The sequence below is a fragment of the Prunus avium genome, chromosome 4 (assembly GCF_965620075.1).
Source record: "Prunus avium chromosome 4, drPruAviu1.hap1.1, whole genome shotgun sequence".
Taxonomy (NCBI): Eukaryota; Viridiplantae; Streptophyta; class Magnoliopsida; order Rosales; family Rosaceae; genus Prunus; species Prunus avium.
Genome location: NC_142287.1, coordinates 14,233,789 through 14,305,877, shown reverse-complemented (window position 1 = coordinate 14,305,877; position 72,089 = coordinate 14,233,789). Strand labels below are relative to the sequence as shown.

General features: G+C 41.4%; 2 protein-coding genes, 1 non-coding gene and 2 pseudogenes across 4 annotated transcripts; 2 read left to right on the top strand and 3 right to left on the bottom strand.

The window, feature by feature from the left end:
* Positions 1–14,573: 14,573 nt before the first annotated feature.
* LOC110750148 (putative inactive ATP-dependent zinc metalloprotease FTSHI 4, chloroplastic) lies at positions 14,574–16,537 on the bottom strand. Its single transcript, XM_088252175.1, has 3 exons — positions 15,385–16,537; positions 14,988–15,097; positions 14,574–14,897 (listed from the first exon to the last, which is right to left on the bottom strand). Exons 1-3 carry the CDS (start codon positions 15,463–15,465, stop codon positions 14,684–14,686), a joined length of 405 nt encoding a protein of 134 aa, XP_088108301.1. The 5' UTR covers positions 15,466–16,537; the 3' UTR covers positions 14,574–14,683.
* Positions 16,538–16,685: 148 nt separating this feature from the next.
* On the bottom strand, positions 16,686–19,190 carry LOC110763208 (elongation factor 1-delta 1). The gene is made up of 7 exons (XM_021965962.2): positions 19,033–19,190; positions 18,194–18,419; positions 17,978–18,071; positions 17,694–17,814; positions 17,341–17,454; positions 16,971–17,132; positions 16,686–16,864 (listed from the first exon to the last, which is right to left on the bottom strand). Coding segments are annotated over exons 2-7 (696 nt in total). The 5' UTR covers positions 18,397–18,419; positions 19,033–19,190; the 3' UTR covers positions 16,686–16,862.
* Positions 19,191–19,292: 102 nt separating this feature from the next.
* Positions 19,293–40,776, top strand: LOC110747923 (UPF0235 protein At5g63440-like; annotated as a pseudogene). The gene is made up of 6 exons (XR_015835281.1): positions 19,293–19,502; positions 19,721–19,835; positions 20,192–20,350; positions 20,646–20,734; positions 20,820–20,888; positions 40,545–40,776. The product of XR_015835281.1 is annotated as a UPF0235 protein At5g63440-like (transcript).
* On the top strand, positions 32,688–32,794 carry LOC148294861 (small nucleolar RNA R71). The gene has a single exon (XR_015835554.1). It is a non-coding gene; the product is annotated as a small nucleolar RNA R71 (small nucleolar RNA).
* A 383-nt stretch (positions 40,777–41,159) lies between the features above and the next one.
* Positions 41,160–43,252, bottom strand: LOC110763211 (cytochrome P450 705A22-like; annotated as a pseudogene).
* Positions 43,253–72,089: the final 28,837 nt, after the last annotated feature.

Sequence of the window (72,089 nt, the reverse complement as noted above, 5' to 3'; positions counted from 1 at the left end):
ACGTGTTATAAAACTAGAGAATATGTAGGGAGAAATAAGAGGAAGAAAGAGACAGTATAATTTGCTCAAATCAACTTGTCTTTCATTCATATTTGGTGCCACTATTTATAGGAGCAGAGATACCTGAATCACCTACCACCCATAATTGATAGGTTACAAATACATTGGTTGGTAGAGTACAAATACATTGGTTGGTAGAGTACAAATACATTGTTGAATTTTTTTTTATTTTTTATTTTTCCTCGCTTTATGTTGTTTGAGCGCGTTTGAGCTGATTTTAATTCCTGTTTTTCCCCATTTCACATGTTAGTTTGGATCTTTTCCATTGAATAAAATCGAATAAAAGACTTCATTTGAATAACATTTTTTTTTTCCTGTTTTATTTATTATTTATTTATTTTTCTTCGAACAACATTTTAATACATATATATTTTCTTATAAATTTGAAGGCATGGAAAACAATCATGGATCCCCTCGTCTTGGGAGAATTGACGAAGATATTTGTCTTGCGGATAGTGCAACTACGCACACAATTCTTCGAGATAAAAAAATATTTTCACAATTTACATTTATCAAAAGCAAAGGTAACTACCATACTAGGTTCTGCAAACCTAATTGACGGCTCTGGAAGAGCTCAATTTTTGTTACCCAATGGGACTCAATTCTCCATTGATAATGCTTTGTACTCTTTGAGATCGAAAAGAAATTTACTCAGCTTTAAAGACATTCGAATGAACGGGTACCATATTGAAACTAGAAATGATAATAATGTGGAGTATCTTTGCATTACCACCAATATCAACAGCCAGAGGCGTATATTGGAAACACTTCCTGCTTTCTCTTCTGGGTTGTATTATACAACCATCAAAGCAGCTGAAGTCCATGCTATCATGAATCAGAATTTCATTGACCCAACGACCTTCATGCTTTGGCATGATCGCCTTGGGCATCCTGGATCCACAATGATGCGTAGGATTATTTCAAATTCAAATGGACATCCTTTAAAGCCTTACCATAGTACTTTGTCCATTGACCAGTCTTGCAAAGCTTGCTCTCAAGGGAAATTGATCATTAGACCTTCTCCGTCAAAACTTGACTTTGAATGCCCATCTTTCTTACAGAGAATTCAAGGGGATATTTGTGGGCCAATTCACCCATCTTGTGGACCATTTCGTTATTTTATGGTTTTAATCGATGCATCTACAAGATGGTCACACGTTTGCCTATTGTCAACTCGTAATGTTGCTTTTTCTAGGCTCCTTGCTCAGATAATTAAATTACGAGCACAATTCCCTGATTATCCAATAAAGTCAATTCGACTTGATAACGCTGGTGAGTTTACCTCCCAAACTTTTGATGCCTATTGCATGTCACTTGGGATTGATGTTGAGCACCCAGTTCCCCATGTCCATACTCAAAATGGATTAGCTGAAGCTTTTATTAAGCGTCTCCAGCTTATTGCTCGCACTTTGCTATTGAAGACAAAGTTGCCAATTTCTGCTTGGGGACATGCAATTTTACATGGAGCATCCTTAGTCCGCTTGAGGCCCGTTACCCACCACCAATTCTCCCCTTTACAACTTGCCTTTGGGAGACAACCCAATATATCACATTTAAGGGTATTTGGTTGTGCAGTTTATGTGCCAATTGCACCCCCACAACGCACTAAAATGGGTCCTCAACGTCGATTGGGAATTTACATTGGTTTTGATTCACCAACTATCATTCGTTATCTCGAACCTATGACAGGAGATACTTTTACAGCACGTTTTGCGGACTGTCACTATGATGAGACATTCTTCCCGCCGTTAGGGAGAAAATACCGTTCCTGAAGAACGGCGAGAATTGGGTTGGAACATATCCATTATGTCTCATCTTGACCCTCGTACAACTCAAAGTGAAAATGAAGTACGAAAAATTGTCCACCTTCAGCAAATTGCTAATCAAATGCCAGATGCATTCACTGATACAGGAAAAGTGACAAAATCACATATACCTGCAGCAAACACACCAGCAAGGATTGATATCCCAATCGGATTAACCAATGTTGCAGCAAATGAATCATCTACTGCACGCCTGAAGCGAGGTAGACCCATTGGTTCCAAGGACTCAACTCCTAGAAAGCGAAAATCGAAAGTATATCCCAATCCCAATGGAAACGCTAATGAAGATATTATTGGGAAAGAGATTCACCTTGAATCTACAATTCATCCGGAGAATGAAAGTGTCATTGAAAAGACACAAGCCACTGAGGAGGAAAAGATACCTAATACAGAAATTTCTGTAAATTTCGCATGCAATGATGAATTATGGGACCGTAGTGAAATGGTTATCGATGATAGTTTCTCTTTCACAGTAGCTGCTGAGATTATAAAAGGTTATGAAGATATTGAACCACGATCTGTTGATGAATGTAAAGGAAAGCCTGATTGGCCAAAGTGGAAAGACGCAATCCAAGTTGAGTTAAATTCCTTGGAAAAACGTGGTGTATTTGGACCTGTGGTTCAAACACCACAAGGTGTAAAACCTGTGGGATATAAATGGGTGTTCACAAGAAAGCGTAATGAGAAAAATGAGATTGCAAGGTTTAAGGCACGACTCGTTGCGCAAGGTTTCTCTCAAAGGCCTGGGATTGATTATGAAGAAACATATTCTCCTGTTATGGATGCAATTACGTTCCGTTATTTAATAAGTCTTGCAGTTTCAGAAAAACTTGACATGCGTCTTATGGACGTTGTTACTGCATACTTGTATGGGGAGTTAGATGCTAATATTTATATGAAAGTCCCAGAAGGACTCAAGTTGGCAGAATCAAACACTAAATCACGGAACATGTATTCCATTAAGTTGAGACGTTCTCTATATGGGTTGAAACAATCCGGACGAATGTGGTATAACCGTCTTAGTGAATATTTGATCAAGGAAGGCTACATTAATGATCCCATATGCCCTTGTGTTTTTATAAAGAAATCAAATTCTGGATTTGCAATCGTAGCAGTGTATGTTGATGACATGAACTTAATTGGAACTCCTCAAGAGATCATTAAAACTGCTGAATATTTAAAGGGTGAATTTGAGATGAAAGACCTTGGAAAAACTAAATATTGTCTGGGCTTGCAGATCGAGCATCATCCCAATGGTATTCTTGTCCATCAATCAGCTTACACTGAAAAAATCTTGAAGCGATTTTATATGGATAATGCCCACCCGTTGAGTACTCCAATGGTAGTTCGTTCATTAGACACAAATAAAGATCCATTCCGTCCTAAAGAGGATGATGAAATGATACTTGGTCCAGAAGTTCCATATCTTAGTGCAATAGGTGCTTTATTATATTTAGCCCAATGTACTAGGCCAAATATTGCATTCTCAGTAAATTTATTAGCCAGGTATAGCTCGGCTCCAACATGTAGACACTGGAATGGTATAAAGCATATCTTGCGCTACCTTCGTGGAACAACTGATATGGGCTTGTTTTATTCGTACGAACCTTCCAACGGTTCAAATCTTGTTGGATACGCGGATTCTGGGTATCTCTCCGATCCACATAAGGGTCGCTCCCAAACTGGTTATGTGTTTACTTGTGGAAATACAGCAATCTCATGGCGATCTACAAAACAAACTTTGGTTGCTACCTCTTCTAATCATGCAGAAATTCTTGCGCTCCATGAGGCCAGTAGAGAATGTGTTTGGTTAAGATCCCTAGTTCATCATATTCGGAAAACATGTGATCTTTCTTCAACAACAAAAGCCCCGACAATCATGTATGAAGACAATGCTGCTTGTATAGCTCAAATTAAAGAAGGGTTTATCAAGGGTGACAGAACCAAACATATACCACCAAAGTTCTTCTACCCACATGAGCTTCAGAAGAATCAAGAGATTGAAGTCAAACAAATTCGCTCCCAAGATAACCTGGCAGACCTCTTCACCAAAGCTCTTCCGAAGTCTATATTTCAGAAGTTGGTATATGGTATAGGAATGCGACGACTTTACAAGCAATCAGATTGTTGAAGATCAGGGGGAGAAATCAATCGCGGAAACTCCTCAGTTTTACTACATTGGATGTATGTGCAATGTACTCTTTTTTCCTTCGATCAGGTTTTTATCCCATGTGGTTTTTCCTGACAAGGTTTTTAATGAGGCAACATTTAGCACGTCCAACATGATATCATTGTCTGGTGGACATCCAAGGGGGAGTGTTATAAATCCATACGTTATGGGTTTATAGGTTAGGGATGCCCACAATAATATCCATCATTATATACATGTAACCTACCAATGTATTTGTACTCTACCAACCAATGTATTTGTACTCTACCAACCAATGTATTTGTACTCTACCAATTATGGGTGGTAGGTGATTCAGGTATCTCTGCTCCTATAAATAGTGGCACCAAATATGAATGAAAGACAAGTTGATTTGAGCAAATTATACTGTCTCTTTCTTCCTCTTATTTTCTCCCTACATATTCTCTAGTTTTATAACAAGGTCAATACACTATGTTCGCACTAAAACTAGACAGGTAGTAAGTAGGCCAACTTAAAGATGAGGTGGATGTTGAAGGTGAGGACCCTCAGTATGTAGGAGCATTCGGTAAATATATGGACATGCATACAGAAGACAAATGTACGTGGTTCACTCGAATAATGGGCTACGTCCACGAAGAAGTATGTTCTCATTATGATAATGTGTGTATACATTGTACATAGGGTTAGACCCAAGGGGAAGAGGAAGAATGCCGAAGGCCGAAGGCTGATGGTCGAAGGCTGAGGATCTGGCTGAAGGTCAATGATCCGTGGGCTTATAAATGGGCTCATGGGTAAGCCCATGAGGCCCTAGTAGCCTGCCCCAACTCTCCTCTTCTTGAAGGGGAGACGTCTCCTTTTATAAAAAAGGGAGAGTCCCCTCCTCTTGTGTTTTGTCGATGTGGGACTCCCTTCCCTTTGGCTTGGGAGTGTTTGGGAGTGCTTGGCCAGATATTGTACAAACACACTAGAAGGCATGCAGTTGATCAGGTGAATTGCGGTGACAATAGCATTGTCTGCCGCGCAAATCTCACGGCCTGGAGTTCCGGGCCGAGGGGATGTGCGTTAACACGCGGTTTCCTGCTTTTGGGTGTGGTGCGATTGTGCGCGGGCGTGCCAGCACGGTCTACCGTGCGTCGATGTGTTGATGAGTGTTGGATGGATAAGTGGTGCGCCTGTTTGAACCGTCTTCCTAGTCAAACGATTGTAGCCGAGAGAGGAACTGGTCTCGGCTGTTAGGTTCACGGCCTGAACTACAAGGCCGTTGAGTGATGGTGTTGGTGGTGGGTTTTGGGCGGTGCTCCGGCGCGCTGCTCAGGGAACGACGGTCGTGTGATATATGGGGTGAGTGAACGAACAACAAGGATGGTGCTCCGGCTCCTTGAAACTCAAGGGTCGTATGATATATTGATGAATGGATTTTCCTTACAATCTAACACTACTCCTAGGAAAGCAAGTAAAGATATTGAAAGTGCATTACAGGAAAAAATAAGTTGCTCCGTGGGAGGCTTTGTTTTGGTGTTGAACCCTTTGAATGTAGCTCGAGTCTTGTATTTATAGGAAGAGTCCCTGGATGAGTAATCGAGGCTGAATTTACGCATAGTGGAGTCTGATTAGCGCAAGTGGGCAGTCCAATTGACATTTGGGATCGTGAAGTATGGTGGTGTGACCCCAGAAATCCCGGTGAATCTCGGCCGCCGCTCTTGATCGTGGGTTCTGAGCTTCTGGCCGTGGAGACGCATTTATGGCCTGGATAGCTGGTGAACCAATATCTCAGGCTGTCAGAATTCTTGTGAGAATGTCCACGTCTAATCACTCTGATCCTCATCACCAAATCCTGACTTCAGTCACTTCCCACCTTCCCTCATGCATTAAATGCTTCTTTGTGGCCAATGGGTTTGCTGCATTAAACAGGCACTACTTCATTAAATGAAGCCTGGGACCCTGCTGTCACGTGATGATTTGCCTTTAATGCCTTGACCGCGATTTTGTTCGGCCTCGGCCTCGGCCTGCGCTTGAGGCCCAGATGATCATGCCTTAGCATTTCTTCTTTTGTCTTTAGGAAGGCGAAGTACCTTGGCGAAACGCTGCGTTTCAGTTTTTACGAACAAGTGCCAGGGCCGAGAGAAAGAGCTCCTTCGGCCAGCTTATGGCCGTGATTTATCAGGCACAAACATTGCCCCCACATCCCTGGATTCTTTGGCCTCGGCATGGGTAGGGGCCGAATGGATTCCAAGGGATGGAACCTTTGCATTCCTTTTTGAAGTGATTGACAACTGGGGCATTAAATGCGCAGGCCAGTCGGCGCATTTAATGCCTCAAGCACGTCGTGTAGGCCATCATTGCCCAGGGCGTCGCTTCGCTTTGTCAGAGGAAGCGACGGCCTCTGGGCTTTTGACACGTCGTTGCGCCTGTTGAGCGTGCTGACAGAACGTTACGTCTTTCGAGAGAGACACACCCTTTCGTTTCAAATTCTAGCGCCAATATAAAAACCCAGACTTCCTTGCTTTCTCCTCACGCTTTCAGAATCCTCAGACGCCCAAGCTTTGTCAAAGACCCATTTCTCCAACCTTCAAAACCCATCAAACCTTCGCACCTCCAAGGTTACCAGAGAACCCCTCGTGAGCTTGCGATTTTCCAGAAACTACAGACCTTATTCCCCCTTTTAAACACTCATCTTAAGCCTGCTCCAATGGCCTCCAATACCCCCACATCTGCTGAAGTTCGGTCCCAAACCTTCCAAACTGAATTCGAGGCTATTTGCCGAGATATTCAGGGCTCGATCCTCCCTGACATCATCACGCCCTAGGCTGATAACGATGGTGCCTCCACTGATTCCTGCGTTCTCAGCCCCTCCATTAATGGCGGAATGCCAGAGAGGCTTGTGGCCCATCTGAAGAACAATCTAGTGGATCTTTCGGCCTTCGACGGGGGAGACTTCCAGGAGTGGAATGTCCTCAGGCTGCAGCAACAGTGGCCAACCGTGACCCCAGACTGGGAAAAATGGCTGCCGAGGATGGAGCATTTCTTCGGTCAGCAATGGAAAGATCAAGGCATCTACCACTTGATCAAGCTATTCGATCGGCCGCTCGTCATGGATCGGTCGCTCTTGGCCGCAGCCCTGTGCTTATGGTCGTCGGCCACCAACACCATGAACTTTCGGTTCGGCATGATGACGCCGACCGTTCTAGACATGGCCGCCCTGTTCGGCCTGTCCCCCCTCGGCGTGGAAGTAAACGCCACCCTTGTTGCTCCCGAGGTGGAAGGGAGCTTTAAGGCTACGTGGCTTACTCTTGCGAGAGTTGCTGGGAGCAAGGCGAAGAACATGCTCAACTACTCTAGTTTCTACAGCAACTTCGGCGTAGAAGACAGTGATGAAGACGACGCCATTGCCCCTCTCGGCGAGGTTGAACACGTCGCGTTCTTGCTGTACTGGTTGTGCAAGTTCGTGTTTTGCACCCAGGTGAACAAGGTTACCCTGGAGTTCGCCTACCTGGCCAATTACCTAGCGCAGGGCGGGTAGGTTAGCGCTCGGCCCATTCTTACTCGGCCACATCTACCGCACGCTTCATGACATCGTCACTGATGGGATGAAGCCGAAGCACGGTGGTCCACTGTGGGCCTTCCAGTTCTGGCTGCAAGCTTACTTCCCAGAGCTGAGGGGGGTGGCCGCCCCCCAAGACAACGAGCCGCTGGCCAACACATTTGCTCGAGCCCCCAAGAAACATAACGCCACGGCCTTCTGCTACAAATTCTTCTATGGCTTGGCCGAGAGAACTGGTACGCAGTTCCGAGTCTGCCTTGCTCGGCCATTCCCTCTTTTCCTGACTCACGATCTCTCCGTCGTTCCTGATGTTGAGACGGAGAACGATCTGAAGGAGATCTGGGGCTCCTTCCTGGTTTTGCGCGACCTCCGTTGCGGCCTGTCCAAAGCCGGGGTCGAGGTGTATCTGCCGAACTTTGTGGCACGGCAGTTTGGCTTAATCCAAACGGCCCCACTCCCCCCCTGTCAACCAACCGGCTATTGTCCTGGAGGGCCGACGTCTCCCAGCAGCACGGTGTGGCTGAGATCACCTTCCAGCTCCAAAAGGGAATGACCTTCCTGACTCTGACACCTTGGTCGCGCCGGAATGCGTATGACGAAGATGGAAGGATCTAGTATGAGGAGTGTATCTCGGCCAGATTTATTCGGCCTGTTGAAGAGGCCGTGAGGGCGGCCCTGACGAATGCAGATTGGGACCCTCTCACCCCCAAGGGCAGCAAAGTGAAGAAGGTATCAGCTGGGCCTCCTCGACCAAGTGCCGCAGCCCCATCTTCGACCGCTGCCCCAGCTCCCAAGGCGACGCCTGTGGTGGGGGTACGAAAGACGCTGGCGCACAGGACCGTGCCGTCCTATCTGCCAGCTCGATCGACCACTGCTGCAGGTAAGCCTCGCCTAATTTTTCTACTTATCATTTATTCTTCACCGGCCTTTTTAAACCAGTTCTGTCTCTGGTCATCTCACTCTTGTCTCTTTTCCTTGTATACGCAGCCTCGGGTCGCAAGAGGAGTCAAGAGACGTCGGGTACTGAGGCCGCACCGGCAAAGAGTGTCGGGGCCGAAATGGCGGCCCCGCAGCGGCCGAGGAAAAGGACCCTTTTTACCTCCTCGGAGGGCAGAGGTGAGGGGGAGACTCCGCCTGTGATCGTGAGTGCGGCCCCCCCTGCGACCGTAAGTACCACTCCCTGGCATCCTTTTTCCCTTTTTATGCATTCTGGTAATCTGGTTCTTTCCTTAGGACGTGGCAAGAGTCGAGGAGGAGGCTACGGTCGAGGTGCCGTTTGTAAAGGAAGCGGCCGCTGCCCACATGGTGGTCGAGGAGGTGGGAGCCGCAGAGGCGATGGTTGGGGAGGCGGCCACCGTCGAAGAAGTGGCTGAGGCGCTGGATGCTGAGATTGCGCCCGCAGACGTGCCGCCTGCCGAGGAGACTGCAGAAGGGGCAGCCGGAGAGATTGCTGAGGAAGTCGCCGAAGAGGCCACCGAGGGAGCTACCGAAGAGGTCGGCGATAAGGGCAGCGAGGAGGTGGGTGAAGAGGCCGATGAGGAAGCAACCGACGAGGCCGCCGAAGAGCCTGCTGTGGACGTGCCAAGTGGGCCTTTGCCGTCCACCCCTCGACGCCCAAGCGGCATCTCCTTTCGCTCGGTAAGAATCCGCCTTCAATATACTTGGCTTTATTGTTTTCTTTTGATCTGTTCTACACTTATGACCGAACTTTTGTCTCTAGCCTCCCCAATCGTCGCCGCCGTTGGCCATGGTTGCCGCGACCATGCCTCCTATGCCGTCATTCCAGGACTCAACGATCGTGGCCGAGCCAGTGATGACTAGAGCCACGGTCGTGAGTGTGCCGAGTCTCCTGCGGACTACTTCGGCGGTGATGACCGACCTTTCGCTCCCTGTGAGTATTCGACCTTCTTTTTTGTTTATCCCTTTATGTCCTAGTTAATTATCTCTTACCCCTTCTCCCTCTTATGTTTAGGAGGCTACCTCCTCCGATGATCTTGAGGAGCTATACCCCAGCCTCTATGAGGAAGGGGGAAGCTCGGCCTCGGCTCCCCTGGACGAGGACTCCAAGACCGTTATTGAACGGCTCCGGGAGTTCTTTCTCCTTGATGTTCGGCAAATGACCACTGCTAGGGCGATTACAGAGTTTAGGTCCTGCTTGGATACGGCCATGGCGCTCGGCCTGCTCGACTCGGCTCAACTAGATGAACTGCAAGCCCGTCTGGCCGAAGGCGAGGAGATGATCGACTGGTATGCTGAAGCTGCCGCGCGGATGGCCGAGGGGAGCTCGCTCGAGCAGGATCTGGAGGTGATTAAAGAACAAGTTCAACCTGCAATGGCCCGACTGAAAGAAAATGACTTCGTCGTTCAACGAGAGAATGAAGAGCTTGCGCAGGTTGAGGCCCAGATTACCGAGCTCCAAGCTCGCCGAGATCTCATCCTCCAACGCCAAGATGGCGCGGTCGCAGCCGGGAGCGAGCTGAAATCCTCGGCCAAGAGAATCCTCAAAGCAGCGACTGAGACGAAGAAGGCCCTGGCCGAGCGAAAGCTGATTCAAGCGAGATGGCAGGCGGATATCAACGGTGGGGACATTGCTTGGAGAAGGATCACCTGCCTGATCTGGGGGATGTTCAGCGAAGGGGTCTAAGCGGGCGAACAACGGCCATTTCAACTATTTTTCTTTTTCTCTTTTTTGGGATGTAATAAAAATTCACATACATTATTTTATTTAAACACACACATATATATATATATATTATTTCGGCCGTGACTGGCCATTCTATTTCGTAAGTAATGCCCCTTTTTAACTAAATGTAAGGCAAGGGCCTTCTTTTCTGAAGAATGAAAAGTATACTTTCCTTTTCTATATGACGGTCGGGCCTTTCGCTTTAGCCCCTCCGCCTACCTTCCTTTTTTTTCTTCTTCTTGACTTTCTTGTCGTAGGTCCTCGGCGCCATTTTCTTTTGAACTTGCGCCGAGTTGTAGACGCCAAGTCTCGACTCTTTCGGATCTTCTAATTTCCCGGGCGTCATCCGCTTTAGTGGTTCATCAGTGTCGTGGCCGTCGGCCAAGATATAAGGAGATGTACCCACGGCCGAGTTTTTTGAGGCTCGGCGTTCCCAAAAAACTTTGGGAAATAAATTGCGCCAAACCATGGGCTTGCTTGATAGGCACGGCTTTGTGCACCCTGGTACCCCCGATTCCCCTTGTATTGAAACGTCCTTCAAGACAGCTCGGACGTCTTCGATCAGAGACCTTTGAAAAGGCTTGCCCTGTCGCGCATCGTTTCGCGGCCTTTCCTGTTGGGTCTTCTGAGCACGGGGCCCGGTCATTTTGACCGAGCCGGGTAGTTTCAGAGGAACGCCGTGGGTTTGGCCGAGATGAGCTCGGTCCGCTGGACATCGAGGTATAACCAACTGGTTCTGTTGGATGGCATCATACTGGGAACCTAGATAGGCCCGCGTTGTCGTCGGAATGGCCGGATCGTATATTTGTTCTGGCAGCGTGACGGCCAAGCCTTTCTGATCGCATTGTTGCGGTAACGCTTCGGTCATACTGCTTTGGCCGGACTGTGCTTGATCGGCCAAAGTATGGGTTGGGCCGAATTTCTCGGTCGTAGACACCGTAGGACTCCTCCTGAATGCTTTGGCTAGAGCGTGGAGCGGGCTACATGCTCTCTTTGCCGGTTGGTTTGGTTCGGGACTCGCCCTTGAGGGCTGGGATTGCCCCCAGCTGTTGGTCGGCGGCAAAGAATGCTGGCCGTAGCCTAACGCTTGGGTACGGGAAAAGACGCCAAGGTTGCTGCTTTCACCGTATGGCTCAATCTTTTCGCGTTCCTGGCTTCTATGTCTGGCTCTAGGGGGTGTTGCGGGCGAAGTCACCGGCATTCTCTCCTGGAAAAGCGTTCGTAGCTCTGAAGAGAATCTGTCCATCGTGGCCATGAAGGATGTTTCCATCCTGCAAGCCTGCCTGGACATCAAATCCTCCATTACTACTTGTTCCTGTATGGACTCGGCCGTACGATCCGTCATTACTGGAACGCTGGCCGAGATTCCGACCGTATGTTCGGTCACGGTAATCGGTGAAGTGGACTCAGGAGTCTCAGAAGTCATTTCGACTGCTTTGTTTTTGAGCTTTGCCTGTGCCCTAGTTTCCACCATAAATTTTTGACAAGTGTCCCACTGGGCATGCCAAAAGTGTCTGCCGCACAAATCTCATGGCTTGGAGTTCCGGGCCGAGGGGATGTGCGTTAACACGCGGTTTCCTGCTTTTGGGTGCGGTGCGGTTGTGCGCGGGCGTGCCAGCATGGTCTACCGTGCGTCGATGTGTTGATGAGTGTTGGATGGATAAGTGGTGCGCCTGTTTGAACTGTATTCCTAGTCAAACGATTGTAGCCGAGAGAGGAACTGGTCTCGGCTGTTAGGTTCACGGCCTGAACTACAAGGCCGTTGAGTGATGGTGTTGGTGGTGGGTTTTAGGCGGTGCTCCGGCGCGCTGCTTAGGGAGCGACGGTCGTGTCATATATGGGGTGAGTGAACGAACAACAAGGATGGTGCTCCGGTGCCTTGAAACTCAAGGGTCGTATGATATATTGATGAATGGATTTTCCTTACAATCTAACACTACTCCTAGGAAAGCAGTAAAGATATTGAAAGTGCATTATAGGAAAAAATAAGTTGCTCCATGGGAGGCTTTGTTTTGGTGTTGGACCCTTTGAATGTAGCTCGAGTCTTGTATTTATAGGAAGAGTCCCTGGATGAGTAATCGAGGCTGAATTTACGCATAGTGGAGTCTGATTAGCGCAAGTGGGCAGTCCAATCGACATTTAGGATCGTGAAGTATGGTGGTGTGACCCTAGAAATCCCGGTGAATCTCGGCCGCCGCTCTTAATCGTGGGTTCTGAGCTTCTGGCCGTGGAGACGCATTTATGGCCTGGATAGCTGGTGAACCAATATCTCAGGCTGTCAGAATTCTTGTGAGAATGTCCACGTCTAATCACTCTGATCCTCATCACCAAATCCTGACTTCAGTCACTTCCCACCTTCCCTCATGCATTAAATGCTTCTTTGTGGCCAATGGGTTTGCTGCATTAAACAGGCACTACTTCATTAAATGAAGCCTGGGACCCTGCTGTCACGTGATGATTTGCCTTTAATGCCTTGACCGCGATTTTGTTCGGCCTCGGCCTCGGCCTGCGCTTGAGGCCCAGATGATCATGCCTTAGCATTTCTTCTTTTGTCTTTAGGAAGGCGAAGTACCTTGGCGAAACGCTGCGTTTCAATTTTTACGAACAAGTGCCAGGGCCGAGAGAAAGGGCTCCTTCGGCCAGCTTATGGCCGTGATTTATCAGGCACAAACAAGTATCATCCCAGTGATGGCGAGGAACATGAGCTCCAATAAGAAGTGTTTGGGTGGTTTCAAGAAGATGTCGATTATTTCGTTCAGCAACACTATTTTGTTGTGGTGTCTGAGGACAAGTCATCTCATGGATATATAATTCCATATTATTGGAAGTAAGTCCGAAAGTCATGATTGACAAATTCTCAACCATTGTCTGAGCGAAGAATCTGTATTTGAGCATTGAACTGAGTTTTCATCTGTTTGTGGAAGAACTGAAAACGAGAAAACACTTCATTTTTATTCTTCAGCAAATAAAGCCATGTCATCCGCGTACAATCATCTACGAATGTGACGAACCACCGAACGCCAAAAGGAGCAGTGATAGGTGAAGGTCCCCAGACATCAGAGTGAATTAACATAAACAGGGTAGTACACTTAGTCGTACTCAACGGATAGGGCACACGGTGACTCTTGGCCAAAATACAAGTGTCACATGTGAAGTCGGAGTCCTTGAAACCTGAAAATAAATATGGCATAAGATACTTCATATAACTAAAAGACGGATGTCCCAATCGACGGTGCCACAACCAGATTAGCTTTTGTTTGCTATTAGAGGGATGCGTCACACTATTAGTCATGCCAGGACTGAAGTCATCTATATAATATAGCCCCCCTATCTTAATACCACGACCAAGAATCTCCTCAGTGTGAATATCCTGAAGCAAACAAAATCTCAGATAAATTAGTACACAACAATTCAATTGTTCAGTAAGTTGACTGACAGACATCAATTTATTAGACAAAGATGGAACAAGTAAAGTATTAGACAGTGAGAGAGAGGATGAGAGTGCAATAGTGCCAGCTCCTGTCACAAGATAAGTAACTCCGTTGGCGTTAGCAATACAAGTTCATCGGGGTTGTGTAGTATTCAGAAAATCATCAGGATCAAACGTCATATGATCAGTTGCACCGAAATCAATTATCCAACTACTAGAATCAATCTTATCCAAAGTATGGAATCCATAACTAGTACCATTACTGGTCGCATTGCGTTGTGTTCAATTTTTGAGGGTAGCCCACCATTCGGGGTAGCCATGCAATTTAAAACAAGTCTCACGAGTGTGTCTTGAATCACCATAATATGAGCAATCTCGTCCATGTGTCGGGGTCGTTAGTCGGGAAGTCATAATCTGTGCAGAGGAAGATGCATAGGATACAGTAGGAATCCTGATATGGGGCTGAGCCTGAGTCGGGGCCGGAGTTAGAGTCGAAGTCGGGATTTGGGTCTAAATCAGAGACAAATTCGAGTCGGGTCATCATCAGAGTCATGGTCAGAGTTGTCGTCATCGTAGTCGGGGTCGTCAAAATAGGATCTTGATTCAAGATCAGGTTCGGGGTCATCAAAATAGGATCTTGATTCATGATTGGGTTCGGGGTCAAAGGTTGTATCTGTAGGAGCTGAGCCGCTTGGGCACTCAACTCGGCTATGGTTGGTTGAGAAAGAGAGAATGAGTCGGTAGTGCTACCTCCATCAGGGTTGAAAATATCATCAACCCCCATAGTAGCAGCGGGGGTTTGAAACTAGAGTCAGCAATTCCACGATCGCCGCTCTGATACCATGCTAAAATATGAAACCTAATATGAGAATATTTGTTTGTGGGAATTTTCTGTGTATTATTCTCCTTGTACGAGATCATATTTATAATACAACGAAACCTGAATGAGCAAGTAAATAATAAATTCCTAAATCTATTTACAGTAGGAAATCAGGAATTAAAGTAAATCAATTACAATTATAATAGGAATTCTTGGTGTGTAAGAAAAGTAAGTCAATAGTCCACAAGTCACGCCAACAGTGCATAATATCGCCCAAAAAGGGATAGCTGGATGGGTAAAAACTCCACCAACCCTTTTCAAAGCCTCTAGAAGCTCTTCTTGTCCGATGAAATCTAAGTCCTTCCTGGCAATCAAAATTCCGGCTTCATTCCTGTCAGGTGATGGGAAAAATGTAAGCATCAGTGCATCACTCTATTGCTACTAAATTGAAAATTTTAACTACCAATTAGGAATAAATTACAGTATGTTATGCAACTCTGCACCCGTGAAATCCTCCGTAAGCTTTGCAATTTCCTGAAGGAGAACCTCCTTCTCTTCTTCAGAACGAAAAAATTTATTTGTAGCATGCACCTATTGGCATAAAAAGGAGAACGTTATGCAAGGACTAGAAAAATTTCAGAAGCTAGAGTTTCTAATGCTAGAAGCAATAAAAAAAAACCCCTTCAATATGGCCAGTCTACCATCCTTTGATGGCAAACCAACTCTTATAATCTTGTCAAAGCGGCCCTTTCTCAATAGAGCAGGATCAAGGATATCTAATCTATTTGTTGCACCTATAACTAGCACCTGAAAAAGACAAAATTAGCAGCCAAGATACAAAATTTCGTTTTGAATTCAAGGAGGAAGAAAATACATACCTGTGAGGTAAACTCTTTAAATCCATCCATCTCTGTTAGTATCTGAAGCAGGCCTTGTTCCCTTTCTGCACCACCCTTCATAAGTTCATAGGACAATTGCAGATACCAAAAACGCTGGTGTGAATTATAATCATGAAATCAACTAAAGATTCTTAAATTCAAAATGGCACCAGTGAACTAAGTCATCAACTTCATAAAGAATGAACATGTATAAGTGCCTATTTGGAAGCCTGTTTGGCACCAAAATGGCACCAGTGAACAATGTTTTTATTAGGTATATCAGTCGTGTGGGGCATATATATCAAATTCAGATATTATCCTTGAACCATTGATTCTTTTGACAACCATAAAGATCAAATCCTTGAGCAAACAAAACAAACTTCCAAGCACCAACAGAACAAAACTGAGAATATGAATGAAGATAAACTTATGTCTTATCAAACCTACTGATAATAGCTGAAAAATGCATCGTGTATGTCCCTTAAATATACCCTTAGAGCTTATTTATTTACTAATTTATTCATTTTGGTCTATTATATTTTTATGTAGGCAAATAATATTGGAATTATGTGGGCAGCTTGCTGGAGTGCAAAAGAGATGAAGTAAAAGAGAAAACTAAGCCAATTGGTTGGAGACTCATCACGTGCTAAGTAAGAGACCATGACTTATCAAAAGAGGAAGCTGACGTGCATGCATAGGATTGTAGAGAAGTTAAATTCAAGGAGGAAAATAAATCCTAAGGGGTTAGGATTTGACTGTTATAAAAGGGTTCTACTTGCTCCGTCTCAGTGATTCAGCTTTTTGGCCCAAAATACTTTATTTTTCTAGAGTTATTTTTCTTTGTTATGGAGAACTAACTCCCTAGCCAAAGCTAGGGGAAAAGCCTTCGAGATACTATGTGATTTCATTAGTTTGATTTGAATGGAGCTTTAACGTTAAATTCTTATTTATGGATTTGTTCAATTTAATTTTAATTTTTCTCTTTGATCGATTGATGGGTGCTTGATAATCTTATTCATTGAAATTATTTCTTGATAGGTTGTTGCTGTAGGTACAAGTTACGAAATTAAATTGGGTTTTAAATGTGAACAATCATAGTGAGAATCAAATTAATGGGATTACATACGTATTTTGAAGGTAGAACCCCGACGTCTTAGTGTTTTATTATTATTGAACTTTCTTCTAATCTTTTAATCATATTCTTCTTGTTCCAGTTATCTTACGTATTTTGTGCACTTTAACACCACTCTTTGTGAATACAGTACTCGACTTACAAGATTTACTATTGCACGACACTTGCATTTGGGTTTAGCAAGCACCTACAAAGGACTGGCATATTATTCATGAAAGGAATGCTAAAATACATCATAACCAAAGATAATATAAAGTCTCAAATCATGCCCCAAGAAACAAGATACGAGCAGATATAAAATATCTTCCTAGCAACCCCTCTCACACTAGAACACTCCATGCTCCAATCCTGCAATGAGAAACAAAGGGTAAGGATAAATCAACAGTGAGGATTCGTATCTTGAACAAATAGTCCATAAAATGATTACTTGATTACAAACTTTAAATATACTTACATATTTTGTTGAAGGCTACAATGTCACAGCTCTGGACATACTCATTAATTGGTTCAACAGTAAGTTGTTCCTCAATAAGAGTGTCAACAGAGACCAGGTCATCAACAATTGTTAGCATTATTTGCAACTTCTTTATTCCATACCCAACAGCTACAAGTTTGGCTGCAGAATCAACAAGATAATAAATAACCAAATTTGGAACATAAAGGTTGGTTTAGCATCAATCAAGAGGACTAAAAACTTCATAACATTGACTTCCACATTGCTAATGTATTAAGTGCATATCAATGGCCAAATTTTGTTGCTAACTATGGTTAGAAAATCTGGCCCTTAGCTTATAACTGCAATTAACTTAGATGAAAGAACTTACATGCTCCCCAATGCAAGCCTTCAAGGTGAACACTTCTTACTGCCTCCTCAAGTTTTTTCATGTCAGTTTCATCATCCCATGGCTTCACATCCAACAGGACTGATGACTTTCCAGCTGACAATGGAAAAATACAACAACAAACCTTCAGAACGAAATAAACAACGTGAATGGGGAAAGGAGATGGATGTATTAAAGGGCTGAAAACAAGATAGGAAACTAATATTAAAGGGCTGAAAACAAGATAGGAAACTAATATTAAGGGGCTGAAAACAAGATAGGAAACTAATATGAAAGGGCTGAAAACAAGATAGGAAACTAATATGAAAGGGATGAAAATCAGATAGGAAACTAACATTCTTTCTTTTTTGTAGATGCCTTGATGGAAGCTGCACGCTCTTCAGCAGCCTTCTTCTCTTCTTCAGTCTCTTCGCCAAACAGATCCACATCATCATCACTGTCTTCAGCAGCTGAGGCCTGAAAACCGTATCACATTCTAACACATGAGCATAACAATTGTATGCAATTTCTTAAAGCGGATAAAGCAATAATGGCCCAACCCTAACACTCCACATTATAAGCAAAAAAGCAAACAGACATCCAAATAAGAACTCAGTAAATAGGGCAGAAAAGTGCTTGCCTTTGTATCAGCCACAGGAGGTGTAGCAACAGCTTCCTCTGTGATGGGAGCAGATCCCTCAACAATGACACCAGAGCCTTGTCCAGAAACACCACTACAACAACAGACAAAATCAAATAAGTCAAAGATTTAACCCAAATATATGATCTTTGAAGAAATCCATCATAATCTAATAATAAAGATAAAAGAAACCCATCACAAGTTATAAGAACTTACGAAATCCTAAGAAGTGCAGTGATATGGTTGTACCACCGAGACACGTTCACAAATTCTGATGATGGAGGCTTTGAAAGAGCTGCATGGACAATGAGATCATCCTTTGAAGCTTCATAGCCAGTGATGTAACTGCGGGCAAGCAAGTAGTCATCCAATTTCTTCAGGCCAACAGCCGAGTTGATGTCATGGAATGTGACTGCCATTGATAAGTCTTTTTGTGATTTTCCTACAACCCAGATACAAAAAATTTAGTCTTTCATCCATGGATGAGTTACAACTTACATACCCACTGATAGGTACCAAAATCAGCCAACTAATCTAATGCATAATTAGACAAAGCCCAACCGAACAAATATTGCCAAACATTATATTACTGACAAATGAAGTGCTTTTAAAGATTTTATTCTGGAAAATTTTCTCAACCGATCAGTTCCAGAGGTAAAAGCAACTATTTGTATCCATAAAAACATAAACCCAGATACCAAAAATTCAGTCTTTCATCCATTGATGAGTTACAAACCCACTGATAGGTACAAAAATACCCAACAAATACATAATTAAACAAATCCCACCAGAACAAATATTGCCAAACATTATATTACTGAAAAAATAAGTGCTTTTGAAGATTTTATTCAGGAAAAATTTATCAACCATTGAGTTCCAGAAGTAAAAGCAACTAAGGTTATCCGTAAAACCATAAACTTTAACCAAACTGAAAATCTAAGAAAAACTAGAAAACTGTTTCAATTTCAAACACTAAAGAGATAAATGAATCATATAGCCTAAAAGACTCTGACTTTATCAAAAGTAAGGATATTGAGCAACGGATCTGAGCTTACCTTAAGCAGGAGGAGCTACTACACAGAGAGGAGGAGAGAGAGATGACTGTTAATAGGTTGAGATTTCTAGGGTTTCTAAGGATTATATAGGCAATTACGGGTCTCCGGATAAAATGAGGAGTCATCTAAATGGCCCGGGCCGGGCCGGGCTGACACAATCAGGTTACGGCCCAACATGTTTAAATCAGTAGAACATAACATGACATGAAAACGACGTCGTCCAAGTCTTCGGCTTGCTGTTAGTAAATCCTAGCTTGACAATAGCACTTTCACAGTGCCTTGGTGGAGCTCCAGCCGTACCCAATTCGATCAGCGTTAGAAAGAAAGAGAAGAAGAAGAAGAGGAGAAGAAAGTGATGCCGAAGAGAACAACACACACGTACTCGAGCGAGGACGCTGCTCCAGATGGACCTGACTCTGATCTCTTCGTCTACTACTGCAAGCACTGTGGATCTCACCTCCTCATAACTGGTTCTCTCTCTCTCTCTCTCTCTCTCTCTCTCTCTCTCTCTCTCGATTGTAGTTGGGTTATTGTTTGAGCAGAAATTAATATGTTTCAAAAAAGAAATTGGTATAATTGCTCATTTTAATTGGTATTAGATATTTCATAATGGTTGTTAAAATAGAGTTTGTTGAATAATATTTTTGGGCAAGCAGTTTATATTATACTGAAGTGTGTGTTGTATAAGATACCCAGTTGCAGAAAATGCCCAAAAGGAAGACTGACAAAGCTTATGTGTTGGACAAGAGCAAACATCTTGCAAGGCTTAACATTGCTGAGGCTGGAAAAGTTGTATTGAAAAGGTTCTTTTTCTTCTTCTAATGAAAGTATGATATCTTTAGTGTTATACAGTTTGTAAGAAGAAGAATACAATTGGGTTTTTACTGATGTGTGTTGTATACTAGACTGGATGACACTCTCTGTTTAACAGTGGCTGATCACCTGCCTTCAGTTTCTTGTACCTCAGTTTGTCTGACAGTTTCTGAGAAACTATTTTGTTTCTGCACCTTTTCATACGTATGTTCTTCCTTGAGATTGTCCTGTCAGTGCATTATGTTCTTCAATCAAGATAGAGTTTAATGATTTTTTTCAAGTACAATTATTATGTGATAGTATCATCGTAGTTCATATTTTGAAATCTTGATCGTTATTAATCCAGGGGTGAGGGGAAAATGGAGAAGCAATTTCGTATGAACTGTGTGGGTGGTGGACTCTTTGTTTTCTATCGCTCAGAAGAAGATTTGGAAGGTGCTTCTTTCATTTATGTTTCAAGTGGCTATAGAAGTGGAAGACCGTGCACAACGGTCAGCAATCACAAGTAAAAGAAATTTTTAATGTATTTCTGTCATATTTTTAGCATGCAACAAATTAGTTCGAATGGAAATCATAAGTCAATTCGTGCATATACTTCTTTTGATTTTTTTGGATTTCGTGTGTTCTGAGCACTAGTCCTTGCTGACTTTTAAGTTTGATATCTATATATATACCTCTAGGAGGGCTGTGTTCGCCAAAAAAAAGTATTTTTTTACCAGAAATTTAAATGACCGATTATATTTTAAATTATTGGTTCCTTGACATAAATTTCATGTTCCCACTTTTTTCTCTTATGACAGGAGTGAATGCTGATGATGTTAGAGTTACTGTGGCTGCACCTGCAGCTCGGGGAGAAGCAAACAATGAACTCTTGGAGTTCATGGGCAAAGTATGATTCTGTTTCATCTTAGGTTGTTTAACCTAAGAAGCCAATCTTTTCGAACGTGTAAATCTAATAATTGCTTTTTACATAGGTGTTGGGTCTGAGACTAAGTCAGGTGACTCTTCAGAGAGGGTGGAATGATAAATCGAAACTCCTTGTGGTGAGTTAAACAAGTTTTACTCTCTCTCTCTCTCTCTCTCTCTCTCTCTCTCTTATGGGTGTGGGTGTTGGTGGCATCTTGGGTGTATCATATTCTGTTTCAAATGTGCCTATGTTAAGGAGAACGTTATCATTTTCGTTATAAAAAAATTAAGTATTGTAAAATAAACGGGATATGCTAGAATATTGAGCTGCACGTAAAGTAGATGAGACACAACATTTAACGAGGTTCGGCCAGGCCTACGTCCTCGGAGAGCAGCAACAGTAACTTTTCCACTATGTAAAATAATAGGGCTACAACTTTAGTATTTACAATATATGTGGCTCACTGATTTTTCTCTCTTGGAGAATCTCTGTGCTCTCTTTTTCTCTCCACTCACTCACCCTCTTTTTTCCTTCTCTTCTTTCTCTTTGGGCTCTCTTTTATTTCATTTGGATTCATTTTGGCCATCATCTTCCTCTTTCGAGGAACTGAGTCCTTTGAGCCTAGTGGTCTGCCATGCTTCAGGCGTGCAACAGATGAACCATTTGCTGGCACATTGCTTTGTTCATTATGGACATCAATCTTTGCAGGTGCATTTGTAGCTGAGATATGTGATTTCGTCACCTTTGTTGCATCATTAAATGCATCTGGCATATGATTTGCAATACTTTGGAGGTGAACGATCATTCTCACTTCATTTTCGCATTGAGCAGTATGAGGATCGAGATGAGACAAAGTAGGTACATCCCACGATAATTCACGTCGTTCTTCAGTAACGATTTTGCCTTGTTGTTCCTAATAATCAAAGTATGAAAAGTACCACTGCATTTGAGAGTAGAATTATATTTGCTCATCTGGTGTTTACACTGACAGAATTTCTTCTCAAATAAAACTCACTGACACTCAAATTTCTCACTCTCTCTTCTTTCCTCTCACTCTTCCTTTTTTCTTTTCTCTTTTCCGTTGGTGTGTCTTTGCAAGTAGAAAGGATGCCTATTTATAGGCAAAGCAAATGGCACCCGTTAGTGGTAAGGGAGACGTCATGATGCTTCTTTCCAACATCATCATTAATCTTTTGACTAATATTTCCTTCTTTTCTTCATGTGGGCTTCACTACTTCCTTTATAACACTCCCCCTTGGAGATCACATGTCCCTAGATTGGTTGCCTTATTTAAACCTTGCTTGGAAAAACCCAGTGGGAAAAAACCTAAGAGAAGGAAAAAGAGCAACTTTATTTGGGACATAAGGGTAATGTTAAATGCGCTCATGTTGCCTCGTTAAAATCTTGCTAGGAAAAACCCAGTGGGAAAAATTCTAGTCGAAGGAAAAAGAGTACAACGCGCATATGTCCTGTGTTAGAGGACTCTTGAATGCTCCCCTTGATTTTGCATGCTTCAATTTGATTGCTTCCAGAGTTGGCATAATCCGATACCATGCACTAGCTGTAACATCCCGACTCGAGATATTGATAAATTTGGATTTAATTTAAGATTTTAATTTGAATTTTCAATTTTGCCCTCGGGTAGGGGCTAAATGGTCATTTCTACCCGGAAGGATTTTGGGTAACAAGTGGTATTTTTAGGAAGGTGGTATTGAAACGAGTCTGTAGACATGCGGAGGGTTTGAATCGAACTTGTAACGAAGAAGATACGAGATAAAAACCTCCAGTGGCACAATCGTAATTAAGTCGAAGTTAATTTTTGATAAAAATCAGAAAATAGCCCCTCATTTCTCTCTCTCTCTCTCTCTCTCTCTCTCTCTCTCCTCGCGACCTAGCCCCCTTCACTTGCGATTTTTCTTACAGCCGCTATAACCACCACCACCGGACCGTATCCAAAACAATAGGCCAAGCTCCGCTGTGTTCCCCCGACCTTGCGCTGCCTGGAAATAGCCACCAGCTGCCGGAATCTACCAAAATCGCACCGGATTTTGACAGAACTTGTCGCTCGTTCTCCCTCGTTTCTCCACCAAATTGGACGAGTAAGGTATGGAAATCCATCTACTCTTCGTGCTCTAGCTGCCTGTTGGGTAGGATTTGAACGATTTCTAGCTTAAGCAATTTGATTTCGTACCCTAAGTTTGGCTGATTTTCAAATTGAAATTTAGGCCACTACGTGCTCGGATCTCAATTTGGATATCATTTGAGCCTCAAACGGATTTTCCATATTATACGATTTTCGGGTTTGATATGTTAGAACCATTGGATCAAACCCAAATTTACGTATGTTGTTCCCTGTATTCCTAGGATCGTGTAGGATTTCGCGGATCGTGAATCGGAGCCTCGGATGTTCCGATTCAATAACTTAAAATTTATATTTTATGTTAATCGTCCAACCGTGAGCTATTTGACCGCCCGGTTGACCGAGCCTCTTCCGAGATTATTCCAGCACTTGACATATTGTGCGATTTCCGGGTTTAGCTGACAGGACCCATCCCAAATTTCCTCGGAAACCGGGACGAATCCTGTCTGTGATTCCGGCACCCTACAGATACCGGGCCCACTTACTAAGAACTGAGACTATCTACCAAAATTTTGGCAGTCTCCCCTGTACACAGGAAGTATCCCAAAATTTCAACATGTCAAAAACACAGTTATTTACAACCCAACAGCCAGCATGCGTTACACAAAGCATAGTGTTTACAAACCATGGCCTCTGGCTTCACAAATCAAATCCTAACAGGGCAATAACAGAGCATGTCTAACAGAATTCAACAAACCAACAAAAAGGAAGTTTAACGAATTTACAGAGTACAGAAACTCTACAAACGAGGACTTGAAAATAAAATCCTAATTTCCCGGGTTTCAAGTAAGCACGAGGAACGAAACGTTCCTAAGGTCCAACTAAGGGTTTCAAGTGCTGGAATAATCTCGGAAGACGCTCAGTCAACCGGGCGGCCAAATAGCTCACGGTCGGACGATTAACGTGAAACATAAACTTTAAGTTGTTGAATCGGAACATCTGGGGCTTCGATTCACGATCCGTGAAATCCTACACGATCCTAGGACCACAAGAAACAACATACGTAAATTTGGGTTTAATCCAACGGTTCTAACATATCAAACCTGAAAATCGCAGAATATGAAAAATCTGTTTGAGGCTCAAACGATATCCAAATGTGCCGCCACCATACAGCCCACGCACTGGTCGGCAGCACGTGGGTGGCTTGATTAAAAACTGGCAGTCGGAAAAACTTCGAATAATGGCTCAAGACTCCTACCCTACTTTAAACCCCTAATTTGGAGTCACTTTTGTTCTTGGACGTACCCCAAATTATCGACGGAAGTGGCTGGAATTTCAATTTGAAAACCGGCCAAACTTAGGGTTCGAAATCGAATTGTTTAAGCTAGAAATCGTTCAAATCCTACCCAACAGGCAGCTAGAGCACAAAAAGTAGATTGATTTCCATACCTTACTCGTCCAATTTGGTGGAGACGCGAGGGAGAACGAGCGACTCAAAGTTCTGTGAAAATTCGGCGCGATTTTGGCAGATTCCGGCGGTTGGTGGCTGTTTCCGGGTAGCGCAAGATCGGGGGAAGACGGCGGAGCTTGGCCGGTTGTTTTGGGTCCGGTTCAGTGGTGGTTGGCGGCCTATGGTGGTGGTTATGGCGGCTGGAAGAAAAATTGCAAGTGAAGGGGGCTGGGTCGCGAGGAGAGAGCGAGAAATGAGGGCTTGTTTTCTGATTTTTATCAAAAATTAACTTCGAATTAATTACGATTGTGCCATTGGAGGTTTTTATCTCGTATCTTCTTCGTTACAAGTCCGATTCAAACCCTCCGCATGTCTACAGACTCATCTCGGTACGACCTTCCTAAAAATACCATTTGTTGCCCCAATATCCTTCCGGGTAGAAATGACCATTTTGCCCCTATCCGAGGGCAAAATTGGAAATTCAAATTAAATCCAAACTTATCAATATCTCGGGTCATGATGTTACACTAGCTTTTGGAATGTACATTTTGGCAATGATTTGGTGAAGAGATCTGCCAGGTTATCGCTTGAACGGATTTGTCTGACTTTAATTTCTTGACTCTTCTGAAGCTCATGTGTGTAAAAAAACTTTGGTGATTTAATGCTTAGTCTTGTCACCATTTATGTATCCTCTTGTAATTTGAGCAATACAAGTTGCATTGTTCTCATTTAGGATTGTTGGAGTGTCCGTTGTTAGGGGTAGGGCACATGTGCTTCAGATGTGATGGATCACTGACTTTAACCAAACGCATTCACGACTGGCTTCATGGAGAGCGAGTATTTCTAAGTGATTGGAAGATGTGGCTACCAACGTTTGTTTCGTTGAGCGCCCTGAGATTGCAGTTCCTCCACATGTAAACACATACCCAGTTTGTGAGCGTCCTTGATGTGGATCAGAGAGATATCCTGCATCAACATATTCAACAATAGTCAGGGCATTGGTTGATTCATTAGAATAGAATAAGCCCATGTCTGTTGTTCTACGAAGATATCGTAGAATATGTTTAATGCCGGTCCAATGTCGGCTTGTAGGAGCAGAGCTGTATCTTGCTAACAAATTTACTGAAAATGCTATATCGAGTCTGGTACATTGTGCTAAGTACAATAAAACACCTATTGCACTAAGATATGGTACTTCTAGACCAAGGACCATTTCACCATCCCATTTTGGACGATATGGATCTTTCTTAGTGTCAAGCAAACGACCATTGGAGTGCTAAGTGGATGGGCTTTATCCATGCCAAATCGCTTCAATACCTTTTCAGTATAAGTTGATTGATACACCAAAATCCTATTAGCACTGTGCTCAATCTGTAAGCCATGACAATATTTTGTCTTTCCAAGGTCTTTCATCTCAAACTTGCGTTGAAGATAATCAGCTGTCTTTTGGAGCTCTTCAGGAGTTCCAATTAGATTTATGTCGTCGACATATACTACCACTATCGCAAATTCAGACTCTGATTTCTTAATAAACACACATGTGAAAATAGGATCATTTGTGTATCATTCTTTCAGAAAAACTTGAAATGAGACTTATGGATGTTATTACCGAATATTTGTATGGAGAATTGGATACAGATATATACATGAAAGTCTCAGAAGGACTTAAGCTGCCTGAAGCAGCCAGGAATAAACCATGAGACATGTTCTCAATTAAATTGACAAGATCATGGTACGGGCTAAAACAATCTAGGAAAAATTTAACATTACCCTTATGTCCCAAATAAAGTTGTACTCTTTTTCCTTCACTTAGGTTTTTCCCCACTGGCTTTTTCCAAGCAAAGTTTTAATGAGGCAACCAATCTAGGGACGTGTAGTCTCCAAGGGGGGTGTTGTAAAGGAAGTGGTGAAACCCACATGAAGAAAATGAGATATTAGTCAAAAGTTTAATGATGATGTTGGAAGGTTAGTGATGATGTTGGAAAGAAGCATCATGATGTCTCGCTTACCACTCACGGGTGCCATTTGCTTTGCCTATAAATAGGCATCTTTTCTACTTGCAAAGACACATCGACAGAGAAGAGAAGAGAAGAAAGGAAGAGTGAGAGGAAAAAAGAGAGTGAGAAATCTGAGTGTCTGTGAGTTTTATCTGAGAGGAAATTTTGTCAGTGTAAATACTAGAAGAGCAAATATAATTCTATTCTCAAATTCAGTTGTACTTTCCACACTCTGATTATTTTATTTTTATAACATTCAGAGCATTGTATACAATAATTTTGTTGCCATGCACTATTCCCTGATTTATGATGAGTACAAAATTAATACAAGTTTTATCCTTAAATTTATAGTTGTTAGTATTTTCTTTTGTTTCATGTAAATCTATTAGAGTATTTTTATTGTTTCATTCCAAATCTTGTTTTTATATTTAATGAGTGGTTATTTGTATATATTAAGTGTCTTCCACCAATGGCATGAGGAGGAGGAGGAATAAGTAATGTGTTGCAAGAAAAGAAGATAGAAGAAAGATGAAAATGTGTGCAGCCATGGTCAAGGAAATATGCTCAAGACAACGTGTGGTTCAATGCCAAATGAAAAGAAGAAGCAATCAATTGTATCTATGCTCTAGGACATGCATGCAAGCTTCCATCATTGAAGAAATAAAGAAAGAATGAATAAACAATGAAGGAGAAGTTCAAATTGTAGCTAGATAACAACTCAAGCATCATCATTCTTCTTTGCATTCATTGGTTGCAAGTAGTCAATTTGAACTTCTCCTTCATTGTTTATTCATTCTTTCTTTATTTCTTCAATGATGGAAGCTTGCATGCATGTCCTAGAGCATAGATACAATTGATTGCTTCTTCTTTTCATTTGGCATTGAACCACACGTTGTCTTGAGCATATTTCCTTGACCATGGCTGCACACATTTTCATCTTTCTTCTATCTTCTTTTCTTGCAACACATTACTTATTCCTCCTCCTCCTCATGCCATTGGTGGAAGACACTTAATATCTACAAATAACCACTCATTAAATATAAAAACAAGATTTGGAATGAAACAATAAAAATACTCTAATAGATTTACATGAAACAAAAGAAAATACTAACAACTATAAATTTAAGGATAAAACTTGTATTAATTTTGTACTCATCAAATACCCCCAAACCTATATTTTGCTAGTCCTCGAGCAAAAGAAAATAAAAACTAAGTAGAAAAGAAAACTAAGCCACTTTCGCAGGGATCTCGATTGCATTTAGCATATGCAACAAACCTTTAAACCCCTAGGTTACCCTAGTGGACGAGTATAGTCTCGTGAGGGCTTTCAGTGATGATACCCACAAACATTGAAATGAGAGATTTAAAAATTTATGCTACAACAACATTTGAAAATTTAAACAAATGCTTAACCATCATCAAAAGCTATCTGGATTGAAAATTCATGAACAATTTTTAAAAGAGCAAACACGCTTCAAATTAATCCCCACATAAAGTCTTGATCACTTATAATTATTTATTAAATTTTTCATTTGTTTCCTTTGGTGTTTAAGTGAACCAACACATTTTAGAGACAAAAGTTAATTTCAATCATAATAACCTCATTATTTCAATCATTATCAAAATTCAGTGCAAATAACTTGTATACAATTTTTTTTTTTTATATATTTTTTTTATAAGGATTTTGAGAATTGTGACTGTGCAATGTTTAGTTCCATTAAGCTTTCTAATTAACCCATGTCGCGAGATTTAGGCCAACGACTCTCAAACCAAAGGTTTTAAGGCATTAGGTGTAGAAACACCCCTAAGGGCTTATTAACTCGAGTTAAAAAGGCTACAGAACTAAACTAGTCACAGAATGTATTTACCCCAAAACTTTACCGTTTGACGCGAACACTTGCTGCTGTTTAGGCAAGAGGCCCGGTTACTAAGTAAAACTCTGGATAAATTAACATCATTATTATTATTTTATTTATTTACTTATTTTATTTTTCTTTTTTTTTACGCCAAGGTCAATCAAGAGCAATGTCATCTAACTCTACTTAAAACAACAAAGTTAACTATAATTGATCTTTTCTTTCATTCTCACTAAAGTGTTGATGTGCATGTGAGAGTTCAAAGTATAACTCATGAATTATCCACTAAATAGAAATAAGTGAACAAAAACTAAAATTATGGGTTTAAAATTTAATAATATGTTTCCAATCGTAAAAATCATTCATGAGTGTTGAATCTGATTTGATGATAGTAAGCATAAAAATCTAGAGATAACACCAATTTTTTTTTTTTAAAATTTTTGGGTGAAATAAAATAATAATAAAAAAAACTATTAAAAACAAAACTTCTAAACCTTACCCCCAAACCTAAATCAAACATTGTCCTCAATGTTTCAAAATAAAAGCATAGCAAATGTATGAAATAAGAGGGTAAATGATATAGAAAGATAATACCTGGAAAATATGCGTGCCAATCCCTTGGTATTTATCCATTACAGAATAAAAGACAAAAATAAAAAAATCCAAAAAAAAGAAATAAAGACCAAAATGAAATAAAACACACAAAAAAAGAAAACCAAAATCTATACAAATATACACAAATATACAAGCAACTCATGGATGACCAGTTAAGGGCCTCAGAAAACACAGCCAGGGGATCCGGGAAGGTTGGAGGGGTCACAATGGTCCCGCTTAAAACCCAAACTTCTTAAACACCAAAGGTGTCGCCTATAGAACTCCTAGACACTGTATTGACGAAGACGCTCACTGGAGTTACCAAAAGTCAGCTCATATGAAAAATCTTTTTTTATTTTTTTTTAATATATTTTTTTATATATATATTTTTTTATAGGTAATTTCTACAGCTTATGAGTATCCAAAAAAAAAAAAAAAACATAAATAGCACAAATAAATAATGAATACGAAACTAAAGATAGTCTGAGAATTCAATCCTGATAAACAGGATTCTCCAAGTGAATCGTGTTATCCTGCATAACAAAATTATCCAAAAATGGTTTAAGACGTTGACCATTAACTTTAAAAACATTACCATTTTTTGGATCCTCAATCTCCACTGCTCCAAAAGGAAAAACTCTTATGACCACAAATGGACCTGTCCATCTGGAACGAAGTTTACCAGGAAAAATATGCAATCTCGAATTATATAAGAGAACTTTCTGTGATGGTTCAAAGTTTTTCCTCAAAATATTTCTATCATGAAAAACCTTCATTTTCTCTTTGTAAATTCGAGAGTTTTCGTAAGCATCATTCCTTAATTCTGCCAACTCATTCAACTGAAGCTTCCTATTTGAACTTGCATCATTTAAACCAAAATTAAACATTTTAATTGCCCAATATGCCTTATGTTCAAGTTCAACTGGTAAATGACAAGCCTTACCGTAGACAAGTCTGTAAGGTGACATCCCTAAGGGGGATTTGTATGCTGTACGGTATGCCCATAAAGCATCAGTTAATCTCAAAGACCAATCTTTGCGGTTAGGACTCACAGTTTTTTCCAAAATTTGTTTTATCTCCCGATTAGCAAGTTCAACTTGACCGCTTGTTTGTGGGTGATATGGGGTAGTGACTTTATGAGTGACACCATATTTTTTCATTAAAGCCTCAAAAGGTTTATTACAAAAGTGTTTTCCCCCATCACTTATAATAGCTCGAGGTGTTCCAAATCTTACGAAAATGTTTTCTTTTAAAAACCGCAAAACAGTTTTATGATCATTATGTCGACAAGGAACAGCCTCTACCCATTTAGAAACATAATCAATACCGACCAAGATATAAAGATATCCAAAAGAAATAGGGAAAGGACCCATAAAATCAATGCCCCAACAATCAAATATTTCAATTACCAAAATTGGGTTCAAAGGCATCATGTTTCTACGGGTAATTGTCCCCAACTTTTGACAACGGTCACAAGTTTGACAAAAAGAATTAGTGTCTTTAAAAAGCGTAGGCCAATAAAATCCACACTGAAAAATTTCTGCAGCGGTTTTCTTTACAGAAAAATGACCGCCACATGCTTCATTATGACAAAAAGAAATTACTGCATGGATTTCATTATCAGGTACACACCTTCTAATGATCTGATCAGGGCAATATTTAAACAGATAAGGGTCATCCCAAAAGAAATTTTGAACCTCTGTAAGAAATTTCCTCTTGTCTTGAGCAGTCCAATTAGATGGAATTTTACCTGTAGCAAGAAAATTAACAATGTTAGCAAACCAAGGTAATTCTGAAATAGCAAATAATTGCTCATCTGGAAAAGAATCATTAATTGGCAATGTTTCAATGGTATCCTCAAAACTCAATCTAGACAAATGATCAGCCACTACATTTTCTACTCCCTTTTTATCTTTAATTGTGATGTCAAATTCTTGAAGTAGTAGGATCCACCTAATCAGTCGAGCTTTAGCATCTTTTTTTTCAAAAAGGTATTTTAAAGCTGCATGGTCAATGAAAATAACAATAGGTGATCCAACTATATAAGAGCGAAACTTATCCAAAGCAAATACCACAGCAAGGAGTTCTTTTTCAGTTGTAGAATAATTCATCTGAGCACTGTTCAAGGTTCTGCTTGCATAATGGATGACATGTGGCTTCTTATCCTTTCTTTGCCCCAAAACAGCTCCAACCGCGTAATCACTAGCAACACACATAATTTCAAAAGGTAAAGTCCAGTCAGGTGGTTGCATAATTGGAGCAGATGTGAGCATTTTAATTAATTTCTCAAAAGCCTTTTGACATGAATCAAACCACTCAAATTTACAATCTTTTAATAGGAGATTACACAAGGGTCTAGATATTGCACTAAAATCCTGAATAAATCTCCTATAAAAACCAGCATGACCTAAAAATGATCTGACATCTTTAACAGTTTTTGGAACTGGCAATTTTGAAATCAATTCAATTTTAGCTTTATCCACTGCAATTCCTTTAGATGAAACAATATGACCAAGAACAATTCCAGAAGAAACCATAAAATGACACTTCTCCCAATTTAAAACAAAGTTTTTATCTCGGCACTCGTACAGAACGATCAGCAAGTTGCAACTTCATTGTTGTGGGCTTCAATTCACCAAGACCTAACTGCAAATACACTGAATATGGCAACAAATTTACACTAGCCCCCAAATCAAGCAAAGCACAATTGATGTAATTTTTTCCAATTACACATGAAAGAGTGGGACTTCCTGGATCTTTGTATTTATGAGGGACCTTATGTTGCAACAATGCACTCACATGTTCAGTCAAAAATGCAGTTTTCTTCACCTGATGCTTTCTTTTAAATGTGCACAGATCTTTTAAAAATTTAGCATAAGAAGGAATCTGTTTAATAGCATCTAACAGAGGAATATTAACTTTGACTTCTTTAAAAACATCCAAAATTTCAAGATTTTGATTCAATTTCTTTGGAGGATTTAAAGCTTGGGGAAAAGGAGCAGGAAAATGATTTTCATTTAATTCACTCAATTTGGACTTGTTTAGTTCATCATTATTCTTAGATTTTTCAACTTCCTTTGGTGAAGGTGTGTTATCAATTATTTTACCACTTCTAAGAGCAATGACAGACTTAGCATGTTCAATTGAGGTTTCGCACAAATTAACATTCTTTGGATTTGGTTGAGTTTGAGAAGGAAATTTCCCTTTTTCATTTATTGCAAAAGAATTTGTCAATTTAGAAATTTGGCTTTTAATTTCTTTATTTTCTTCAACCATTTGACCAAACAAGGTATCATACCTTTGATTTTGCTTCTGTTGTTCCTGCATAAATGCTTGAAGAGTATCGCTCAAAGATGGTCTAGCATTAAATGTATTAGTTGCAGGAAATTGATGATTGAAAGAATTTCTTTCACTTACCTGAGGTTGTGAATCATTGCTCCAACGAAAATTTGGATGATTCCTTGTCGCTGGATTGTAAGTGTTGGAAAAAGGAGAATATTGTTGTTTGAAGTTTCCAATAGCAGCACAACGCTCCTCATAAGCTCCTTTCATTTCCTGAAAAATTGGGCAATTTTTAACATTATGACCAATCTCATAACAAGAATCACATACTTGATTTACATCAGCTTGATAAACAGGTTGAGGCAAATTTGATTTTTCCATTTTCAAAGCAGCTATCTCTTTAGTTAAAACCTCAAATTTTAATTTCCAATCATCTTCTTCTTTTAATTGATAAATTCCTTTATTAGTAGAAGATGTGGCAATTCTTGACCGATCAGTGGTCTCAACTGGACTGGGGACAGTCCATTGATGAGCTTTTTCAGCAATTTCATCCAAAAATTCTAGGGCATCATCAGGGTCTTTTTGCATAAAATTTCCATTACACATAGACTCAACAAATTGGCGATCACGAGGGAGAAGTCCCTCATAGATATAACTAGCAAGACGCCAGTTTTCAAATCCATGGTGTGGGCACAAATTCAAAAGCTCTTTAAATTTTTCCCAAGTTTGATACAAAGTTTCATTTTCCTTTTGAGAGAAATTTGAGATTCTTTTCTTAAGAGGAATCGTCTTGTGATTAGGAAAATACTTGTTAAAAAATGCTTGAGTCATTTCCCCCCAAGAACCTATGGATCTAGCCCTTAATGAATACAACCAACTTTTAGCCTTTTCTTTTAAGGAAAAAGGAAAAAATTTCAACCTTATGAAATTAAGCCTATCAAGTTGAACATTGTAAAAAGTGCCAATAGCCTCTTCAAATTCCCTAACATGCACATAAGGATTTTCACTTTCCATGCCATGAAAAATGGGAAGCAGTTGAATCATTCCAGGTTTGAAATCATAATTTGGCATGTTAGGTGGAAACATGATACATGAAGGATTTGGTGCACGAATAGGATGCAAAAATGTCTCTAAAGTTCTAGGTGCAACTACTTCTTCTCTCATTTCATTATTCATAATCTCATTATTTTCAATCTGAGCATTAATTTCTTGTTCATTATTCGCAATTTCTTGTTCATTATTGACAATTGCTGCCATGCTTTCAGATTTGTTGGATATTTCAGTTGAAGAAGTTGAAGCAGAATGTTCTAAATTAACAGTTTCAGATTTTTTTACAAACCTTCCTAGATGATCTCTAGGTCGCATAAAGAAAATAAATAAATAAACAAAAACAAAAATAAAAACAAAAAATACAAATACAAATATATATTAATAATGAGAAAAGTTTGGAAAGAGTGTACTAGATGTGAAGAATTTCACATAACCAGCAAACCTTTGACCAAGGGGATCTCTGCACTCTTTGACAAGCCGCTCCCCGTCAACGGCGCCAATTTGTTCGTACCACTTGTGCAAAACCCAAGGGAAGGTATCGTATAGTAGTGTAGCTCGGAAGTTCGAGTGTCATATCCACAGAGAGCAGTGTAAAGAAAATAACAGAGATGAAAAAGAACAAGTGTGATTGAGAGGTAGATTTATGCAAGATTTGATTTAGAGAAAATTTAATTGATTAAAACACTAAGGCATTGGGATTCCACTTTTAACATAAACATGCAACTCTTAATAATTTGATCCACAAAATATTTTTCAATGTAGTTGTTCAAAATAATTAAAGCTCTTTTTAATTTCCTTTAGAAGTATTCTAAGCATAACTTGTACCATTGGCAACAAACTATCAAAAAACAATCTTCATCAAAATTCTATTAATCCTTAGTAATTCTCTTCTCTTCGCGGAGTTTCCTGAGGTTGTATCTACCTTTCCATCGCCTTTCAGATCAACACCAAATTTTGCCACTGGCAGGGTGGGAGTTACTATAGGGGAAGAGATGGTTGAAGAACAAAATCTAACCCATGGGCGTGAGATGGATGACAAACGCGAGAAAAATGCAAATCTTCTTATGTTTGGTTAATTCCTTTTTATTTTTAAAAAATGATTAAAAATTATACTTAGTGAAGTTCATACTTTTTAAAGTCGTGTTTTTATTTTGGGATCCTTTGAATTTTTATTTCATATGTTTATTATAATATTTGGAATTCTTTAAATTTTTTAAAAGCGCTTTTACTGTGTCAGCCAAACACTCAACAAAATATCAAAAGCGTTTTTATGTAGTGTAAAAGCACTTTTAAATGTGACATCCAAACGACAAACTGCTTCTTTGTAGAAGCGATTATGTTATAAGTGCTACTGGCATAAACGCTTCGGTAAGAAGTACTCCCAAACGAGCCCGTAGTCCCTTTTTGCTATTTTTGAACCTTGTAGTTTTTTTTTTTTCAATAAGTGACCTTTAGCTGACCACCTTATTTCTTGTTGAACTTGGCTGGTTGGCCCCTTTGCTATGGAATTTTCAGTTGTCTTTCAAACTTCAATTCTCATTGTATCTTGTAAGTGTATGTCCAAAGACATAGCGCTTGAAAGAGACTCCATTGAGTTTGTATTCGGGAAGTAGCTTGCCTACAACGGAGGTAAGGCTTGTTGCCTGTGTGCGTATGTTGGGGATATAGCGCTCGAAAAAGACTCCATGAAGTTTGTACTCGAAAAGTAGGTTGCTTTCAGTGGAGGTAAGGCTTGTCGCCTGCGGGCGTATGTCGAGGACATAGCGCTTGAAAAAGGCTCCATTGAGTTTGTACTCGAGAAGTAGCTTGCCTTCAGTTGAGGTAAGGCTTGTCGCCTGCGGGCGTATGTCGGGGACATAACGCTCGAAAAAGGCTCCACTGAGTTTGTACTCGAGAAGTAGCTTGCCTTCAATGGAGATAAGGCTTGTCACCTGCTGGTGTATGTTGGGGACATAACGCTCAAAAAAGACTCCATGAAGTTTGTACTCGAGAAGTTGCTTGCCTTTAATGGAGATAAGGCTGGTTGCCTGCATGTGTATGTTTGTGGGGCATAATGCTTGAAAAAATACTTCATTGAAAAGCTTACTCTTGTATTGATGTTGGTGTGACTACATCGCTTTATTAAATAAAAGAAATGAACAACATAGATAACATCGAAAGCTGTTTGTCTTTAATGGGAGTAAGGGAGGCTCGTCGCCTGCTAGGAGCCTAGTTGGTGAGCGAAGGGCTTCATGGATAGTATCTCTGAATGTCTTGGAATTTCTTTCCCTTCTAGAGTGTCGAGGGTGTAACTTCCTCTGCCCTTAGGGCGGTTGATCACGTAGGGGCCTTCCCAGCTGGGCTTCATCTTCTTTGACCCTTGCCTTGGTGCTGTGATGAAACTTTTCATAGCACAAGGTCCCCAGGTCGAAACTATCTGATCTTGGCCTTCTTATTGCAGTAGGACATCAACTGCTACTGGTAGGCTGCAACTCGAACAATGGCCGTTTCTCGTTCTTCTTCGAGCAGATCAAGGTTGGCTTTCATCTGCTTGCAGTTTTGGTCAAGATTGCCCAGCTCAATGCTCATGGAAGGGACTGTAATGTGTGGGGGGATGATTGCTTTTGTCCCATAGGCTAGAGAAAATGGTGTCTCACCGGTTGATCTCCTTTTGGTTTTGTGATAAGCCCATAGGATTCCTGGCAGCTCGTCGGTTTCCTTATGAGCCTTCCAGTCTTTTCTTCAGGCAGTCCAACACGATTTTGTTGGATACCTCTGCTTGGCCATTTCCTTGGGGGGTATTTGGGAGTTGACAGGTGTTGTTTGATGCCATACTTCGCAAGGAATGCGGTGATCTTCCTGCCCACGAACTGTGTACCATTGTCGGCGACTATCGACTGCGGGCATCCGAAGCGGCAGGTGATGTTCTTCCAGATAAATTGTTCGAGATCAGCTTCCTTAGTAGAGGATAAAGCCTCGGCCTCGATCCATTTGGTGAAGTAATCGGTGGTGACGACCACTATCTCCTTCTTGGCAGGTGCTGTCGACATAGTTCCTACCAGGTCAATGGCCCACTGCATGAATGGCCATGGACTGTTCTGCGAATGGTATTCCTCTGCTGGCAAGCTAGGGATTGGCTTATATCGTTGGCGTCAATCACATCTTCGAGCATACTCCGTGGGGTCTTGGCGCATGGTAGGCTAGAAATAGCCTATGCCGAGAGCCTTATGGGCCAGCAATCTGCCCCCAACGTGATTTCCACATTCGGCGTCGTGTATTTTGCAGAGAACCTCGAGCGTCTACGGGTACTTGACGCAAGCTTTGTTGAGGTCGGTGTAATCGACGTAAACTCTCCATTTGCCCTTTTCTTGTTTCACCACCAGAACAACGTTGGCTAGCCATTCTGAGTAGGAGAGATCTTCAATGAAGCCAACAGCTAGGAGCTTGTCAATCTCTGCTTCTAGGATTAAGACCCTCTTAGGAGCGAAGTTGCGTCTTTTCTGCGCTACTGGCATGTTGGTAGGGTTGACATGGAGCAGGTGGCAGATAATGTTTGGGTTGATGCTAGGCATGTCAGATGGCGACCACGCAAACATGTCTCGTATGGGCTTAGGCGCAAGCCGATTCGTGCTTTTTTGTCTAGCTGGTCAGAATCGAGGGGTACTAACTCAACGTCTTCCTCAGGCTTCCAACCTTCATCAAGGGAGCCTTCCGGGGTGATTCCCTCGTCTCGATCTTTCTTGTTTAGGTTCTGGCGCGAGCCGATCTGCGCTTCTTTGTCTGGCGGGCCAGGATCAGGGGTTACTAACTCAACGTCATCCTCAGGCTTTCAACCATTTTAAGGAGAGTCTTCTGGGCGGATTCCTTCGCCTTGATCCTGGCTCTTTAATTGCTATTGTGAGGTAGCAACTCTCCTCCCGTTCAGGCTTGCTTGTCTATTGGGAGTGTGTCCTGCCACATCAGCAGCCTGCATTACTGGTGTGAACTGCAACTGCTTGCTCTTCTTGAGCCCTTGGGCTATGCATCTCCTCGTCATGGCTTGGTCACTATTGATCTGCCCGATCCAACCCCAGGGATGGGGTAACGGATCTTCTGGTATAGAGCAGATGTGATGGCTTCGATCTTGTTGATCCATGGTCAGCCCAAGATTCCGTTGTAGGGGAGATCTCATCGATGACCATGAAGGTTTGCAAGCAGACCACCGGGGGTGAGTGCATGTCAAGGTCAATCGTTCCCACAGTGATTGACGTGGCCTCATTGAAGCCGGTGAACGACCTAGCAAGTTTGTTGATCTTGGGCTCCAATCCCATCTGTTGGATAACAGATAGTTGCAGGATGTTAGTTGCGCTACCCTCGTCCACTTGAACTCGCTTGATCACAGCTTGTTCAATTTGGATGCAGATGACTAGGGCTTCATTATGTGGCAAGGCAAACTCAACAAGTACTTCTTATAAAAGCCGATGATGGGTGTATCCTCAATGACTGGATCGCTAGTTATGACTTGGGAGATGTAAGTCGCCTGCGCGATCTTTCTCTTGCGCTTCTTGGTGGTCAGCGGACTCCTAGGAGTCAGCTAGAATGGTGTTGATTCGTATGACCTTTTGGGAAGGTTCCTTGGCAGCTGCATCGCGGTCCTCGATCTGCTGGATGACCTTCTTTGCGATGAATTCCGTGCAATGGCCGTCTTTGACCAGCTCCTCGAGGTGCCTTTTCCAAGCATTGCAGTTGTTGGTGTAATGACCATGTTCCCCGTGGAATGGGCAGTATTTACTTGTGTCACCCACGGCTTGTCCTTCACTTATACTAGGATCTAGTAGATCGAGATGGTAAACTCAGTGTAGGTTCCTATTTCCAAGCCTTCCTGTTGGGGCCGCCTCAGGTTTTGCGCTCAAACTTGTTGCTCTTTTGGCTTGCCTGCCTTATCGGGTGTTCAACTTGCTTGCTGGCTTTCTTCGCGGAAATACGGTCATTGTCCCAGAGTGCGTAGCGCTCTGCCGTCGTGAAGACTTCTACTAAGGTTTGGCTTGGACTTATGGCTAGCTCACAGTATAGCTCTTGTTCGGTTGGCAAGCCTTTCTTGAAAGCTGAGGATGCAACTAGGTTATTGCATCCTATGATGTTCGCCTTCTCAGCCTTGAATCTTCTGAGGTAGTCTCGAAGTGACTCGTCTGGCTTCTTGCGCAAGTTGAACAGTTGGTCTGCATGCTTTCTGACCGTTCATTAGGAGTACTCCTTTGTGAAAATAAGAGCAAACTCCTTGAAGCTTCCTATCGAGACGGACAGTAGAGTGTGAAACCAGTCTTGAGCTGCTCCTTGCAGAGTCATCGTGAACACTTTGCACATCAAGGCGTCGTCTGCCTTGTACAGGATTATGGCGCTCTTGAGGTGCCTCAAATGGCTCTCGGGGTCGGAGTCCCCTTTGAACGAAGTAATGGATGGTGTTGTGAACCGCTTCGGCGGTGTAGCTTGTTCCACCTCATCTGTAAAGAGCGAGCAGTCGACTCGATCAATTTCCTTGCGCAGGGCCTCCTCCGTGCTTCCTTTAAGTTGGAGACCTTGGAGTCGGTCATTCACTAGCTTGTCGACATTCTCTGCCCGCAAGGCTGGTGGCTGGGGTTGATGTCTTCGGTGCCTCAAGTGCCATTGGTTAACTTCCTCCTCAGCTCCCAAGGGTCGATCCCCTTGGTTGCTCTGCCCGTGGGGCAGATTAGGAGATTGAGCTTGTGAGGATTCCTCAACGGCTTGCTACCGTGTGTTGGTCCTCGAGCGGGATAGTGAGTGTCGATCGTTGTGCTCGTCACGCGATTGTTCATGAACTCGAGCTCCTTGTGGGCCCAGCCTAGATTGGGTACTTCTTTGTGGGCCCAAGTGAGCATGGACATTGGACAGTGGGCCTAGCCTCTCACATACATTGGTCCTTGGACCTAACCTCGAATGGATCGTCGACCGGCTCAGAGTACGACTTGCAGATGTCTGCATCACGTCAGCACAATCTCGTTCTCTCCCCTGCCTTTTTGTCCCTGTTTGACCAGCTTGGGATCTCTTGAACTGCTCGCTGGCATGCTTGTGCGTCCTCCTCTCCTCGTCACGGGGTCCAAGGTTAGGGCCTTGGTTCAAGTTGATCTACCTGAGTAGCTGGCCAATCAAGTTGTTTTGATCGTCGACTCTTTGTGTGAGTTGATCAACCCATGAGTTAAGGTCCACCTAACCAGAGGTGTGCATTGGGCCTAATGGCATATGGGCTAGGGCTCCATTAGATTCGTACACAGGTGCATACGTCAAGTGTGGTCGTAGAGGAGGGAGAGAATGGATTTGCTCTAAGACTGGGACAGCATCGAAGTAGCAGTGGGGTTGTGCAGCAAATCCGATAGCTGAATGGTGTGGCTGTTGCTGTGTTTCGACGACAAGATGGCGCGGCAAAGCAGCTCCAGCCACTGGCGCTTGCGGCTGCAAGGCTGTGGAGGTCGCGCTACCATGGGGCGGCTGTTATGCAATTCCAACAGCTGTCTGCGGCGGTTGTTCTACAATTCAGGCAGTTGGAGGTGGCTGCAAAGCGCTAGGAAGCAGCTGTAAGGTGTTGGCAGCCATGGTCCCTTGTGGTTGCAGTAAGGTTTCCACCACGAAATAATGAGACGAGCCCGTCGTGGTGGTGTTATTACTCTTCGTATGTCTTGTATCGACCAGGGTTGATTGGAAAAAAGTGTGGAAAATGGATTTGGAGCCCGCTTTGAGTATTATTTTGCACTCTCATTGAAAGCACCAATATGTGGGAGCGATTTTCGTCCCACAAGAATATTCACCTAAGATTCCTCTTTCTTCCTCGTCGTCTCCTTCTCCCTGCAAATTAGATTGGAATAAGATGACCACACCTGGGGGGTGTTGGCCAAAGACCCTCTGATGCCTAAGTTAGTTCGATTGAATCTCGGTGACACAATAGCTAAAAGGGTACGGAGCTCTCGTGGGGAGAACCGGGTGGCTGGAGCCGTGTGTGGTGGCCGGAGCCTTGTGTGAGGGAGAAAGGGTTTTGGTGGCTAGGGTATGTGACAGAGAATTTCTGCATAGTTTCGGATAGGAATTTAGACATACCTCAACCCTTATGCATAGCCATCTATTTATAGGAGCCTCGGAGGCTAGGGTTTCAGAAGAATAATTCCACACATGGAAAAGAATTATTCTTCCCTGATTTGGTGAGGTTGGTGTAATTAGGGATTTGATTGAAATCAAATCCCTAATTAAGGCAAGAATCAAATAAATCCCAATTAAATTAGATAACTCCCAATTAAAATGAGTAACTCCCAATTAGGTCAAATAATTCCGAAATTGATTGACTTAATTATTTGACCTAGGATATGAGATATTTTGCTTCCACAGGCAGCATCCTGATAGAAGCTATGTATGCAATAGACCCTTGAATTGTGTATGAGTTATGATGCCAATTTAACTAAGAAACTGCTTAAGCTGATCTTGCTTGGCCTTCTTCATTATCGTTTGGTGATTGTTGTAGGTGGAGGATTTGTCTGCTAGGCAAGTATATGAGAAACTTCTGGAGGCTGTTCAACCTTGAGGTTGTACAATTTACATGTCAATTGTAATGAAAGATAAGATCCAATCAACTTGTACGTTTACCCTGGACATCCTGGACTTCAAATTATTCTTCTGTTAGTTGTGATTGTTGTAATGCAATGTTGCAATGTCAAAAATTCAATTGTACAACCTGAGTCTATTTGATGATAATTCCAGTTAATTTCATCTGTAGTCTTGCCTTTGCTATTAATCAAGAATTGGTCAATTGGAGTAGTTACTAGTTATGCGCATGAGAACTTTGTGAACGAGAATAGGAGTCGGGGAGAAATTAAGAAATTTTGCCCTCCAATTGCATCTCAATTTCTTGAAAATAAAACCACTTATGCTAGGATCCAGAGTTACATTTTAGAGAATTCATTTTTAAGAACACATTATACTACGTATACTTTTTGCAATGGCATACTTAACATGGCATGTAAGAAGTCTATGATCAAATTTCGTTATCTTGTATTGAGTAACACCAATACCTATATAGCTTGCCATTATTCTTAGCACAAGTTTGTTTTGCATAACCCACATGCAAGTTTACATAGAACTATGTTGAAGAAGCAAATGGGTCAAAGTGATCAACAGGTAAAAGTATAAGTGGGTGAGCCATGGGCAAAGACATGCCTACGCCAACTTGCATATTAACCTTACCCTCATTTCCATATCCAACTTTCCAATCAAAGCATTGAACCATGGCAGCAGTTGAAGTATTCAACAAGAGGTTGCCAAATTTGAGCCAGGACACCTCCTCCTTCCCGATCCGAATGGAACATATTGAAAATTCTGTCCTCTGGTCTCATTCTGATTCATTTCCCCATCTGCTTTCTCTTCAGGAGACAAAAACCTCTCTGGCCTAAAGTTATCTGGATTGTCCCATAACTCTGGATCTCTCATTATTGCATACCGGTTGATTACTACTACAGTCTTTTCTGGTATATCAAACTCTTTTATTTTACAAGCTTGGCGGCTCTCTCTTGTTGACAAAGGCACTGGTGGGTGTAATTGAAGGAAGTTGAGGTTCCACCCCAAAACCAATTGGCAATGGGGGGAGTAGCCCAACTCCTTATAAACCCAGGCTAGGTCCCTTAACTTTTCAATGTGGGACAAATACTCTTAACACGCCCCTGCACGTGTGGCGAACTTTCAAGCCTAACACGTGGACAACACATATTGGGTGACGTGGGAGCACGTGTGGCCTTTGGGCCCAACACGTGAAGCCTTGCTCTGATACCATGAAGGAAGTTGAGGTTCCACCCCAAAACCAATTGGCAATGGGGGGAGTAGCCCAACTCCTTATAAACCCAGGCTAGGTCCCTTAACTTTTCAATGTGGGACAAATACTCTTAACAGTAATATCACTGCCTGCAAGTAGGGGAGGTTTCCAACATCCGATTCCTCAACTAGTCTACTACCAACAACCGATTTTATCTCCACCCTGAGCTTGTTGAATATGTCGGGATGGTTGACGAGCTCAGCTACTGCCCATTGCATGGCCTCTGCTATGGTAGCAGTACCTCCGATGAAAAGATCCTAACATAATGGTAAATTATGAATTGATAAAAAACAAGGTGTGGTTTGAAAATGGAAAGGACTGAAATCGCTTACAAGCAAGAAAGCCTTCACATGAGTTCTAGAAATCTTGACCTCAGCTTTATCATCTTGATAGGCCTTCAATGGTATATCCATCAAATCTTTATCTTCTCTATCCCAACCCTCTCTCTCTGCTCTCTCTTCATGCTGCTTCAGCATCCCCTCCAAAAGTTTATCATACCCCATGGTCACATCCATGAGCTGCTTCCCATAAACCCATAAACCCAACCTCTTTAGTGGGCCCAACACATCCCCAAAACAAACCTTTGCAGCCAACTCAAATGTTTCTTTTACCAACTCCCTGTTTTTTTCAACTTCCTCACCATTCTGAACAACTAGTGCTTGTAGCCATACTGCTATTAAACATGCACTTGTTAAAAATAGAAATATTGGAGAAAATTTCAAAGATCATATCAAATTAATTTTAGAGCATGCCTGCATATACCGTTGTTTGTAAGCCTCATCAGCTCAGCACCCACATCAACCACCTCTTTCCTCGTAGCACTCTCCAACATTTTCCTCAAAAACTTTGCAACCTCTGCATGTCGAATGGCACGTGACCTTTCTATTTTCTTGGGTGAGAGCAGTTCTGTCATGCAAAGCTTCTTCATGAACCTCCAATAGTCACCATATGGGGTGGCAAAGAATCTCGTACGTCAACTCGTCAGCAAAAGCAAATGAGGGATGAGAAGCAAAAGTGAGATCGTGAGTTTTGAAGATTTCAGTAGCCATGGAGGCTGACGAAAACACTAGCATCCGAGAAGCTCCAAACCGGACTAGGAGGAGAGGACCATACTTGGTGGAGAGGTTGTGCAAGGACTTGGACAAGGAGGAGGAGATAAGGTGAAGGTGACCGATGACCGGCAAAGCTGGTGCACTAAGAGGGAGGCAGAGAGTGGTGATTTGCTTGGTGGGTTTGTTGAAGAAGGATTTGATCAAGATGGTGGAGAGGAAGCAGAGGATCAAGTAGAGGAAGTAGTACTGGAAATCAGTCATGGTGCTCATGGCTTCCAACAAGTTTGAGCAAATAGATAATTAGATTCAGAGCAGAGCACTGATTGGATCACTGGAGACTTGTATTAGTGTGGATAAGTCACTAAATTCTGATTTGTTAGGATATATAATGTCGTTAATTCTTAGGCCATGCTATTAAATGATGTTCAATCAATCATGTTCAGTTAAGACTTTAGGTTTAAGGCCATGTTATTACACGCTACTTTCAGTCCCAATAGAAGTTGTCACCCAAACAAGCTAAGTGGCAAGACTTCTTAGTGGAGTTTGACTACAAATTGGAGTACAAGCAAGGGAAGACGAATGTCGTTGCCGATCCCTTAAGCCGAAAGACCGCACTAGCAGCTGTTGTACAACCCCAAAGTTCTGTCATGCAGAGGATACGAGAGGGCTTGTTGCATGATCCCTAAACCAAAGATGGGAAGACAAGAAGATTTTGGCTCGATGATGGTGTTCTCTATACAACAGGGAAAAGAATCTATGTTCCAAGGTGGGACAATCTGAGGCGAGAGCTACTGAAGGAGTGTCACTCAAAGTGGGTTAGACATCCAGGCACTCATCGAACTTTGGCATTGATGAATGAAGCTTACTACTAGCCACATATGCGGGAAGATGTAGACTCGTTCTTGCGGACTTGCCTTGTATGCCAACAAGACAAGACTTTGCAGAAGTAGCCGGGTGGGTTGTTAGAGCCACTTCTTGTCCCAACCAGACCATGGGAGAGTTTGTCCATGGACTTCATCGTGAGTCTACCCAAGTCAAAAGGGTGTGGCTCAATTTTGGTGGTGGTCGACAGGTTCACCAAGTATGCTACCTTCATCCCATCACCGACGGATTGCAACGCAGAGGAAGCTGCACGCTTGTTTCTGAAGCATGTGGTGAAGTATTGGGGGATCCCAAAGAGTATTATCAGTGACTGTGACACTCGCTTCACTGATAAGCTTTGGACGGAGCTCTGCAGGCTACTTGGCTCACAACTGAACTTCTCTACCAGCTTTCACCCACAGATAGACGATCAGACGGAACAAGTGAATGCATTGTTGGAGTTATACTTGCGACAGTGCCAACCAACGAGATTGGGCAAAGTTGTTGGATGTTGCTCAGTTCTCGTACAACTTGCAGCTATCAGAGTCGACAGGGTCAAGTCCTTTTGAGTTGGTAACGGGACAACAACCTATGACACCAACACAGTAGTGTCAGGCTACACGGGGAGTAGCCTTGCTGCCTACAAGACGGCCAAGGACTAGCATGTGACTAATGAGCTAGCTCGGGCTCAATTGGAGAAGGCAACCCGGAACATGAAGAAATGGGCGGACAAACATCGACGTGATGTTGTATTCGAACTTGGTGATCTTGACAAGATTCGACCCAAATTCCACTTTGGAATCCGAGCCGAACCCTGTGCGTGTCCAACACTTGGCAGTCGCCGGACACAACTGACCAAATTGCCATTCTAACCAAAATTCCATGAAATTTAAGTGCGACTTCTGTCGAAAAGTTTCCCTTGTAAATTGAACATTTCCCAAAATTCCCACTTGCAAAACAAGCATGTATGTTTATATATAACCCAACTGCCAGCATGCAATAAATTATATCCAAGATAATCAAGCATCATACCATTGGCCTCAAGCCTCAACAATTCAAATAAAATATTCTGCCAATAAAACTCGATTCTACTCTTAGAACATCCTCAGAACCGTATGAAGTTTCAAACTAACTTAACTGGACTGCTTTTCAATCATTTGACCTCGCGGTTGCACCTAGAATTCTAGGTTGCCTACGTACCCTTAACAAGGGATCAAGCCACACGTAGTTATTCTATTTAGTAATATAATTGAATATCTTATTCATTCAATCGTATTCACAATTCTAAAACAATACTTTGCAACTTCCCAATACACGTAACAGTCAAATACTGATTATAAATAAGCCATATACTGAACTCCCTCTATTTTAGTTTAAGAACATCTCGAAACCGAGATTCTCTCCACCTAGGCTTACCCCCATTCCTGATGTGTCAATTCCATCCTCGCAGGCCTCAGAGGCACCAACCCTACTCGAGCCGCAATACTCGCAGGCCTCGGAGATACCAAGTCTATCCGGGCCGCAGTCCTCGCAGGCCTCGGAGACACCAAGTCTATCCGAGCCACAATCCTCGCAGGCCTCCGAGACACCAAGTCTATCCAAGCCGCAATACTCGCAAGCCTCAGAGATACCAAGTCTATCCGAGCCACAGTCCTCGCAGGCCTCGGAGACACCAAGTCTATTCGAGCCGCAATCCTCGCAGGCCTCAGGGGACCATTGGTCAGCCTGAGCCGCATTCCTCGCACCACATGGTTCAGGGGTTCCAAAACATGTGGGGCATCATTTATAAATGACACTGTTTCAAAGCAACTAAGGGGTACCCTTGTGGTGGGTTTGAAAAACCATATCCCAAACTTACTTCAACACTCTCCCTTTATTTCACAATTCATATCCCGACCTTAATATCAACTTTCAATAAATTGATTCTCAATTATACTTAAAATATATATGCCATATTCTGATAAAGACCAAGGGCCATGACTCATCATTTTCATCTACTGAGTTTATGTATTAAATACGGACATGCACTTAAATATTTAATTAGTTTATTAACCACTTCGAACTTCGTTTATCATACCATTCCAACACTAAAATAATAATCTTAATAGCAATTAAATTACTAAATAAATAAGCTAATAAAACAATAAAACAATAAGTTGATGTTCACTACGCCCATAGATTCCAACGAATACTATATTGCACTTTCAAGTAACTCATAGTTAAACTATGCACAATTTAGCAGTATGTAAATAACTATCTAAACTTAATCCGTAACACCACCCAGATAACTCGTTTTCGGTCAGGACTCACTTACATGGTCATTCTAACGCTTCTCAAAGGTTATAACTGCCTCAGAAGACTCACGGCCAACCGAGGGATCAAACCGCCTAAGCTCGGTCAACTGGGCCCACGGGGCTCACGACCTCCTATCACAAATCCGGGAGTCCCTAAGGGTTCCAATAAGCTTAGGACACATATCCCGAAAGTTTGGTCTCGATCGAACGGTCGGATTAATCACGATCGAACGGTTACTATAAACCTAGCCCTATGGTTGGCGTTTCTGGAGTATCCGGGACTCCATTTTACAATCCGTCAAATCCTATACGATTCTGGAATTACCTAGATCAACATATAAGAAATTGACTATGATCCAACGGTTCAAACGTATCGAACCCGGAAATTGCACAATATGCGAGATCCGTTCGGGGTTCAAACGTTAACCAAAATGAAATCCGCAAGTTCCTACGCGCTCGTGAGGACACGAGGATCATTCTAGGAATAGAAGTGGTCCTCGATTCCTGGCCCAAGCGCCACCCACGAGCCGGCAGCACGTGGGTGTGCCAACACCCTATTTGGAACCACTTTTGTTCTTGGACTAGGGCAAAAAAAGTGAGCAAAAGTGGCCGGTTTGAAATCTCATTCGAAAATCGGCCAAAATCCAATTCGAAAATCAACCCACCAAACTTTGAAATCTCACAAATCTACCCAACCATAAGCTAGAGCTCGAAAAATAGGTGGAAAAGCATACCTTATTCGACCGGTTTGATGGCCGGAGGAGGGAGAAACGGCCGACGAAAGTTTAAGAAAAATCTTTCCAAAACCGCCTGTTTCGTGGCGAATTCCGATGACTACGGCGGCATATCGAGGTGGCGAAGGGCTGGGGCTAGAAGAGGGAAGTGTGGTGGTTCGTTTGGGACCAGTCTTGCTTGAAAGGGAGGTCGGAGTTGGGAGAAATCACGACCTGAAGTTGGCTGGTCGAGCTCCCCCAAATGAAGAAATTCTGGGTATTTTTAAAAAACTGAACTTCAGAATATTTACAGTTATGCCACTGGCTTATTCTTGATCGCCATTTCTTCGTTACAACTCCGATTCAAGCCCACTATGTGTCTACGGACTCGTATCAACGTGTTCTATGCAACGGTCCAATCAGAATTTCCAAATTCCTTCCCAAACTTAAAATGACCTTTTTGCCCCTCTTTATATGAAATAATACCTTTAATTTTCAAAAACCTTAATGAATTCAAATCATTTTATTTTATTGTTTATTTTTCTATTTATTTTCTCTTATTTTAATTATTTAATCTCCCCTGAATAAAAAGTCAACTCTTAAATCTTTTCAATATATCCTGGGGTAAAATTATCTTTTCCTTGAATAATTTAATGTTTAACTATTAATTTAGGATCGGGTTGTTACAATCTACCCCCCTTATAAAAATTTCGTCCTCGAAGTTTACATACCTGTCACTCGAAGAGGTGAGGGTACTGAACCCTCATTTGCTCCTCAAGTCCCCCAGTAATCTCCTCCATAACTTGATATAACGGAAACTTAACTTCAAAAACATTCTAAAATCTTGCCTTTAAAATATGAATATCACCAAAATGCAAACTTAAATGTCGGGACTCTAGTACCTCTCCCGACATTTACTTACTGTTAAGGACTATAGTCCCCCCAACCACATCCTGGTGAAACCAAATTCGGAACCTATTGCATTCTAAAGAAGAGGGGTCAAGCACGTGACCAGCATGAGGAAAATTATAGATTATGCAATCAAATCGTAATTTAATCAGAAAAGGGTATTGGTTCATAATATGAACATCCACCTCATGCAATGCTGTGCATCCCCTATATAATCAAGAAAAAGCTCACGACTCACCCATTTCTATGTAACTTATTCATTAACTTTTCTGACAATTTCACTCCTGTAATTTCTTTTAGGAAATTATTTAACTTTTGACAGCCCCTAACAAATTTTATCTCATCTCAGCGGATTCAATACTTCCAACTTTTCATCTTTCCTCTTTTATTACAATTAACCGACAACGTTGCCAACATAATTCTTTAAAAAGAATTCCATAAAGGATTTTTTTATTGATTTATAATCATCGTCCACCTCACCATGGTTATAAGCAACTAGAATGCTGCACGCCTACTGCAAGGATACTATGAGTATCTTCCAAAGCTTCCCTAAGTACTCTCTAAAGTACTCCCTCGGCACCCTTCCATGACGTAGAGGTGTAATTAAATGTCTCAAGAATTATCTGTTCCTAGGTGATTTGCTTACCTTAATCACCTCAAACAACAAGTTTCCTATTTCAGGGCACCACAACCAATGTGACCTCCTATTGGTTCAACCTGAACAACACGCATTCATATCTATATTAGATAACCATTCACACACTTATTCAAAACATCCTTCCGCTGAAGACATTGTAAATGAAATTTAGTCTACCACCCTATACCACCTACCACCACAATGGAGGGTTAGGATCGATACAATCTAACGATCCTGAATCTACCTACTACTGTACATTGAATCTAGACATGTGGGCTAAGGAGGATGTCTCATTGTGTATCCTTACCCCTCAACTTGTAAAGCATTGAGTAGCAATACAAGCATATATTCTCCCAAACTCTCTTGAGTGTTCTTTAGCGTTCTTATCATTCTTGCTCTTGTTATTGTGTTCTTGCTTGGTTCCATCTTATTTTGTAGGAAGGAAGGCTGACTTAGCTTGTTCGAGAGGCGATCAAGTCTAAGGCCGCACGGAAGAAAGACTCCGAAAAAGTCATCCCGTGACAACATGGTCACATCCATGAGCTGCTTCTCATAAACCAATAAACCCAACCTCTTCAGTGGGCCCAACACATCCCCAAAACAAACCTTTACAACCAACTCAAATGATTCTTTTACCAACTCCCTGATTTTTTCAACTTCCTCACCATTCTGAACAACTAGTGCTTGTAGCCATACTGCTATTAAACATGCACTTGTTAAAAATAGAAATATTGGAGAAAATTTCAAAGATCATATCAAATTAATTTTAGAGCATGCCTGCATATACCGTTGTTTGTAAGCCTCATCAGCTCAGCACCCACATCAACCATCTCTTTCCTCGTAGCACTCTCCAACATTTTCCTCAAAAACTTTGCAACCTCTGCATGTCGAATGGCACGTGACCTTTCTATTTTCTTGGGTGACAGCAGTTTTGTCATGCAAAGCTTCTTCATGAACCTCCAATAGTCACCATATGGGGTGGCAAAGAATCCCGTAAGGCAACTCGTCAGCAAAAGCAAATGAGGGATGAGAAGCAAAAGTAAGATCGTGAGTTTTGAAGATTTCAGTAGCCATGGAGGCTGACGAAACCACTAGCATCCGAGAAGCTCTGAATTGGACTAGGAGGAGAGGACCATACTTGGTGGAGAGGTTGTGCAAGGACTTGGACAAGGAGAAGGAGAGGAGGTAAAGGTGACCAATGACCGGCAAAGCCAATGGACTAGGAGGGAGGCAGAGAGTGGTGATTTTTTTTTGTTTTTTTTTTGTTTTGTTTTTTTTTTTTTTTTTGAAAAGAGACGATAAAACAGGAAAAAAAACAATACAAGAGATGGCCAAGGAGGCCACCAAACCAAAAAAAGATATAAACCTACACTACATGGCTACTGCTTCCCAATCTAGATGGATAAGCTGAAAACTAAACTCCCTAAACTCTGCTGTAACAGAAGCCCAAAGTGATGCCCAGACACGGGTACGGTCCCATAACTGCTCAATCTCCTCCCCCATCACATTCTCGAAGATTCTCCTATTCCTTTCCCCCCAAATTACCCAGAAAATGGCCATCAAAGGGCAATTTCCCAGCACTGAGCCCTTCCTCCTGCCACCAAAGAAATTCAGCCTAGTTTCAAGCATCGCCTTAACAGTTGCGAAGCTTCCCCACGTTAGGCCTGCCACCTTGGTGATTTGCTTGATGGGTTTGTTGAAGAAGGATTTGATCAAGATGGTGGAGAGGAAGCAGAGGATCAAGCAGATGAAGTAGTACTGGAAATCAGTCATGGTGCTCATGGCTTCGAACAAGTTTGAGCAAATAGATAATTAGATTCAGAGCAGAGCACTCATTGGATCACGGGAGACTTGTATTAGTATGGACAAAAGTCACTGAATTCTGATTTGTTAGGATAGATAATGTTGTTAATTCTTAGGCCATGCTATTACATTATGTTCAATCAATCATGTTCAATTAAGGCTTTAGGTTTAAGACTGTTGACCTGTTTGACTATGATAAGAACATGTGGTCCAGATTTATAATAACGTGAGCATTTTTCTTGTCACAACATAAATTTTGCAAGAGGAACATCACTCACATGTATGTAACCCTTGAATAGTTACATATTAAATTAATAAGACAGCTGAATTTTCAGCTGAAATCCAATTTGGATGCAGAACCATTTTAGTCAAGCCTACCAATGTTGGCGAAGATTGGTCACAATTTTATAACCCATTTTATAAGCCCGCCAATGCAGAACCATTTGTTTTTTTTTTTTTTTTTTAATCAAGTAAATAATACATACTTAGTTATTAAAATAAACTAGTAATCTATTACATCATAAATCAAATTAAAACCCAAGTGTAGGGGTGTTTTCCGGCCGGAACAGATCGGAAACCACTGTTTCGAATTCCGTTCCGAAACTTTTCAGAATTACCTTTTAGTTCCGATTCCGATTCCGAAATTTCAGAATGTACTAACTCTATTCCGATTCTGAATTTTCGGCATTATCGGAATTTTCGGAAGTTAATATTTTCTAATAATAATTTCGGCATTTTCGGATAAAAATTTCGGAAATCAATTTTTGAAATTTTCTTGTGAATCATGATTAAGCCAACCAAAAAGGAAAAAAATTCGAGAAGAATTCCAATGTTTACGTTCAAATGACATAATGTTCAAATTTAAACTAGTCCACAATAAAAACAGAAAATGAAACCTACAACATTTAACATAGATCCATAATACATTCAAATTCAACTCATCACCGGAAGTAAGCTAATCAATACATCATGTTTCCCATCGATGTACCTAACTCTTTTGTAACCCCCTATTGTTTATATTCACATTATTAAGAAAATAGTAACAGATTAGCACCATGACAATTGATCATAAAGAAAATATGTTTATAATTAAATGCATTACCTCATACCTCAATGAGTCCTATTCAAGAAATTGAGTTAGAATTAAAAGAAAAAAAAAATCAATACACTACGTAATTTAGATGAAATCAAAATTGGTTGCATTACAAATTTTTTTTTCCTTCCACTAATATTTTTAAATGTACTTGAATCAAAATTGGTGCTGGTTGGTGTTTATCGCCACAACCCAGCTACTCCTCACTATGCTTCCTCCTTCGGTGTTCGTCCACATGAGTCCACTAGCAGAGACCAAGATCTGTCGGAGGTATAACTCCACTCCCTACTCTTTTCTTTCCATTTTCTTTTTTGTTTTTCTCTTCATTTTTTTGTTGTGGAATGATATCTTACATAGGTGGTACAGAAGCTTCATAATTTGGAATTTCTAGGAAGAGAGGACACGATTAGGGAATTAAAAAAGGATATAGCGTTGTTGAAGCAAAGGGTATTTGGGATTGAGAAACCTAGAGCCAATGAGGTGAAGCATGTGTTCTTCACGTTTCCAATTTGAAAAGCAGTGTCTTCTTTCTTCTCCCTTTTTTTTTGGTCCGAAATCCTTCTTTCTTCTCCATCTCAATCACAGTCTTCTTTCTCCCTCTCTCTCTCTCTCGTCTTCCTCTCTCTTTCTTCTCCCTCTCAATTGTTGTGAATTTTAGACAACTTGAAAAATGGAGATTATAAAGATTAGTCTAAACACAAATTATACTCGCAAGTGCACAAGGTCAATTGTAATATAGTATGGCAAATACGAGGTCATTCCCACGAGGATTGAGTTCAACTTCCAATTAGTCTAACCTAATTTCCTTCACAAAATACTTTAACTACTCTAATTATATAAACAAGAAATTAAACACGTAGCTTACTCACATAAACACGAAAGGGGTTTTTTGAAAGAATGATTTAATTAACAAAGAAATTAAAAGACAAAACAAGTAGAAAGTCACGAAACACAACGATGAGAAATTCAAATTAATAAAAGCACTAGGACAATGAATTCACCACTAGTAATCTGATCTAGCCTCTTATTCACCTACCTATTAACTAACCATTTGATGTCGCCGCTTAGTTTTCCTTTTTCATGAATTACCTATGGTATTTAGGCTAACTCGTATATTCCTACATGCAATTCGCCTATGGTATTTAGGTCAAATATCAACACATAGAAACTCATTAAGATCAGTAAAAACCTCAAACAAGCATGTAAACCCTAGGAGTATGGTATTTACCCTAGACGAATTACAAATCCTAATCACAAGAAGCAAGCCTCAAATTAAGTATGGTATTTACTCTAATTTGCATCCGATTAACTCAATTAAAAGTCTAGATGGTGATCAAGCATCAAGATAATCAACCAAGTTATTAAGCACAGTGATTAAGAATCCAACATCAAACGGCAATCAATAGATAGGTAAAATAAGAAAACTAGATTATCATACTAGGGCTACATCATGTCCTAGCAAAGAAAATTAGTTACACATAATCATAGAATTCGACATAAACAAAAACATAAGGAAGAAAAACAGAAATTGGTGGTACTCTTCCGGCGTCTCCAATTTCTCCTCGTCTTTCCGTCCCTCTAAGGAGTTGTTTCTCATGCTTAAATAAGACACCCCACATCTATTCTTACCCTAGCTGGGCTTTTACAGCAGCCCAACAATAAAGAAAAACCTAATTAAAACATAAATCCAAAATGGGTAAGTAATTGACTCCTCTTCCTACTTGGACTGGGATAACACATCAGTTACTTTGCACGCACGTTTAGGGTTGTTCCCCCTCCAAGAAAATTCGGGAAAAACATGTAAATTGTAGATTTTTGTCTTATCTTTCCATCCATATATCGCACGTCTTGAGGAAAAATCAGGAAAGTCTTGAAATGGTCATTCTTCCACAGCATCACAGTTTTGACGGGATTGCATCTTATGCCGACTCCGAAAATTCTAGAAAAATTCCACAATCATCTTCAAGATCTTAGCTTTCATCTCCAACTGGTCTCGTACTAAAACTCCACCAAAAAGTCGTATTTTTGTGGAAAACCAATTACTTGCTCTGGAAAACTGAAAATTGAGAAAATAAAGTAATAAGTCCTTTTTAAACCAAATTCTCCTACAAAAACTAAGTATAAAGAGTACATAAATATGTAATTTTATGGACTTATCATCAATCACTGTCTTATTCTTCTTCCTCCTCTCTCTCTCTCTCTCTCTCTCTCTCTCTCTCTCTCTCTCTCTCTCTCTCTCTCTCTTCTTCCTCCCTCTTTCTTCTCCCTCACAGCTTGCGTTTCTTCTTCTCCATGGGGTCGTCTCCCATGGTTGCCAAGCCCAACAAGGGAACTCCAAGCCATTTCCAAGTTTGCCATGGGGTCGTCTGACCCCATTAACCCCATGGTGGATCCTCTACTGCCCGAGAGTCCCTCTCTCTCCCCCCCCCCCCACCACGGGGATCAAGAGTCCCTCTCTCTCCCCCCCCCCCACCACGGGGATCGACATCCACCTCTCCCTCCCTCAGTTCCTCTCACGACCACCTTCGAGGGTCGAGTTCCGCCTCTTGCTCCCTCAGCTCCTCTCTCTCTCCCACAACGAAGCTCCACCATCACCGGTCAGGTATGGGTCTAATTGGGACTTAGGGTTTGGGAATTAGCACATCACATTTTTTTTCTTTATATATATTAATTTCTACTAAGAGAATGATGTATGCATATAAATATGTATGTGGGTGTTTGAAGTGAGTGGAGAAATTTACCTTTTATGGAACAAAACTACGCGTCCTAAGGGGATACTCTTGTTTTATGTATTTATTTATTTTTTATCAATTTAGGTTTGAACTTGAGATCTCTTTCAACATTAGGAAGAGAAGTAACACTAAACCATGACTTAGTTGGTCAAATAATAAGTTTCTATTATTATTTGGGTAGTTTCTCTGTAATTTTGTATTATTATTAGGATTTCAATAGTTGCTATAGCTTTGCATCTTATTTTCTTGATATTAGTTTTAACTTTCAACCTCATCTCGTAGATCATCTTCTTTGAGTTCCACAATGTAGATGAAGTGGGTTGGGAAGCCAGTAAACATCTAGCCATGGATGATAATCAGTTCATGGTTGTGATGAGTAAGTCATCGCTCACACAAAGCAACACGGTAAGACTTACTCATATGCAACATTAGTTTTTTTTTTTTTTTTTTTAAGTATGATAATTTTCTTTTTTATTTTTATACCAAGATCTGTCGGAGGTATAAATTCACTCCTTACTCTTTTCTTTCCATTTTCCTTTTTGTTTTTCTCTTGATTTTTTTTGTTATGGAATGATATCTTACATAGGTGGTACAGAAGCTTCATAATTTGGAGTTTCCAGGAAGAGAGGACACGATTAGGAAACTAAAAAGGGATATAGAGTTGTTGGAGCAAAGGGTATATGGGATTGAGAAACCTAGAGCCAATGAGGTAAAGCAGGTGTTCTTCACGTTTCCAATTTGAAACTGAGCAGGTTTTTGGGGTTTTAATGCCTCTTCACTTATATATATATATATATATATATATATATATATATTTTACTTAGATGCATTTCTGTTTTCTATATAGGGTAAAGATATTTCTGTTGCCCTTCAAATATGTATAAATGATGCCCTGCAAATGGAGACAAGTTGGCGGAGCCCAAGTTCAATCAGAGGTATAAATCCACTCATTTCTCTTTTCTTTCCATTTTCCTTTTTGTTTTTCTTTTCATTTATTGATAGTGGAATGATATCTTACATAGGTGGTACAAAAGCTTAACGATGAGATAAAGCTTCGTAATGAGGAGTTGGAAGCAAAAGAGGAAACCATAAGGAAACTAAGAAATGAAAGATTGTTAGCGGAGCAGAGGATTTCTAAACTTGAGCAAAGCAAAGGATATCTGCATAGTTAACATCACACGCCGGCAGTCTGGTGTCCCTTGTCTTTGGCAAATATGGTGGATGACCTTATGTGGGCACTTGCACTTCTGATGGTATAATTCTCAAATATGAAGGAAAAGGACCTAATGCTAGTTTTGTAGATTTAGGACAAGACTATCAAATCTAGTTATAGTGGACTGATCAATTTCATCATCATTAGTTGTCTTTGTTTACTAGTTTGTTGATCAAGTTGTCTTAGTTTAAACTAGTCATTTCTTTGTTTTCTAGTTTGACCTTATGTGGGCACTTGCACTTCTGATGGTATAATTCTCAAATATGAAGGAAAATGACCTAAATGCTAGTTTTGTAGATTTTGGACAAGACTATCAAATCTAGTTATAGTGGACTGATCAAATTCATTATCAGTAGTTGTCTTTGTTTACTAGTTAGTGATTGTTGATCAAGTTGTCTTAGTTTAAACTAGTCATTTCTTTTTAGTTTGCCCTTGTTTTACTGATCTTGATCCTCTTTTTGTTTTTTTCTAGTATTTACCAATACAAAAAAAATCCAACTAATACCTTTTAACTATTTACCAATACTGGTACTTGAAAACAGGCTCGACTTGGCCAATATATGAAAAAGCTCAAAAGCAGGCCTCATGAAGGGAAATAAATCTAAAAGTCGGCCCAATAACATGAAGTAAGCCCAGGAGTAAGCCCAATAACTCGAAAACATGCCCTGAAGTTGGCCCAAAAATGTCAAAACAGGCCTAGTTGTGGTCCCAAAACATGAAAATGGCTCTCTAAAACGAGCTCTAGTAATAAGCCCAATAACATGAAAAATAGTTCCAACATTTGGTTTACCATTAAATTAATTCGATGCCATACGACTATGGTGTACCGTGTATCTATCTACTTGGTTAAAAAAGCCCTCTCAACAAGACCCTCGCTTCCTTTGTCTCGAGATCGAACATCATCCACCTTCCCGTTACATCGTGCCGAGCATCTGCCTCATGGATTTCTCTACAATGTGTAGGGGCCTTTTTCTTCCGGCAGCAAGTGGGCTGGGCTGCTGTAAAGAGCAATATGATGCAAGTGTCCCCTTTGTGTCCGAGTTCGAAGATTAAGCCCCAAAGATGTCTCGAAAGGTTGATGACGCCTTAGGAAACTCTTTGGTTACCTTCACCAATGAAAACAACAAAAAATTACAAATAAATCTTCTAGCTTTGCATGAGAAGATTATGGCATGGGAGCAAAATTATCATGGGTTTAGCACTTGAGGATAGAGAGCTGTGAGTTCCTATGAGAGACAGAGGTTCTAATGGAAGGGAATAGAGGTTCTAAGAAGGATTGGTGGAGAGTTTTGGGTGATTTTCGTAGCTTCCGGCAGCTTGCCAGTGACTCTGTCAAAGCTTCTGTCAATCTGCCAAAACAGGGGAAATAAGGGAAAATGGGCAAGGATAGCACGAAAATTGCTGGGTTTGCAAGTGAGAGAGAAAGCTTGCTCTCTGAAGGTTGTGGGTTGTGTTGTGTTGGGCAGAAGGGGCCCTATTTATAATTGCTGGGGTTTGTTCTTCTCCAAGAAACCTTAATGGTTTCTTCCCAATCTAGCTAAGCTTTCCTCTTCCTTTCTTCTCCTCTTTCTTGACTTACTTTATGGTGGCAAAGTCAGCTCTGCCCAATCCCACAAAATCAGAGATTTTTGGGAGCTCCGGGCTTTTTCCGGCGGCTGCTTCAGAGGGGAGCTTCCATTTTCACCCATCTTCTTTCTCTTCTTTTCTCCTCTTTTCATGGCCAAATCTGATGAAGGAAAGGAAATGGGAGCGCCTGCTGGTTTAAGAGATAGCATCCTCTCCTATATGCCAATACCCCTTGGTTTCTTTGGATGCTTTCACTTGGAATTCGTTCTCCCAGCAGCCCCTCACATGTGAATCTTTGGCCTTTCGTGGCTTTCTGCTTCAGCCAAGTGCTGAAGGCCTTGGATTCTTTTAATTCAAGTGGTATGGGCCTTTTAATATAGAAAACCAAGCCATTTAATAAGTGAGCTAAATTCCCCAAATATTTGGGCTTTTATGGGCTATCTAAAGTAATGGATTATTTTGGTTAGGCTACTCTAGTTGGAGCAATGGTCTATTCCCTCTCTTGGGCCTAAGAAATGGGCTTGAGTCCCGAGTCCCCCAAGCGACCCAAGATTTCCATTTCTCGACCCATCAATGGGTCCCATGACAATTCGTTACCATCCATACCACAATCCCACTCAAGCAAGCCCCGGGCATTTGAGTGGCTTGGGCCCACTTAAGCTTGTTGTGGGATAATAATTTCCCGCTTGGCATGGCATGTCGTTTGGCATGCTTTTTAAGTATGATGCTTGATAGGATAATTGGCACGAATTTGCAGTGCTAAGTGCATCCTTATAATTTTAATCTCAGCTTCTATTGTGATAGATTTATATTTGGCATGGCATGTAGGATATGGCTCGTGCATGGCAGACTTCTGTGTACTTCAAATTGAGTCTTTTTCCAACAATATATCGTCTTGGGCCGGGAATTTATTCGGGCCCAACCATGGATTTTTTTGGGCCTCAACATTAACCCCCTTAATTATAAGGGCCATGGGCAGGTGCTGGAATGGGCCTGATAATTAAATCCAACCCGAAAAAATCAGGTTTGTAATCATAAGAAGCTTCTTTTGTTTCCCACGTGCAAACATGACGACGTGCCTCGAAACCCAACGGTTGCTTGCAGTTTCCCAATGCCAACTGCTCTCTTCCCCCCTGTTTTGCTATTATTTTATTCCATATATCCCCCCTTTTTTGTATTTCTTTTTCTCTTTACTTCCTCGTTCCTTGCACCAGACCAAAAACCTCCTTCGTTACTTTTTCCTTCGTTCTTCTTCATTCTCCTTCGTTTTCCCATGAACTCAACTCGAGTAAAAGAGCGAAATCAGACGGAGACCACCCGATTCCAGCCGCAGGGAAAGAGCCCAAGTCAGACTCAACTTTGCCACTCCTTCCTCGTTCGAAGAGGTCCATTCGCCGCCGCTGGAAGAGGTTTCGTTGTGCGGACGTTCCTTCAAAAAATCCCCGATTTCTCTCCCTTTTCTGCCATATCTGAGGCTATTCTTTGGGATATTAACAAGGTACGCTCTTTTTCTTGTTTCTTCTTAGATTTATTGGGGAATTTCGTTGGTTTCTTCGCACCCACATGTATTCCCTTCGGTTTTGTTAGTCAAGCACCAAACCCTCTTTGACCTATTTTGTTATTGCAGCAACGTGGGTTCTTACGGTGTGGGTGTTAGCAAGGAGGGGTTCATACCAATCTTCTGGAATTCTCTTTTCCCTGGTTTGCCCTTTCGCGAGCTGCTGGAAGGGCACCGAATTTTGTTGGTGAATTTCCCCTTCTTCTTCTTGTTTCTTCATTCCCTTTTCCATCTTTCTTTTCTTGTGTTGGTCTCCTTTGTGTTTATGGGATAGCTGAAATTCGAACGATGTGTTCCCTTTTCTTTTTGGTGCAGGTGGCTACGTCTCTGATACACGCAGGGATAGGTGCTGGAAGTTTTGCCTCATATTTCTTGCTGCTGGAATCTTTGAGCGTCCCAGCTTCCTACCTTTAGCCTCTCGTATTAGTCTCTTGGTAAGCAATTTTGCCAACTTGATCCTTTTAGGAATAAGTATAGACTGATGCTTGGCCTAGGTTTACCTTCCTTGCGAACACATGTCTGTTTGATGGTGTACGTATTATTTTTTTGTTGCTGCTGGAAATAGAGATTGACAGGGGCGTGTCTTGTGACGCTTGTTTCTTTTGAGAGAGACTTTATCTGTCACACCTGTTGATCACAAAGTGATACTTTTGCCGGTCATGAGCTTGAATTTTAATTTGCATGTTTACTTGGGCAACTCAAACCCACCATGCTTGGCGCATATTTAGCATGTGCTAATAATTTTTTTATCTCCCCCTTCCCTTTCGTGCAGGGATCCGAGCTTTGTTATGGCGTCCGCTGATTCTTCCTCCATCATTAGGGATCATCTTTATTCCGTAGAAGACAAGCTAAAGAGGGGTAGGCCTCCTCCCTTACTTAAGGGTGCTGGTGAAGACATAGTTATTGATGGAGAACCGGCCCCGGAAGTAGTTCCCGTGATCGACCCTGCCTCTATATCGAGGTGCTGCATAGAGAGGGGCCTATTTCCGGCAGTCCCCTTATTTTTCCAGTATCCGTGCGGCACCAGCAAGGGCTGGTCAGAATGGGTAGATCGAGAACTAAGGGACCCATCTACTCGTGATGTCTTGAGCCGGGCTGGGGTGCTAGACGCTGTCTTTCTTTCTAAAGCATGGGACATCCATGTTGAGGCCAAAATGCTCTGACATGTAGTGAGGCGATGGAGTACCGAGACACACACCTTTGTTTGTTCATGGGGAGAGTTTACTCCCACACTTGAGGACGTAGCTAATATTCTTCACCTCCCACTTTGTGGAAGCCAAGACCCTTTCCATATCACACTGACTCCGGAAGATAAACTAAAGCTTGAGGCGTTACGAAAGGGTGCCCCGACTTCTCCTAGCACCTCTCTACGTTTCAGTAACTGGATACAGTTTTTTGGGGATGTTAACAGGAACGAGCCATGCCGTCTAGCAGCGTTTATATCGTTATGGCTTGGCATATTTCTCTTTTGTGATTTTTCCCAAGATTGCCTGCACGCGCGAGTGTTCCCTTTGGCTTTGGCAGAAGCACGCGGTGATATGATTCCACTAGCCCCCATGTTCTTGGGGCATTTATACCATTTGCTCGATGAAGTTCAGTTTCTTGGGAAGGGGGCGGCGGAAACCATGGCCGTGGAAACTTTATTGAACTCTAGCTTCCTCCAAGTATTTCTATGGGAACGGTTCAAAGGGATAGAAGTATCTCTGCATCCTTATTCCAAGGTCAAGGAATCTGCTGATTCTGATGGCGGTTCGTATGTGCTGGAGAAACTTCCTCTGATCTGCCGATGGTTCCGACGTACGCAGAGGAAGGGCCAAAATTTTCTAGAGCTGCTGGATAATGTTGAGAGCTTCATCTTCCGCCCTTATTGTGCCTTGTCGGAGGGGTTTAGCCATGTGCCTCTTTATGCTGACTCTGATGATTTGATTGAGGTTCCGGCGACTACGGCACGGGGTCGTCGACTACGAAGAGAGGCATTGTTGAGTGCCGCACGTTTTCCTTTGCCGGCACTGGGTGACGACCATTTAGAAGCCTCTGTACATTATGCAGCTCACCGAGTCAGACGACAGCTTGGATTCGATCAAGGTGTGCCTTCCAATCCTAGTCATGGGGATCTCTCTTCGTTACATAAGGTTTTTTGGACCGAGGGCAACATACCAGAAGATAGCAACCTCTTTGCTCTTACTTTGGCTGACAAAGGGCGCGTCGGTGGCCTCTCTAAAACTTACCAAAGCTACTGGAATCGCTGCTTTGCTTCATTCAGCCGGTTCCATGCCACTCATTGTGACAGGTTGCTTCCCACTATGATCCATCACGCTCGTCTAGTATTCGAAGAGAAGGCAATTTCCTTGAGTGAAAAACGAAATCTGCCCTTTACCTCCAAAAGTGCGGAAATCATTGGTGATTTCTCCAAGCTAAAACAGAAATTAGAGAAGCCCAGCTCTCGCAGTGCCGGAAGAAGTACTGCACATGGGAAGCGGAAGCGAGGGGAAAGCTATAGTGTCGAGAAGAAGAGGCATGCTGCAAAAAGCCCGAAAAGATTTATTCCTATGGTAGCGGCGAGCGGTCCTCCCAGCTCTAAAAAGAATGCTCCTGCAGTGCCCTTGCTACGGCAGCAGCCTGTGGCTTCTGTCAGCAGCAAACAAGTCGACAAGACGTCGGAAGCTCCGCCTGCTCGCAGTAAGTGCCACTCACTAGTTACTCGTGTCAGTGTGTTCTTTCTATATATATATATGTTCTTTTTTTTTTCTTTTTTTTTGCTGGTTCTGGACTTGCTTTCTTCCTTTTGTTTTGCAGGTACTTCCCAAGTCCGAGGCAAAGGCAAGAAAGCCCCCATGGTTCCGAGACGCCGGAGCATGCGTATACTTCAAACACAATTTGCTAGCACTCGCCGAGGCAAGGGCGCTGATAGGATTAAAAGCACACCACAAAGTAGCACACAAATATCCTATTGATTTTCCTTATTTACACTAAGATTTGTCAATTGTAGCATATGAAAATAAGGGTCTTTCCCGCAGAAGATTGTTTTATCTAACTACTTAAAATGTCACAAAGACTGGGCTGCTGTCCCTACAGACCAGCCACCGAAGAATAATTATTAAACCTGCTTACACCTATCTAAAGTCTACAAAATTTTATACGCAGATACTAGACACGCAGAGCTACACGCACACAAATTTTTGGGATTTTTAGAGTTGATTTGCTATTTAAATTAAATCGGACAACAGCAGGACAGAAATGGATTCTGAATTATATAAACAGATTGTATTTCACAATTAAGAAAATGAGTTAGGGGAAGTGCTATCCACCACCAAATAATCATGCAACATGTTATGTTTCATTCAAATTCCTTTCATTTCCGGATGAAGATGCTCAAATTGGCTCAATGTTAGAACTCAACCTATTACTCTTTCTTAAGTAGTATGTTAAGAGAATGACGTTTTCAACTTAACTTAGTCCCTAGCATGCAATCTAGATTGGCGTGTTCATAGATTTAACAAGTACAAATCATTAAGAACAAAAAGAGTTTGAGTCATCACAAGGCATCGAAAGTACTGGCGTTGTCTTACTTATCCTAGAAATTGATTCACATGTTAATCGCAATTAACAAGTACTACTCTAGAACATATGTAGGTCCTCATTCGTCAAGGGCAGGCACACACATATTCATAGCATTAGAATCCTAAATATGCTTACTAAGTATGCATCCGTAGAAAACACATAAAGAATTCATCAATGAGACAAGTAGTGAATCAATTTTCATCCTTTCATAAAAGAAATTGAAACGAAATGTCATAACACATTTGCAATCATATCAGAGGCTTCAAAACAGCCCCTAACTACTAAGAATTTAGCTACACATTATTCTAAAATAAAACCAAAAGAAAAACATGAGTTTGAGAAGGTAAAACCGAAAGAAGAGAATGCCAAGATTTTCTCCTTCCTCCTATCTTGCCCAACGTTGCTGCCTACTTCCCCCCAAAAAACTCTCCTCTCACCCCTCTAAATAGCAATTTATTGATGACAATAAGTGAGAAAAAATGGTAAACAATTGTAACTCTTTGGGCAGCCTTTATGCTCATTACTCCCACCTAATCCTCATCTTTAATTCCATTTCCTCAGATATGTGAGTAGGTGTCCGTTGGCTTGTTCTTGGCTGCATCCGTTTTGGCTGCTAGATTCATTGGGTTTATTGCTTTTCTTGCAGTTACAAACTGCTCAGCCTCTTGTGGACCTTTCAGTGTTAAAACGGCCATAACGTCTTCTAGAAACATGATATGAACAATCAGCGAGTTGGTCCAGAAAATAGACATCTGTAGCTTTCCAAGCATATAAGGCACGTGCTCTAATTCAGTCTGAGCTGTTCGCAACTTGCTTCCAAAATCAGCTGATCTGCACAGGCAGTTTTGACGAATTTGTTACTTAAAAATCCCACTTATGCTATTTTTCTTTTCTTGCTTGACAGATCCTACAAAACACAAAAATAAAGTAAATAGCTCAAAGATATAAGGAACTAACTAAGAAAAGGCAAGTGAATTTGATGTAAAATATATATAAATATGAGCTTGTCAAATACCCCCACACTTAGCTTTTGCTAGTCCTCGAGCAAAACAAAGGAAACATGAAAAAATAAAAAAAAAAAAAAATATATATATATATTAAAAAAAAAGAAAATAGCAAAATGAAAAACATTAGCTTTCCCTTATGTGACCCTCATAGAATTTCATTCAAGAAAACAACTCATCAAGAACCTTAGCTAGCACCAACCAAGCTAATCCAAGCTCATCTTCCTTATTCAAATGTTAGCAGAAACTTTTTAATCATCCTTGAAAGTGTAGTGTGTGTAATAGCCATGCTAATGCAATTTCAAGTATTTTTAAAACACCATATGCAAACGAGTGACGTTCTCACGGACATACACTCAATCACACATATGTTTAGTTCAACGTGTTTCGCTCAAAGAATCAAATGTGAAAGATCTACCATAAGCTTGCATAAAGATCTCATCTCCACAATCATAATTGCAAAACTTAAATGAGGCTTAGGGAGAAGGTCATAGAAATGAAAGGATATGTAAACATAAGTTCCAAGCTACACTGCAAGCAATTCTCTCGTTGAGATTTACAAGAACTCAAGCTCTTCAACTACTCTACTAATACCTCCAACCACACCCCTTCACTGACACTACAGAAACTTTTATTTGCTTTGTATAGATTTTTTTTTTTTTATATTTTTTTTTGTTTTTGAATCTTTTTGGAAGCAATTTTGCACATAACTAAACACAAACATCAAATACCCCCACACTCTTTCGTTTGCCAAACTCCTTCAAAGTACTTACACAAAGATTTCTCATAACAATCTCACATTGCTCACTAGCTAGCTTGGAAAGGGTAAGGAAAAATGTTTAAGGTATAATGGTAGACATATCTGGTGATAAGAAATAAAAGGCTCAACATATACGGCTCAAATTGGCAAACTAATGATAGCATTTTTCTTTAGGATCCATGCTTATTTGGGCCATGGTGATAAACCTAATGCCTCTATCCTTTTCAAGTTCATGCAATCAATGACAAACATTTCGAAAGATCGTTACGCAAGTTCTAGAGATTAAGTCACATAAGTTCATCACACATGAAAGAATAGGAGTGTATGAAAAATGCACACACTTTCAGTAGGCTCAAAAACTCACACAGGCTGTATATGGTCACTATATTCACATATGAAGCTCTAAGTCATGCTTTAGTTTCATATCAACACAGCTATGTGCATTTGGTTTTTCAAAGATGATTAAACATGTACAAAACTAACAAGAGAATCAGGAATTTCACACAACACATGCTTACTAAGTTCTTGATCACCGTGGTTCCAATTATCCAATTATATCATTGGGTCGAGAAACTAACAACAGTCTACTTCAAAACAATAAAAGAAAAAAGAAAAAAACTTTTTTTTTATTTTTTTTTATTTTTTTTATTTTTATTATTATTTTTTTTTTGAAACAACACTAATTAAGAAAACAAACAGAAACAAACCAGTTCTTAGTCGAAGGTATAAAAATTTTCTATCCTTACCCCCAAACTTAAACTGGACATTGTCCCCAATGTCAGAAACCACTATATATCATAAACTAAAGCTAAAAATAAAATAAATAATAATAAACAAAATAAAGCATTTGGACTGAAAACTTCCCCAATTTGCAGTAAAATCAAACGATGACCCCCAAAACTTCAACTCTGCAATAAACTCCAATGGTGGACATAACCCAATGTTCCTACAAAGAAAAGAAATAATTCAGGTTAGCACGCAAGAAAATTCAAAAACAAATGAAAAATTTGAAACTGACATAAAAAGACAATGAATAGAAATATTGGGTTGCCTCCCAATAAGCGCTTGCTTTTACGTCCGCAGCCGGACGGTACCAAGAGTAATCATCCAAGGGAAACTGGTTCCTGGAGGGGTACAACCTCCACATCATGCTCCGTAAAAGACTCGTAATATGGCTTGAGTCTGTGCCCATTCACTTTGAACACGTTGCTGGTCTTTGCACTTTGGATTTCCACTGCACCATGAGGAAAAATATTAGTTATAACAAATGGACCAACCCAACGAGAACGAAGCTTACCTGGAAATAACCGAAGGCGAGAATTGAATAGAAGAACTTTCTGTCCAATGACAAAGCTCTTCCTTAAGATCATCTTATCATGAAATGCCTTAGATTTCTCCTTATATATTCGACTAGACTCGTACGCATCATTCCGGATATCTAACTCATTCAATTGAAGCTTCCTCTGCTTTCCGGCAACACTCATGTCCATGTTGTAGGCTTTGATCGCCCAATAAGCTTTGTGCTCTAATTCTACTGGAAGACGGCATGGTTTCCCATAAACTAACCGAAATGGGGACATTCCAATAGGAGTCTTATAGGCAGTCCTATAAGCCCACAATGCATCGTTCAAGCGCATGCTCCAATCCTTCCTACTTGGACTCACAGTTTTCTCCAAAATTTGCTTTACCTCTCGGTTTGATACTTCTGCTTGACCACTTGTTTGCGGATGATAAGGTGTAGACACCTTATGTGTGACATTGTACTTTCTAAGCAACGCTTCAAGTGTTCTATTGCAAAAGTTGTTGTGAAAATGGACAAACACTTCCACTCACTCCCCTAATGATCTTGTTGTTGATGGACTTTGTGACACACACAAGGATGGATGAATCACACACACACACACTTGAGAAACCAACCAAGCACAAAGTGACACAAGTATTTTAGAGGTTCAGCAATTGCCTACATCCTCTTGGTGATCCTCTTGAGAAATTCACTAATGAAAGAATAAGTTACAACTTTGGTTTACAAAGAAACCCCCTTAGAACTCTATTCTCTCCCAAGCTCTCTTTTCCCTCTCACCCCTTGCTCAACACTTTGATACACTTGTGAACACTCTCACAACTCTTGGTGTTTCCCCCCTTTGGTGTCTAGACTACTCAAGACTCAACTCAGCTCTCTCTTGAACTGATTGCTCTCTCTCTCTTCCTCCCTTGGTAAGTTAAACCACTCTTGGACACACTAGCTCCCAGCTACTTGTCCACTCCTTGAGAAGTAAAACCACACTTGCTGTCTTGCTTCCTCTTCCCTTTAATACACAAGCCTTTGGACTTAGGAGAAGGCTCCATCTTTTCCTCCCACGTTCTCCCCTTGGTTTCCAGACTTGGACCACAACTTGGGCAGAACAAAGGCTAGGCATAGATAGCTGCAACTTCAGCCACCCTATCTAGAGCTATAGGGTAGGTACTCTTTGAAACAAGTCAACTATCCTCATTCAATGGTGCTCCAGCTTTTCCAGCACCTTGCTAGACCTCCTAGAACCCATAACACACCTTAAAGGCCCGAGAGATTAGGTAGGGAACCAATACATGTGAAATGCACCTTGAAAAACGCATGGAAAAACGACACAGCACGTCTGGCGACCGGTCGCACGTTCCTAGCGACCGGTCGCATTACAACCTGTCTGAAAGCGACCGGTCGCTTGCACCTTGCGACCGGTCGCTGGTCACGATTTCCAGCTTCTCCTCCAGACTTCGAATCTGCTTCAAAACGACCGGTCGCAAATACCCAGCGACCGGTCGCTTCCTCCTTCACTTGCATACTTAATGTGAGCCATTTTTCCAACAAAAGTGACTCCCTCCATTGCTGATGATTGCTCTAGGTGTTCCAAATCTCGCAAAAATGTTAGTCTTAATAAAATCTGAAACAACTTTTGAGTCATTAGTTTTGGTGGCTTTCGCTTCCACCCATTTAGAAACATAATCCACAGCCAATAAAATGTAGAGAAAACCATTCGAAGATGGAAAAGGTCCCATGAAATCAATGCCCCACACATCAAAGATTTCAACAATTAAAATAGGGTGTTGTGGCATTTGATTTCTTGGGCCCAAGTTACCTGTTCGTTGACAACAATCACATGTTGCGCAAAACTCGTACGCATCCTTAAACAAACTAGGCCAATAAAAACCACTCTCTAGCACCTTAAGGGCTGTCCTCTTTGCTCCAAAATGGCCGCCACATGCATAAGAGTGACAAAAAGTTAGAATAGATTTAAACTCAGATTCGGGGACACACCTTCTAATCAATTGATCAGGGCAATATTTCCACAAATAAGGATCATCCCACTCGTAGTATTTGGCGGTTTTGACAAGCTTATCTTTCTGAGCACGTGTAAAATCATCCGGAATCTTTCTGGTGACCTTGTAATTGATAATATCTGCATACCAAGGGTCAGTGTCCTGTAAGGAAAACAATTGTTCATCCAGAAAACTCTCACGTAAAGGGATGAGAGCTTCCTCTGTGTTTGAATGCACAAGTCTGCTCAGATGATCTGCTACAACATTCTCACTCCCTTTCTTATCCTTGATCTCCAAGTCAAACTCTTGAAGCAGAAGTATCCATCGAATGAGTCGCGGTTTTGCATCTTTTTTTGTGAGTAGGTATTTCAGAGTTGCATGGTCAGAAAACACAATAATTTTAGTCCCAATCAGATAAGATCTAAATTTTTCTAAAGCAAATATAACAGCTAAAAGCTCCTTCTCTGTTGTTGAATAATTCAATTGTGCATCATTGAGTGTTCGAGATGCATAATAGATGACATGTGGTACTTTGTTGACACGTTGCCCTAGAACTGCACCGACGGCATAGTCTGAAGCATCACACATCAACTCGAATGGTAAACTCCAATTTGGTGGCATGATCACAGGAGCCGTGGATAACAACTCCTTAAGCTTGTTGAATGCTACCACACACTCTTCATTCATATCAAATGTTGCATCTTTTTGAAGCAAACTGCACAAGGGTCTAGAAATCCTTGAGAAGTCCTTTATAAACCTCCGGTAGAAACTTGCATGTCCAAGAAAAGAACGAACCCCCCTGACAGTAGTAGGGAGGGGTAATGAACTAACTAGTTCCACTTTAGATTTATCAACTTCAATTCCCTTTTCAGATATGATATGTCCTAGAACTAATCCATGTGAAACCATGAAATGACATTTTTCCCAATTTAAGACCAGATTAGTTTCTTGACAACGTTTAAGAACTAGGGACAGATTATGTAGACATGTATCAAAAGAATCACCATAAACAGAAAAATCATCCATGAACACTTCAATTATTTTCTCAATCATATCAGAAAAGATACTTACCATACACCTTTGAAATGTGGCGGGAGCGTTGCAAAGTCCAAATGGCATCCTTCGATATGCAAATGTGCCAAATGGACATGTGAAAGTCGTCTTTTCTTGATCCTCCGGAGCAACTGCAATCTGATTATATCCAGAATAACCATCAAGAAAGCAATAATGAGTATGACCAGCTAACCTTTCTAACATTTGATCAATGAATGGGACTGGGAAGTGATCTTTGCGTGTGACACTATTTATCTTCTGATAGTCTATACAGACTCTCCAACTATTTTGCACACGTGTAGGCACTAGCTTATTAGCTTCATTCTGAACAACTGTGACTCCGGATCGCTTAGGAACTACTTGAATAGGGCTAACCCACTTGCTGTCTGAGATAGGATATATAATGCCAACATCAAGAAGTTTGATAACCTCTTTCTTGACGACCTCCATCATGAGTGGGTTTAAACGGCGTTGAGCTTCCCTTGTTGGTTTTGCGCCTTCCTCTAACAGAATTCTATGCATACAAGTAGCTGGACTTATACCTTTGATATCGGCAATGCTCCAAGCTATGGCAGTTTTATGATCCTTCAGTACCCGGATCAGTTTCTCCCCTTCTTCTGCTGTGAGTCGTGACGATATGATGACCGGTAATGTTTCATCCTCTCCCAAAAATGCATACTTCAAATGTTCAGGAATCGGTTTAAGCTCCAATTTGGGTGCCTGAATCACAGAAGGAAGAGTTTTTTAGTTAGAAGTAGGAAGAGAAATAAAATAGGAAGAAGACTTACCACGAATTGGTGGAAGAGACTCAAGGGCTGCCACTGTTTGGATTAATTCTTCTTCAATGTGCTCGGAATAATTAAGCTTTCCATGTGTAATGCTATGCACTAACACCTTCTCTAAATTGTCTTGTCCCACACCTTTATTAAAACAATCCTGCACAAAATAGTCAAACTCATCAATAGAAAAACAAGATTCAAAATCACTATGGTACCTCATTGCATCGAAGATTCTGAACTTGACACTTTCTCCATCAATTTCCATGGTTAAGGTACCATCGTAGACATCAATCTTTGTACGTGCCGTTCTAAGGAATGGTCTTCCCAATATAAGAGGAAGTGCAGTAGGCATAGGGTCATGTTCCATCTCAAGAATAAAGAAATCAGCGGGAAAAATGAGCTCATTCACTTGCACAAGTACATCCTCCAATAGGCCTTTGGGATATCTGTTTGAACGATCTGCCAACTGGATTACTACTTTTGTTTCCTTTAATTCTCCAAGGTTCAATGATTCATACACTGAATATGGCATCAAATTGATAGATGCCCCCAAATCACACAATGCTCTCCCAAACTCTTTCCCTCCGACTACACATGGAATGGTAAAGCTGCCGGCATCTTTCAACTTCGGTGGCAGCTTCCTCTGCAAAATAGCTGATACTTCCTCGTTTAATGCCACAGTTTCTTGATCATTGAATCTCCTCTTGTTCGTACAAAGCTCTTTAAGGAACTTTGCATACTTGGGCACTTGTTTTATGGCATCTAAAAGAGGTAAGTTCACTTGGACTTTCCGAAAAGTATCCAAGATTTCCTTATCAGTTTGCTCTTTCTTCGACTTCATAAACCTACGAGGGAAAGGAACAGGGACACATGAGTTAAATGAATTTTGAACTTCTGTAGGTACCTTATCAGAATTTTTGTTTTTCAATTTTGTAGCTTTAGGAGACTGTTCAGTTTCTGTTGAAGCCACATTTTGCTCAAATTTTTTGGTTTGCAGCTCCCCTTGCTCATTTGTATCTTTTCTAATCCTCTTTTGCATCCTCGACTGCTCAAAAACTTCTTTTCCACTCCTTAAAGTCACAACATTCATCTGCTCTGTATTTGGATTCACCATAGTTTGGCTAGGCAACCTTCCTGGTTGGTGTTGTTGTCCCATCAAACTAGCTAACTGACTCATTTGGCGCTCAAGGTTTTCAATTGCTTTGTCTATTTTTTGTTGATGAGATTGAGTAGAGTTAGCTAAAGAAGAAATTAAATCCTCAAGAGACTTACTCGGAGGTTGTTGTTGTCGAGGCTCCAATGGTGCCTGCGGTCTTGCTTGAGTGAAGCCAGGTGGACGGTTATAGTTGTTGGGAACAAATTGTTGTCCGTTGTCATGATTGCTCCACTTCAAGTTTGGATGATCACGCCACCCCGCGTTATAAGTGTTGGAGTACGGATCATACTTTTGCCTTTGTTGCCCCTGAAACCCTCCTAACGCATTAGCTTGCTCATGACCACTTTGATCCATCAATAAAGGGCATATGTCTGTGGCATGTCCCATCATTGAACATACACCACACACCTGTTTTGGAGCCACCATAACCTGTTGCACAAGATTAGTCAAGTTAGATAACTGTAATTCAATACTAGAAGTAGCACTTACCTCATTAACTTTCTTAAAAGGTAGCTCATCTCTCCCTCCAAATTGTCGTGTGTTGCCAACAATGTTCTTTAGCAATGCCCTAGCATTAGTTGGTGTTTTGTCCATGAATGCTCCTCCACTTGCTGCATCAAGCATTACACGATCAGTACCACACAATCCCTCATAAAAGTACTGTATTAGAAGATGCTCTGAAATCTGATGATTAGGACAAGATGCAACCAAATGCGTGAACCGCTCATAGTGATCTCCAAAGGACTCTCCATGTTGTTGTCGGATTGCAGATATGTCTTTCCTTATGCTTGCAGCTTTTGTGGCTGGAAAATATTGCTCCAAGAATGCTTGCTTTACCTGGTTCCATGTGTTCATTGATCCTGGAGGTAAATTGTAAAGCCACTCCTGTTGTGAATTAATGACTAACTCACTGCCCTTTTAAGATCTTGTTGTTGATGGACTTTGGACAAAGAACTCAATGATGGATGAGTCTTACACACACACAGAAATTAACCAAGCACAAATGACACAAGTGTTTATAGAGGTTCAGCAAATTGCCTACATCCTCTTTGGTGATCACCTTGAGAAATTTCACTAATGAAGATAGGTTACAACTTTGGTTTACAAAGGAAACCCCCTTAGAACACTACCCTCACAATCTGTTTCTCTCACACCCTTGCTCAACACCTTGATACACTTAGAGAACTCTCTTGCTCTCCCCTTAGTTTTTCTGAACACACTACTAAAACTTCAGCTCTAACTCAACTTGGAATACCAGCTTCTTCCACTTACAATTATTCAACTTGTTTTCTCCTCTTGTGTTATCTTACTTCACCCCATTTCCTACACAAGCCAATAGACAAGAGATAAGATATCAGCTTGTCCTCCACGTTCTTCCCTTTAGTCACCACTTAGACTAAATGTCAGATCAAGTAGGTAAATAGAATCCAACTCAGCCACCTCCCACTTACACCAGAAAAGAGAGAGTGATATCTTTGAAATAAGATAACCAATTAGCCATGAGTGCTCTCCCAACTATCCAGCAGGTAGTCAACGTTCATTTAACTCAGAAGTGACCCACTAAGCCTCTGAAATCTTGTGGAAAGCGATAGCCATTGAAAACACTGTTGAAAACGCGTAAGAAATCGTCACAGCACGACTGGGACGACCGGTCGCCAGGAACTGGCGACCGGTCGCTTTTGGTTTTTCCTCCAGACCTTGAATCTGCTTCTAAACGACCGGTCGCAAATGCTAAGCGACCGGTCGCTAGCTTCCTGCGACCGGTCGCAAAGAACTGGCGACCGGTCGCTCGTTGATGTTGCTCCAGACTTCGAATCTGCTTCAAAACGACCGGTCGCAAATGCCTAGCGACCGGTCGCTTTTAGGCAGATTCAAAATCTTCCTTTCAGCGCCAAAACCAACCTTGTATCCTTAGGTGAGCCATTTTTCCCAACAATCTCCACCATGGCGAGCCTAATACTCCTTGTGGACATCATTGCCTTCTAGGACATCTGTAATGTCTTGAGAATCGTCCTAATAACTCTCAAGAACTCCACCTCAATCTTTAGCATGTAACAAGATTGAGCAAGCTCAAACAATGCTTGAACTTAGCTGTTGTGACTGGCTTTGTTAGGCAATCTGAAGCGTTCTCATTTGTATGAACCTTCATTATTGTGATGTCTCCAT

Bases quoted from the DNA above. Each gene is read 5' to 3' on its own strand.
- LOC110750148 (XM_088252175.1), bottom strand. From the start codon at position 15,465: ATGAAGGGTGGTGCAGAAAGGGAACAAGGCCTGCTTCAGATACTAACA. The intron at 15,098-15,384 runs GTATGTATTTTC...TTATGCCAATAG, and splicing joins TTAAAGAGTTTACCTCACAG to GTGCATGCTACAAATAAATT. The intron at 14,898-14,987 runs GTAATTTATTCC...ATCACCTGACAG, and splicing joins GCAGAGTTGCATAACATACT to GAATGAAGCCGGAATTTTGA.
- LOC110763208 (XM_021965962.2), bottom strand. From the start codon at position 18,396: ATGGCAGTCACATTCCATGACATCAACTCGGCTGTTGGCCTGAAGAAA. The intron at 18,072-18,193 runs GTAAGTTCTTAT...CTGTTGTTGTAG, and splicing joins ACTGCACTTCTTAGGATTTC to TGGTGTTTCTGGACAAGGCT. The intron at 17,455-17,693 runs GTTAGTTTCCTA...TTCCATTGTCAG, and splicing joins ATCTACAAAAAAGAAAGAAT to CTGGAAAGTCATCAGTCCTG.